A 72,089-nucleotide genomic window follows, 5' to 3' on the forward strand; every position below is an offset into this window, starting at 1 on the left:
AACGGACCAACACGTCCGACCTCTCCGTCAAAGCCCCTACCGTGTGTCACCGCGACCAAGTCGAATAAATGCTTCGCGACGACGTCATCCAGCCTTCAAACAGCCCATGGGCGGCACCGGTTGTTCTAGTGAGAAAGAAAGACGGCGCACTTTGATTCTGCGTGGATTCCCGCCGCTTGAACAACATAACAAAGAAGGACGTCTATCCCCTCCCCCGCATCGACGACATACTGGACCGCCTCTGCAACGCTAAATATTTCTCATCGATGGACCTCAGGAGCGGCCACTGGCAAATTGAGGTCGACGAAAGAGATCGCGAGAAGACAGCATTCATCACTCCGGATGGGCTGTTTGAGTTCATTTGGTCTCTGTTCCGCACCAGCGACGTTTCAGCGAGTAATGGATACAGTGCTGGCAGGCCTGAAGTGGAAAATTTGTCTGGTATATTTAGATGACGTCGTTGTCCTCGCCTCGAACTTTGAAGGACACCTCAAAAGGCTTCGAACAGTACTAGACGCCATCAAGTCGTCTGGCCTAACCTTGAAAGCAGAGAAGTGCCACTTTGCCTACGAAGAGCTGCTGTTTCTAGGCCACATTTTTTTTTATTCGAGAAGTGTGCCATGAGGCATAAGTTGAAAAAGGAAGGGGGGGGGAATGCACGGGATTGAAAGTTAAAAGAAGGAGTGAAGAACCGTTGCGCTGAGGTAGTCGCACAGGTTGCCAATGAAACGGTTGTCCATAGTCCACTTCACGTAGTCACTTTCACGGTTCCACCGCAGGCCCACCTCCCTGAGGAGCCGTTTTCTGATAGCAGCCGTCGCTGGGCACGTCCACAAGTGCCGCACATCACAAATGTCCGGTGCAGCGCTACAGTGAGGGCACCTGTCAGGTGCTGGCAGATCTTTGGCACGCCACCGATGACGGACAGATAGTGTCAGAGCCACCCTTGCCCGAATCCGGCGCACGGATACCTCCTCCTGCCGAGTAAAACTACGGGGGAGAGGGTGCGAACACGGAGGAATTAGAGCGCGTGTTCGCTGGTGCAGAACTTCGGAATCGGAAACATGGGACAGGAACGGATCTGGGGGAAGAGGCGAAGGTGGCGCATCGTCTAATGTATGAAGATGAGTCATAGCATCCGCTTGAATGTTATGTGGATCCTGGGCATGGCCGCGAATCCAGTGTATGCGCACAGGACATGGATACTTTGCGCAGAGCACATGAATTGATTGTGAAATCTGGAACGTTCGTCGAACAGACTTAAGCTGTTTAAGGGCGGCGCGGGAGTCGGTGTAAATATGAACTGTATTCAATGTTGGAACGAGCGGAAGGGAAGCAATGGCATTATAAATTGCTTGAAGTTCCAATGCCAGGGGAGTGCACGTATCCGCAGTATACGTCGCGCGAGAGTTGAGATGCGGATGAGATGGACTATACACAGCAGTAACTCCCCTCTCTGCAGGATGTGATGCATCCGTGTATAATATGCACCCTTCAGGCGGATACGCTGCTGATACCGACGGGGAAACAGTGGGGCGATTGTCAGTGAGCTGGCAATAGGACCACGGTGGAAGTGTCTTTAAACGATGAAGTTTGAGAGACTGTTTTCGAGCTCTATTTGCCACCCGTTGGTCTATGATTTCACTGAGTGTATTAAGTTGGGCGAACTCCTGTAGCACAGGTATGGGTGTTAAACGAGGCAGATATGTTATGACGCGCATAGCCTCACGATTGATAGCTTCAAGGGAGTCCCACTGTCTACGGGTGAGACGTTGAAGTTGTGCCTGATATACTATCCGTGGCTGAAGGATATAGAGCGCACAAGCTGGCAGGCCGTATGAGCACGTGCGCCACCAGAGCGCGTAGCTATACGACGAATCAGACCTAGAGTAGCGTGAGCCAATTTACGGGTGGCTCTCAGCCACTGGGTGCCAGTCCCAGATGTATGGAGGAGAAGACCAACAATACGAACCGTTTCTACCTGAGGAATCAGAGAATTATGTACCGTAAAGTTTAAAGGGGGAGCTTTCCGTAAGCCGGCTTTATTTCCAATTCGAATGAAACATGATTTAGTAGGAGAGAGTGTTAGACCCAGAGGTGGGAGGCGAGATGTTAATACATCCAGCGCGTGTTGATGGACCGACTGATGAATAGACGCATCTGGATGACAGCACCACAAGGTTATATCATCGGCATACGCAAGCACGCGGATAGAAGGGATGGTCTCTAGGGCTCGAACAACAGGAATTAAAGCCACATTAAATAATGTGGGCGCGAGAACGGAGCCCTGAGGCACTCCTCTATTGGAAGTGAAGTTACCAAAGGGCTTTCCGTGGACACGCACGCTGAAGGTTCGATTTGCTAAGAAGGCGTGAATAGAGAGGAGGAACCGGTGAGGGAGACCAAGAGTTTGAAGGGAGGAAAGAATGACAGAGTGAAGGATGTTATCATATGCCTTTGTTATGTCTGTAGCGATTACGGTTCGTACAAGGTGACTCTGCGGAGAGTGGTCAAGCACGTCAGCAGCCAAAGTAGCAAGGCCGTCCTCCGTTCCAATTTGTGGGCGGAAACCAATTTGGGAATCTGGGCAACAATCATGGGATTCCAGCCACCACGACAAGCGTGCGACTAGAATGGTTTCGTAAAGCTTGCAGATGGTAGGCGTAAGGGAAATTGGACGAAGGGCCGAGAGAGATAGTGGAGGCTGACCTGACTTTGGTATTGGAACCACAATAGAATGCTTCCAGTCTCCCGGCATGACGCCAGAAAGCCACACTTCGTTAAAAGTATCAAGTAGGGTTTGCAAAGCCCTCCCTTCCAAGTTACGGAATAAGGAGTTAGGTATGCCGTCGTGCTCGGGAGTGGTAGTAGTTTTTAAACGTTCAATGGAGGCCAGCAGCTCTGCCATGGTGAGATCAGAAATAATCCCATCGGAGGGCTCTATAACCGATAAGTCAGGTGGAGACGTAGCGGTGCAGTCATGGTTTGGAAAAAATTGACGGGCCGCTTGTTGTGCAAATGTGTCCTCATCCACATTTAGCGCAAGGCGAATGCTCTCTGTGTAATCTGCAACCTGAGAAGGGCGCTCCATGGCGTGAAACACTCTCCAAAGATGTCGATTGCCCTGCGTAGAGGACAGGCGGGCACACCATGCAGCCCAGCGTTGCCTGCCTAGCCGCTTTGCATAGCGCCGCGCCCGTGCGGTAGCGCGGTGAAGAGTAGGAAGAGCCGATGGGTCATCGGGGTGAGGAGTAGCGTAAAGATCCGCCTGGCGACGAAGAGCCCACAGATTCAAGAGATGTATGTCCGGGTTTGGGTCGTCTTCATTTACAGTAGTGGTAATAGTGTGAGTGGCGAGAACAGCGGAGAGAGTAGACAGTGCTGAAGAGGGGTTGAATGTAGATAAATGATTGTCGGCGCGTACAGAGTCCCATGACGTTGTTCGTACAGTGCGGCGTATTTTCCGTATACGAGTAGGCGTGAGGGAGATAAAAATAGGGCTGTGATCGCTACCCCAAGTATCAGAATCAACAGCCCAACGAGGGTTACTGGGGCCCAACCACCAAGTAAATCAGGTGAATACGGGCCACCTCGTGGGCGGGTAGAAGTATTCGGGTGGTTTAAAAGTTTAAATGAATGATCCGAAAAGCTCTCTTGGATGTGTGCACCCCTTGAGGAATCCGATGGGTAACCCCACAAAGTGTGCGCGCTGTTGAAGTCACCACCAACTAGAACAGGGATACCCGAATAGGTAGAACGTAGAAAACGAACCCATCCCAGATTGGGAGATGCGGGGCCAGGACGACTATAAAATGAAACTAGGACAAGGGGTGTGCGTGCAAGTTTTACCAGAAGGGCGACAACCTCTTGACGTGTGTTGCACCACCGTGAAAGGTCGAGCGGTGTGTGCGGAACTGAACTGTGAATATAAATTGCAGATTTACCTGAGCTGAGGGAGGAGGCGGTGCAACGGCGATCAGGGATAGAGGGTGAATGGTTTGCGCAGAAACCTGAAAGGCGTGGGAGGGCATTATGCTCTTGCAGTAGGAACGCCCATGCCCTCAGCTTTCCGTCGCGAAGGCGGATGTTCACTTCAGAGGCCTTATTAGCGAATCCTCGACAGTTCCACTGCACCACCACCGATGATGATGCGCTATACACGACGAGGCTGAAGAGCTTCCACGATGAGGGATGTCACCTGCTTCATCCGCGCTAATATCTTATCCACTGTCGGGGTAGTCACGGCTAACAGGTGGTCGGCACCTGATTGTAGCCCAGTGCTTACCCTATTTGATTCCTCTGATGATTGCTCCCGAGTTATTAGAATTCTTCGAGAGGATTGAGAACGACGCTGTTCCCGGCGCTGGGTGAGTTCGTCTAGTCGGCGGCGAGCCTCCGCGATTGCATTGTCTAAAGCTGTGTCTTCATCTGTGGTATCCACATGTGTTGGATGCACTGGACGTTTTGGCGTACCATTTGATCCGAGAAGGTGAGCCGCTTGTGCATATGTACGCTGGTGAGAAGACGTATGGTGAGCAGCGGGCTCAGATAAAGGAAGTTCAGGGAAGTCGTTGTCGTCACATGCGAGGGCTGCAAAGCGATTACTTGTAGGAACATACATTTTTGCAGGCGACTTGTGGAACTTCTTCGCTTGCTTCTTCTTTGGACAAGCGGAGGAGCGAATGTCATGGTCCGGCGATATGCACAGGGCACAAGGAACTGTTGGTTCATTCATGTCGGCCACAGCTGCTGGATTAGGGCATATGGGGGTATTAGGGTATTTTGCATATGTCCTTCTTTGTGGCAGTGATAACAAAAAAATACGACGAGGTCGGAAGGGCTGTGGTTTGATGATCGCACCGTAGTAGGTAAGGTACTTCGGGAGAGTCAACGGGCCTTGCAGGATGAGCAGATATGAGCCCCGGCGACCCATAGGCCGTGTTTGCAGTACAACGTGAGTTGAGCAGCGAATATTTTCGCGCACCTCCTCGGGAGGGCTCCTGCTGTCGATATGATAAACCATGCAGTGGAGTGTGTCAGGACCAGATTCAAAATATATTTGCACCGGGACATGCTTGCTGTCATCCAGGGGGATCCGCGTAACTGCGCAAAGTTACTGGGCGTCCATCAAGGATGACAAGTTTACCGTGATGGTGTTCGATGGGCGATGGGACGACAAACCCGCAGTAGTTCGAAGAGCCAAGAGCGTGGTCAATTGTGACTTGAACATTCCGGGCAGGGATGGCAGTCATATCAAAGCGCAATGTAGGCTTGATGGTAACGCGGAAAGAGTTCGCAGCAGGCGGAAGAGAGCCCTGACTCACGGGGGGCATCTGTGGAGGAGGCTCAGACACTGATGACGGCCCTTGGTGGGAATACTGAACTGGCGCGACGGGCACATTTTCTTGAGGGAGTGCCACGGGCACGGAGGCGGTGGAGCAGTAGGCCACATCGTTCTAGGCCACATCGTTAGCAAGGAGGGAGTACGCCCAGACCCGCAGAAAACAACTGCTATTGAACAGTTTCCATCGCCGGCTGATAAGAAAGCAGTGCGCAGATTTCTCGGACTGTGCGCACATTATCGACGATTTGTGAAAAACTTTTCGCGCATCGCCGAGCCCCTAACCCAACTGACGAAGGCAGACGTGCCGTTTAAATGGGAAGTGCCGCAAGCAGAAGCCTTCAAGAAACTTCAGCCTCGTTTACAGTCCCCACCGATCCTCGCGCATTTTGATGAAAACGCCGATACTGAAGTTCATACCGACGGAAACAGCGTGGGCCTATGCGCCGTCCTCGTTCAAAAAAGCGACGGGCTGGAGAAAGTCATCGCATACGCTAGCCGTTCCCTTTCCAAGACCGAGGCTAACTATTCGACAACTGAGGAGTGCCTTGCCATCATCTGGGCTACGTCGAAATTCCGCCCCTACCTGTACGGACGACCGTTCAAGGTGGTCAGCGATCACCACGCGCTGTGCTGGCTTGCCAATTTGAAGGACCCCTCGGGCCGACTCGCTCGATGGAGTATGCGTCTCCAGGAGTTTGACGTCGCCGTCGTTTACAAGTCCGGACGCAAGCACTCTGACGCCGATTGCCTCTCACGAGCCCCTGTAGATACACCGCCGCTGGACGACGATGAGGACGCCTTCCTGGGACCCATCAGCCCCAGCTCTTTTGCTCAGCAGCAACGCTCGGACCCCGACCTAAGACGCCTCATCGAGTACCTGGAAGGCAAAGTTTCTTCATCCCCCCCGCCCACCCCGCTTCATTCAAGCGAGGACTGTCTTCCTTCTGTGTGCAGAATGGGGTCCTTGTGAAGAAGGACTTTGCAGCGAGCAAAACAGCCTACCTCCTTGTTGTACCTGCTTGTCTCCGCGAAGAAGTTCTACACACTTCACACGACGAGCCGACAGGTGGACATATCGGGTTTCCTCGCACCCTCCGCCGCATTCAAGACAAGTATTACTGGCCCCGACTGTCTCCCGGTGTCGCACATTATGTGAAAACCTGCCGAGATTGTCAGCGATGAAAGACCCCTCCCGCACGACCAGCAGGATTTCTGAACCCCATTGAATCTCCCTCAGGGCCCTTTCAGCAGATCGGCATGGACTTGCTTGGCCCTTTTCAACGTCAACGTCTGGAAATAAGTGGATCATTATAGCGACCGACTACCTGACCCGCTACGCTGAGGCGAAAGTCCTACCGAACGGAACAGCAGCAGAAGTCGCCAAATTTTTCGTGGAGTGCATTCTTCTTCGACACGGTGCCCCCGATGTGCTCATCACGGACAGAGGAACAGCATTCACGGCGGAGCTAACGCAAGCCATCCTGCGTTACAGCCAAGCCAGCCACCGGAGGACAACTGCATACCATCCGCAGACCAACGGACTGACCGAGCGCCTGAACAAAACCATCGCCGATATGCTCGCCATATATGTCGATGCCGAACACAAAACTTGGGATATCATTCTGCCTTACGTCGTCTTCGCCTACAACACCTCAGTGCAGGAGACCACCCAGATGACAACTTCTAGGCTCGTCCATGGCAGGGAGGCCACGACCACGCTAGACGCCATGCTGCCCCGTTACAGAAGAGAACGTCGACGTGGCCGCCTACCTTCAACGCGCCGAAGAAGCACGAAGGCTTGCCCGATTACGGATCAAAGATCAGCAGCGGTCCGACACCAGACGCTACAACCTACGAAGACGCAACGCGGAATACAAGCCAGGAGACCAAGTCTGGGCTTCGACGCCCATTCGCCGCCGTGGATTCAGTGAAAGCTTTTCCGCCGCTATTTCGGCCCGTATAAGGTTGTTCGTAGGCTAGGTGAACTGGATTATGAAGTATCCCTGACGCAATGACTGCATCTCAGCGACGCCGCGTAAGACCAGAAGTTGTCCATGTCGTCTGTCTGAAGCCGTATTATGCGCGCTAAAGGACGCTGCATGTCCATAGTACTCTATTTTCGCAAGATCCGCTTTATCTCTTGCTAGTCGCATTATTTGTTTTAATGCATCGGGTCGTTGCTTCTTTGAGAGGGGAGTAATGCTACGAATATTTGCAGTTTTTGTTCGTTCTTCAAAACTGCCGCCACACCACTTTATCGCTTTGTTTGCGACGCAAGACGCGACTAGATTTATCTCGATTGATCGCAGCCGGGCAGAGCTGATTCTACGTTGTTCCAGATTGTTCTAGTAACTTTTCACTCTTTATCTCGAAAGTTCGCTATCAGCTTTAAATTGAGCACGGCCGACAGCGGCGGGCATTTTGTTCGACGACCGCCGAGCACGCTTGTCGCTTCGCCGCAGCCGAGTGATTCAGACCATTGTGGGCGCAAGTCAGCCCAATAAACAGTTTTCTGTTAGAAGAGCTTCTGTTCGTCTTCATCGCTCCTTCGACTGCCGTCACCACTACGTGACAATATGAAAGCACTGTCGGCCACAAAAGTTTACCGGGATGTGGGTGTGCGAGAAAAAAAAATCCAAGCAGCTACGCGCGCCAATCGCCCAAATGTCTGCAGGTGTGCGGGAACGAGCTTGCTCCGTCAGTTCGCTACATTACCAGGCAGCTGGATCGCGAGGCTGCGCAACATTGTTATTTTTAAGAGCGTGAGCTCTTACTCTTCACGTTTCGAGATTTCGTAGGGTCTGCTACCACCCTTGATCACAGCGCCATCTGTGGCAGCAACTACTCATCGCGTTTCGAGATTTCGTGAGGTCTCCTACCACCCTGAGATCAAAGCGCCATCTTTGGCTGCAACTAGAAAACAGCGCACCTCGCATTGAGACTTGTAGCGACATCTACAACATTGTAGAAACAACCACCTGCCGCGTGCCAATATGACTTCACGGTCCAATATGGTGGATAGAGGTCGAACTATGGGAGTATGACGTCAGGGGCCGAAATGGCGGCATAGTTTCGGCATATAGTTTCTTACTATTAACTACAGGGAAAGCTGGCGGCACTGCACCTGAGCCTCCATGGGCGCGCAAAGCATCATGGGGCGATGAGGTACTTGGTGCGGGACCGTAGTTTTTTTTTTTTCAAGAACACGGAGGGGCGTTAAGGAGATGTCCCATTCCGTATCCACAGCGCACTCCGCGCGCAGACTTCGGCGTAAAAGTAGTGCGCGAAAGCCATAGTAGCGAAAACGCAACAGCACACGATGCCAATAAAAGGTTTTTCTTTTCCGAAATGCTGTGGAAAAAGCTTTTAAAATGTTGACGCGACATTTTTTTTTCAAAAATATATCTATTTTTAAAAGTGCCCCTGTTAAGCACGAAATATTGGCTTTTGTGGTCTGCAGTGCTTGGCCAATAGGAGAGCAAGTCATCGCTTATTTTGAGCAAACTTTGCATTTACATGCTTTTCTGCACGTTTGTTGCGATTTATAGACAGGATATTGAATGATAGGACAATCTTGATTATCGAACAATGTGTGTTTTTTCATTATTTTTGGCCAAAAGTTGTAGTCCTGCAGTCGGTAGCTCTCCGCCTTATGATGCTTAGAGCGCCCCTGGTGGTACAGGTGGTATCGAGGAAGCTCCTTGCAAACTCGCATAGGCGGGGCGCCAGCTTTCCCTCTAGTTAATAGTAAGAAACTCTACTTGTTTCGGTTTCTCTAATCCAAGATGGCGGCCATTAAAATTGGTTGTGCCCTCTTATTGTGAACTTTTTCTTATGTGAACTTTTTCTTCTTGCGTGGCCATGTTTTTCTGACGAGAGTGAGAAACTCTTGGCCAACGAGAGGAAAATGGACGTTCCGTTTGACGACGCCTCTCGCATCGTGTACCTTGAGGGCTCCCGAACTAAGCGGCGGTCGAAAGAATTCTTGGAAGTTTTTAGAGGACACTGGCCTTATGGAAAAGTGATAGAGACACAATCATTCAAATCTGTGATTCAGACGGAGCACCTGCTGACAGGCCACTGTAAGGCTAATCCCACTCGTAAATTAACACCACCGCCTCCTGCATAACATCGAGCTTAGATTTTGTTAAGTTTTCTTGCATTTTCGCCTGCATCCATAAGAATAAAAACAGAAGCCGGGTTTCGCGTTTCTTTGTTTTGTTATGGTTCGCGATGAATCCGAGCGATTAAAAAAGAAAATAAAAAAGGGGTGCGACTGCTCTCGTGGTAACATCAATGATCAGCGCTGGCTGTTAGCGTTCGGTGGTTTTGCATTTGCTTTTGCGTTGCGCTGTAGCTTGTTTTGAGAATGCGTAATGTGCTACTAAGGCGGTTCTGCAACCACCCTCGGCTCGCTGCCGTTCCCTCGCCCTTGTCTCTCGCTTACGCGCCGCGCCAGAAGGATTAGCTTCCACACGCCGTTGTGGCGCTTCATCCATAGCACTGTTGTGAAGAAGGAAGCGCAAAAAAAAAAAACGGACGAGGTACGGAGTAGGGGACACAAAACACGTTCATGAGCGCTCGTGAACGTGTTTTTTGTGTCCCCAGCTCCGGCCCTCGTCCCTTTTTTTTGCGCTTCCTTCTTCACAACATGCATCACCAACTAGACCGGCAGCTTGCTCTCCATAGCATTGGTGTTAGCGCGACGCACCTATGACGTCGACAGTCCGGGACTGTCTGCTACGCCAGCACGCAGGTATTTTTTTCTGTTTAACGGCGCCCTGTGCGTGTGGCGGTGCCCTATATTTGAGCTACTGCTCATGCGTCGCTCGACGCTCCGGCGCCTACCCTGTAGCATAAGTATTCCTTTCCCCCTCCTCCTCCTTTACCTCCTCTCCTGATTTTCTTTCTTTTAGTACGAAAACATTATTAGCCTCCTACCCGGCCAAATCGGTCCGTTTGCGCGAAGCCTCTGAGAGAGTCACGAATGGAAACGAAAAGCACATAACTGCCCCCCCTCCCCCCCCGGGTTAGTGGGCACCTCATTCGCGCTTTGAGCTACATGGCGGGGGTGACAGCCCCAAAATGGATTGGTATAATGGATGAACTCGCAAACTTGAAACATATTTAATGAACGCTCTACCCAATGGGGGAGGACGCATTTTATTTTTCACCTAGAGTAATCTTGTTTTTTGCCAAGCCGGCAGTAAAGAAAAAAAAAAGTGGTGGTGGTGACAGAGAAATGTGCGCTGCATGCGCCGGCGTTAACAACGTTGTGGCAGAAACGCGGCACTAGAGCAATAGGCCGCCGGCGTTCATTGGGTTCATTAGCTTTGGCGTTGACATCTTTGTAGACTCAGTAGATTTTGAGGAAAGAAAAGGCCCATAACTGGCTCCCTGGGTCAGTGGACCCCTCGCTTTCAGGTGTACGTGGCGGTGGTGTCCACCTGCAAAAACCCATGATTTGCACAATATTTCGGGCTCAGAAATGCTAAACCTCCAGCACGGAGCAAGACTATATAGGAGGTCAAACTCCCGTCAGCGCGAGCGAGCGCAGGCAACACCCTCTCAATGTATTTAGAGGGTGTTGGCGCAGGCGACCAGATAAAAGTCACAATTGTATGCGCCGACGGGGTCGCACGCAGTGGCGGCGGCATGCGGCGCCTCGCAGAAGCCGCAGCGAAAAAAAAAAATGCAGCGCCCGGGCAGGCGGCTCCGGCGGCGCGCGATCAAAGCAGACGACACGGGCAAACACGGGTGTTTGCTTCAGCGGGCACGCCGTGACGTTGTGTTTCAGTAGTTTCTTTCCAGGCCGCCAGCATGTTAGTGGCGCCGCGGGCTTGTGACCTTTTCTGGTCGCCGCAGACAGCGGAGTTTCCACTCCTATATAGTCTTCCTCCGTGACCGCCAGCCAATTTTTTTTTACTTTAGGTCGAGCCCATGCTGCCTCGACTGAAATACGTTTCATGTTGTTGTTCTTCCACCAACACCTGTTCCTCCGTCCGGTGCACGAGGACACGTGAAGGTGACGATGCGTTCAGCGTTCGATGTGAATTCGGGCGAACCTATCTATAACAGGCAGCGCTGTCAAAAGATAGGCATCGTTACGCGCCGGTTTGAGTACACGAAGCGGATAGATAGACTGAATGGAGATTGGCATGTCGTGCAGATCACTACCAGCGGTCTCGTTCGCAGCCATATCGACAACAGCACAAGGGAGCCTGTATGCCGTAGGAGCCCGGCGACGACGCAGTAAATCGTTGCTTGTTGGGCACCCGGACCGTTCGCAAAAATTCCGCTCTTCCATCATACAGGCAACAAGCGCCGTACGCTGGGCCGCGCGCTGCTGCCTTGGACCACTTGCCACAGTCCGTGACCGGCGAACGGTCCTTGCGAAGGCCAGCTCTATTTCTCTCCCTCTTTTTGGGCTGCCTTAATATTTTCAGTTCTCTTTCTTCTTTCCCTCCCTCCTTTATCCCTTCCTTTACGGCGCGGTTCGGGTGTCCACCGAGATATCTGAGACGGTTACTCTGCCATTTCCTTTCCTCAAAAACCAAACAAGCCAATGGCCGGCCGCATTTGTTTACACTGAAAGCGTTTACTGATTTGTGGACACTTTGTGGTCCACTCAATGGCATAGCCCAGTTCCCGTTTTATTTTTCATGTATTTCGATCAAGTCCCTGACTCTGTTATCAGTTGCGGGCATTCTGCTCTATGAGTGGTGGCGCAAAAAAAAGTTGGTAAGGTTCAGGCTGAAGCTCCGTTCTCCGCCGAGCAGTAAGGAAGCGAGCCGGAGAGTATATGGACGCCGGCTGCTTGGCTATCGTAAGGAAAATGTTGCCGGCGAAAATATTCGCTCCGCTGTTGAGTGCGTCGATGTGGGCAGGGCTTGGCGAGGCGTTACGCGTTTTATCAGCCCCGTGTCGTTCACTAATGAATCACGGGTGCAATGCTGCTGCGCGACACTTCCGCGGTGGAGGCGGCGATCTGAAGGGGACAGTATATACTGTGCTGGGTACCTCGGCCGCTTTCGCGACAATAACGACGTCGACTCTCCCCAGGCTTCCGGCAGTGCACGCGTGGCCATCGTCGAATTCAAAGAGAAAACTTTTCTTACATCCTCCGCCGAAAACCGGCGCCTGGATGTGCGCCCTCTACTGGTCGTGCACTGCAACTTTGTGTGCGCCCCTCGGCAAAAGCTCCGTCGTCGAGCTGGGAGCAATGGAAAAGCAGCAGCAATGCAGCAACGACCAATGTTCTTCTGTTTCTTGGTGCAGATGCTATCTTGGAGCGGACTTGGTCATGACTCGAGCGACCGGCAGCACGTTCCCTACCTGACATCGACTGAGCGCCCCGTATCGCCTCTTCGGCTGTCTGTACAGTTCAAGCCCGACTCGCTACGAATGAGCGAATGTTGCCCGACGCCACCGGAAGAAGCCATCGCCTTCAAGTGGTCTGCACCTTTGGCCGCGCAAGCCCCATCGTCACAGTCATCAAGTGTATCGCGCCCATTTAAGCACTGGCAATCACCGAGCGCCTTCAGTGGGCATGGAACAGCAGCAGCAATGCAGCAACGACCAATGTTCTTCTGTTTCTTGGTGCAGGTCAGTTCATGTCCTTCTTTGCACTGTAAACGCACAAGTAATGTCAACCTGCTGCTTGTGTCATGCCCAAGCGTATTCATGTGCATTGTCTGCGAATGTGTATATGTGCTGAAATTATTGCTCCTAGGTGGCGACTTTGAACGGAAGCCAGGGCCCCCTAAAAAAGATTCTAGCCAGTCCAATGATGACACAGTCACTCTGTTAAAATCTTTAAACGAAAAAATTGACAAGAACCATAGCGAAATACTCTCCCAGCTCAATGAAGTTCCGCAAACACAAACAAAGCTTGAGCGTCAGATGGCCAGAATGAACGATAGGCTTGTTGCCGTCGAAGAAAAAGTAGCTGCCTCGCAAGCCTCCAGCGCCTTTGACATTACCCAGGAAGTGTCTGAGGCTGTACAGAATGAAGCAGAGGCGTTTCATAAACGACTCGACGACCTCGAAGGCAGGTCACGACGCCATAATCTATTTTTTCACGGCCTCCCTGACACGCAAAACGAAACATGGGATGAATCTGAAAAGCTCGTGCGTGAAAAGCTTCTTTCTGAAATGGACCTTGAGCTACCCAGCGAGGCCATAGCACGCGCGCATCGGCTGGGTAAATTTTCGAATGACAAATGCCGTCCTGTCATAGTCAAGTTTACGAATTTTAAGATCCGAGAAGCCGTGTTTACTGACCGAAGCAAAATGAAAAATGCTGGGATAAAGGTTACGGAAGATTTCTGCTTATCAACTCGCAACGCACGTAAAAAACTTTTTGACTTTGGACAAGCAAGTGGAGAGAAGTGCGCTATTCGTCAGAACAAATTGTTCATAAAGAATAAGTGTTACATCTACATTTCGGCATCAGATAGCATCTGTGAATATCATATCAATAACCAAGCATCCCCACGCAGCCCTGATAGTAGTGCCTTGCCTGCCGATCTTTCTACCGCGTAGCTACCTGCTCGTGGTCATGAGCTTCCAAATGACATATGTGTTTTGTTCTCTAATATTCGTAGTGTTGTTAACAAGCGTGATGATCTGTGTACTATCATCGACACGTGCGATGCAGACATTCTGGTCCTCACCGAAACCTGGCTGAATTCAAAGATTTCTAATGAAATACTAAACTGCGAAAAGGATTTCATTACTTATCGATGTGACCGTGGAGACAGAATAGGAGGCGGTGTTCTGATAGCGGTCGCTGATCATCTGCATTCTTCACACGTGTCACTTGTTTCTTCACTAGAAATTGTATGCGCCTCTATGCGCATTAATCATCGAGACGTAATCTTCTGCGCATGCTATCGCCCTCCAAATGCTCCATCGTCTTTCTGTAGTGAACTTCATGATGTGCTCAATCGCATTTTAGTTAGGTTTCCTTCTTCGCCAATCTTTTTACTTGGCGATTTCAACATGCCAAAAATAATTTGGTCTGGCGCGTTCCCTTCCACTCTGGATTCGTCACCTGACTCGATTGGCTTCATAAATCTGTGCACTGACTTCAATTTTTCTCAGCTCATTACCCAGCCAACCCGTATCACCACTACTAGCGCTAACATTCTTGATCTTGTTCTAACTACGCTCCCTGAGCTAGTTCATTCATTGGCATTTCTACCAGGCCTCTGTGACCACTCCTTCATCCAGTTTGACCTTAAAGATACTAGCACACGTGTGCGACCGAATCCCAAATATATCAGAGTTTATTCAAAGGCAAATTTTCCGTCGATTTACGCTGAACTCGAAATCTTCTTAGGAGAGTGCATGCCAAACTTTTATAACCGTACTGTGGAAATGAACTGGCGCCTTTTTAAAGAAAAAGTTCATTTTCTCGTCCAAAAACACATACCTTTACGCGTCATATCAGGCAAGCAACGTTCCCCGTGGTTCACTGCCGCATTAAAACGCCTTTTAAGTAAAAAAAACGAGTTTATCGTAGAGCGAAAACCACCGGTTGCCCTGATCACTGGGATGTGTATCGTGCCATAACATATGAGTATCGAAAAGCCTTAAGAAGCGCCAAGCAGGCTTTCTTCCAGAGTACGCTTCCGTTTTTGTTGATTGATAATGCCAAAAAATTTTGGAACATCATTTCTGGTCTCAAGCATAAAGCAATAGCTCTGAACGATAGAAGCGGCGCAGCCATTCCTTCATCAGAATGCCCTCAAGTGCTAAACGACGCCTTCTCGAATACTTTTTTACAGCAATCATCTGTTTCTCTGCCCTCTTTTCAGCCTGTGCAGAATCCATTAATGGACCCAATTGTGTTTGACAGTCTTGGTATAGAAAGTCTAATTAATAATCTCAAAATTTCTTCGTCTTCGGGAATCGACGACATAAATTCTAAATTTTTAAAGAATACAAGTGTTTATTCTTCCATTTACTTGTGTGCACTGTTTTCGCAATCTTTGAATTCAGGAAAGCTACCCGGGGACTGTAAGGTGGTACCAATATTCAAGTCTGGTGATGCTCATTGTCCTCTTAATTACAGACCCATATCATTAACGAGTGTCCCGTGTAAACTGTTTGAACATGTCATTTATTCTAATCTGGTTAAATTTCTAGAAAATCATTCGTTTTTTTTTCCTCGTCAGCATGGCTTTCGTCAATCATTTTCTTGTGAAACGCAACTCATTTCCTTCACCCATGATTTATTTGATGCATTAGACAAGGGATTTTTCATTGACTGTGTATTTTTAGATTTTCAGAAAGCATTCGATCTTGTTAATCACCAACTACTTTGTTTTAAGCTCGGCAAACTAAACATCGACCCAAACATTCTTTCATGGATCGAGAGTTTTTTGCGTAACAAAACTCAATTCGTCACTGCAAATAACGCTGATTCCTCACCATGCTCTGTTACCTCCGGCATGCCTCAAGGTTCCGTGCTCGGGCCGCTATTGTTTCTAATATACATAACGATCTACCAATTTCTATTAACTCCACAATTAGGCTTTTCGCAGATGATTGCGTTATTTATCGAGTAATCAAATCCGCTTCAGACTCATCCTTACTTCAAAGTGACCTAAATAAGGTATCTAGTTGGTGTAATATTTGGCTCATGAGACTGAATACTAACAAGTGTAAGGTCATGCGTATTTCACACCGGTCTGCTAACGAAAATCTTATTCCCTACAATATTTCAGGTTCTCTCCTTGAGCAAGTTACCACATATAAATATTTAGGGGTTCATATAAGTGCTAACCTTTCATGGCAGGCACATGTTTATTATATTGTTAACAATGCTAACCGCATGCTTGGCTACTTGCGTCGTAATTTTTCCATGGCTCCATCTTCTTTAAAACTGCTACTCTGTAAAACCTTAGTTAGATCGAAATTAGAATATGCGTGCTCTGTGTGGGACCCGGGACTTGAAACTCTTACTAATCAGTCAGTACAGAATCGTAGCACCCGATTTATTTTCTCTAATTTTTCCCGCACTGCTAGTGTAACTACAATGAAAAATTCTTTGAACCTTCCTAGCCTTTCCCTTCGTAGAAAACTCGCGCGAATACTAACTTTTCACAAGATTTACTACCACAATCATCAGCTAAAACGGGATCATCTATTTGAACCATCGTTCATATCACCTCGCACGGATCATCGCCACAAGGTACGCATTCCATACTGCCGAAGCAATGCATATTTTAACTCGTTTATACCCAAGACGGCGAGCGATTGGAACCACTTGCCCACCTTGCTTGCCGACATTTCTGACACCTGTTTATTCAAAAATGCCGCGGAAAACTATGTGTTTGACTAGGCTGTTTTCTTACGTAATCTGATTTGTATTTTGTTCAAGCTTACGTTTTTTCATTCCTTGCTGTATTACATTACATTTTCCATTTACTTTTTGTTTTCATTTTGCTGCATTGTTTTTACTTTTTTATCCACTTCCTTCTGTAACGCCCCACTGGGGCCCTGAAGGTATTGTAATAAATAAATAGAGCATGGGGTGGGCTCACAACACTCACAACGCATATGTACACAACAGTTTTTTTTTGGCCACAATGACTCTAGAATAGGTGACATGTCTGAACTACTGAGGCTAAGCTTTCACTTTTTTTTTGTCTCTTCAGTGCATCATGAATCAGTTCATTAGCTGGGCTCTAAAGTCTTAATAAACAAAGTGCACATGTCAAAGATCAGGCAGACTGGCATGAGGTTTCGTGGTGCCAGATTAAGCGGAACTTAATTGCATTTGAATTGATAAGTGTCATCAGGTTGAATGTACTACTTTATTAAAGTATCTCTGTTAAAACAATTATGCTATCAGCTTGTTGGCTTAGATTTGAATTGTATTTTCATTATTTTTGTAGTTGTTTTTATTGTGACTAATTTTAATATATTTGTTTGATTACAAAGCCTGAACGTTTTCATGTGTCATTCTTTGCTTACACAGGCAAGAAGAGTATCTGCTTCAGGTCCGGCAGGCCTTATCCCATCTCAGGAACTTGAGGAACGAAGACGAGCTTTTGTGCGGCCAGAGTATGACTATGCAACAAAGACAAGTATGCATTAATTGCTGCTTTTCATGAGACAGATATGTCACAGGTGTTGAGGACTGCAATGAAAGTATTTTTGCATTTTAATTTCACATGTGCATAGTACCTGTTTTGAGTAGTATTGTCAACTTGTTGCTCGCACGAGCCTGTTCGCAGTCAAGATTTTGCATTTAGATTTAAATTCATTTTGCTGGACTGCATACTGTTGTCATGCAGTACTTTATTTTGACATGAGCAGGCTTTAACCATTATAGGCAGGTACTAGTGTGTTTTGCATAACTGCAATGTTTCCCAGTTTCCCTCCTGTAATGTAAGGATTTTTGTGATTTTAAATAGGTGTAGAATTAACACTCAAGTTCCCCAAACTAGAGGGGAATCCATTATTGTTGTGTAGCTAAAGCTGCATGACAATGAAAGCTTCATTGCTAGGTTTCAGCCAGCTGCCAGTGTTTTACAATGGTGTGTCACTACTGCACCTCAGTGGTTTGGAGCTCTGCCGTTTCTGGTTGACAGCTATTGGATCTCAAATGTGCAGACCACCTTACAACTAGTTCGAGCTTGGCTGACAGGTGCTCTGAGCAAGCATGATGGCAAAGTTTGTTTCACGCTTTTTCTTTATAAAAGGAGTGTGCAGTGTTAAACTTGCCTCAACTGTGGCCACATTGGTTTGGTTTTTATATCATTTTATGTTTGCATTTACCTTTCTGTTGGGTCAAGCATCGCAAACAAATGGTGAAATGAAAATATTTGTCTAAATGTGCTTGAAGCAATACATGGCGAAACTTTGTAGTATTTTATTGTTTTGGAAAGCTAAGGATACTGCGTTGCACAGTTTATTTGTGGTACAAATGTTTTGTTCACTACAATCTAAGCACCTGAAGGTTGTAAATTCAATGGGGATGTATGCACAGATTTCAAGGATGTTTTGAAATGTTAAATTTAATTGCTATAACATGGGCAGCGCTTTAGTCAGAGGCAAAACTCGGCATTGCGCGTCCCTCATAGCCCGAGTCGCTTTGGGACGTTAAATCCCCATAAACCAAACCAAAACTCGGCATTGCAGTATTATGTAGTTAAAAACATGTGCTTGCAGCATGAGCAGTCATTGACGCCATTCCTCTTTAGATTGATTCATGTTGTTGCTTGAGCTGCTGCTCTCAGTGACCGCTGTTTCATCACAGTGGTTTGTGATTCATTGTCCTAAATGCCATCGTGGAAGGGGTGATCATACTTGAGCACTAGCAACTTTATGGTTGCTATGGAAAACGTTGAGAAAATTTGGACAGACTCTATAGTGAGAGTTAGAGAACAAAAGTTTTTTCTTGGGGGGTACCAGATGCCATATGATGTTTGTACTGAATTTAAACAGCAGTGTTTATGTGTGGTACTGAGGGCCCGTCCATTTATGCAATGAACAAGACTTGTGTCGGCATCTGCATATATCATTGGTGAGGTTTTGGGCAGTTTTATAATATTTGTTTTGTATTTTTGCCTTTTTGTTCTCACTTGTGACTTGTGCGAGGATGAGATAGAAAAATGTAGTAAACATAAAAAGTTAAAAAAGATACTAATAAATTCAAGATACATTTGCAGGAAATATTTTGACAGTGATGAGTTATACCATTTGTAAAAACATGAATGTTGTATGAAATAGGTTGCAGTTAACTTTCCTTGCTCCTAGTTATGCTTTTCTTTTGCAAGTTTCCTACTTTTATTTCAGCATGAAATTGCTAATTTCCTGTAGACAGAACTTATTTTGGTAGATAATTTCTGGTGGAGTACATTCTCATCATATACTTACAGCTGTTAATATTGAAATTATAGAATTCTAGTGCATTGTACCGCTATTAAATGTTTGCATTATTTACTTTGGTTTCAGTGTGTTGGCTTGCTGTGTATGATGTTTGTGTGGGATATGAGGAAAAGGAGGTGCTGCTCCTTGGCGATCTAAATATGAAATTTGGAACATCCTAAGGAGCTGCTGCAGATATTTTTTGTCATTTTTTTATTTTTACAGTGTACAAATGTTATGAACATCAAAGCAGTGAAAAACTAAAAATGTATGAGTTTTATGCAGCAAACAGCTCAATTTTGATGTTGGTCATTACAAATCAAACTTTTGGGGCATGATACTGTAAGCGTATGCCTTGCGGTTTCTTTTTAATGTACACTGTGTCTTTGAAAGCACTCTACCACAGGCTTTGATTAGTTTTGTTTTCAGTGCATTTTATACACACTCATGTCACCAGTAGACTTGCAGTATTATTTAAGCTTATTTCTTGTCTCTATGTGATAGTGCAACATATTTTGGGCCATTTCCTACAGAAGTGTTGGTTTATAACATGTTAGTTGTGTGACCAGTAGTCTGTGAAGTAAAGCTTGCTTAATTTTATCATTGTTCTAATGCAAAAATAGTTTCTGTAGCCAGGTAGTAAATGTGTGCTTGACATAATATTATCTGTATCCATCTCTTTCCAGAAATGTGTGGTACAAAGATTACTAAAAAGAAGAGGAAAGCAATGTATGAGAGCAAGGCATCAGCAGGTATGTTTGCATTTCTGCTTGTGTTTGTTTTTAATTTATACTCACAGGCACGAGAGTTGAGTTAGATGTGCACAGCAGAACCTTAATATGATTCAGTCACACCGCCCCTCGAAAAGGCCACCAAAATGGCGATTTAGAGTCAAGATTTTTGTTTTTTGGCAATGCAGGTATTTTTTTGTGGTTGAAAGCAACACCTTTTGGCTTACAGGATGTAAATGGCCCTATGTGTATAAATGCATGGGAGAATATGTGGGTGTGTTCTTTTTGCTTTTTTTTTGCCGGTACAAATATAACGATAATCGGTTATAACGATCAGATTTTCTAGTTTTGTCAGTATTGTTTACTCACGTACTCATCATAACAGTCGGCTCAGCTGGCTGATGTGCTGGAACCATTATAGTGAAAGTGCCACATTCCTATTGCTCATATATATATGCTTTGAGATACTGCGCAACAAGAATGCACTGTGAATTTCTGGAGCACTTGCAAGTGCCTGTGAACACATAGCTGTTGTCTGGTGGTACACTCATTGTAGCCTGACTATTACCATCTGCCATTTCCATCTGCAAGCAATGCTAACATATCTCATTCACTGTGCTGTTGTCTGACTATGCTCACTCTTAAGCCAAGAAACTGTGAGTTATGAGTTCAGTCAGAATTCGCTGTCATCGTCGACTCGGAGAAGCTCATTACTGACCCCACTGAGTAGTTTCTAAGCATCCCAACAATCTCAGAAAGCATGCATCTAGAATATGCCTGTATGTGCCTGTATGTGTATGTAAAGTATTTGCTTGCCTGACCATGCAGCAGTTGTCAGCCGCTTCCTTGTTCTGACTTTTACCTGTGATCGTAAATGCATAGACATTGAAACATATCTGGCATTGATTTTTTTTGTTTTCCTCCATGGCTGTTGGTGCAGAACTGCTTTGCATAGTAAGGGAAAAAACAGTCGTGGCCAAAGCAAACAGAAAAAAAATTCTCACCTTATGTATATTGTCATATTGAGGTTAGTTTTCTGCATAAAAAAATTGAAAATTGAAAGTTAAAAATTGGTTTCTTGGGGAAAGGAAATGACCCAGTATCTGTCTCACGCATCACATCGGAGGACACCTGAATAGGCCCCATAAGGGAAGAGATAAAGGAGGGACTGTGAAAAGAAAGGAAGAAAGAGGTGCTGTAGTGGAGGGCTCCAGAATAATGTGCCGTAGTGGAGGGCTCCAGAATTATTTCGACCACCTGGGGATCTTTGCACACAGGCCTCTGCGGTCCAGTTCGAACCCTGGATACTCTGGATCAGCAGCTGAGCGCTCTAACTACTGAGCCACCACGTGGGGTCTGTATAAAAGCGGCTGATTTAGGTTTATGCACAGTGTGCACATGTGGGGTAAACCAAGTGGTCTCCCTTTTCTCTATCTGCTACTCTCTTCACACCAAGTTGCAGAAAAAATTAAGGTGCAGTTGTGATGTCCTGGCGTTGTTAGTTGTTTTGAAGGCTCACGGAATGTCTGTACTCGTTTCATGCATTTCCTCTACACGAATGCCCAGGAGGGCTCTGTAGGAACCTGTATAAATAAATAAATAGTTTTTTTTAGTGAGCATGTCATTTGTACTGAAAAAGAGCTTCGCTAATACAAGCACAGCACGTAGCAGTCGTGCAGGATGGCAGAATCAGAGGAAAATGCGTTATATTTGAAAAATGAGAACACGAGTTGCATTGATTATCAACTGAAGGGTCATTTACCATTTACAGATTTTTATTTTAAATTAAAACTGTAAGAGATATGTCAGTGCAGTCTAGGCAGGCGAATTGTACAACTAGGTGAACATTATGTACCTGATGTGGATTGATAATTACAAGACTAATTTAATAAAATTAGTTAATAAACTTTTATTTTTATAATCAGGGGCAAGGTTATATTGCGAAATTGAAGGCTGTCAACATCAGAGGTGAGCCCTGTTCTCAAATTTTCTTAATCGGCAGTGTGGTCCGAAACTTGAACATCAAAAATACACATTTGAAAGCTTGTTGAGTTGGCTTTCCCAAATTGCATAGTTACAAAATGGCGTCACTTCGTGTGGTATCGTCGCTGAAATCAAGTTAACTTCTACAGTATCAAATACACAAACGCATCAAATGGGATCGAAGTAAGCATGCATTGATGGAAGGACAACTCAACGATATTGCATGTGCATATTTTTGACGTTCGACATTTCGAACCACATTGCCAATTAAGAAAATTTAAAAACAAGACTCACCTTAGATGCTGGTGGTCTCCAGCTTTGTAGTATAACCTTGCCTCCTGAAATCAAATAAAAACAACTAATTATAGTTAATTAGTCATCTATTTATTGATCTATATCAAGTATACCAGGTGTCCCAGCTAACTTGAGTCAAGGGTTAAGAAATAAATTATTAGAGACAGGCGAGTGAGACCATCTGCATATTGGTGACATCCATCTTGAGCACCACAGGCAATTTTTGTTTTTCTTATAATTAATAGTTCGTTTAATTATTTAATTTAAGAAATATTGACTTTAGACAACAAATTGCATTTGAAGAGTTGTAGAGCGCATTCAGAAACCCTCATTTTATCATTTACGCTAAGAAAACCCTCAATGGTGTCTTTTTTTTCCCAGCTCCAAAGAAAGCCCACGAAATACAAAAATAAACCACGTGACTAACACATTCGCACGCCATGATCGTGCTGCTCTCAAGCGTCATTTGAGCAATTGAAATCACGTGCAGGTTTGACTCGGCGGCCCTGCAGCAGCGGCAGGCCGATACGTTAGCGGCGGCAACTCGCAACGTCATGTGTGCCAACTGGCTAACGCAGACGAGAAACCACCGCGAACATATCGGCCTGTCGCTGCTGAGGGGCCGCCGGGTCAGAGTTGCAGGTGATTTCGTTTGCTCAAACCACACTTGAGAGCAGCATGATCGTGAACGCACGAATGCATTAGTGATGTGGTTTATTTTTGTATTTCGTGGGCTTTCTTTGGAGCTGGGAAAAAAAGACATGCGTGTGGGGGTTTCCTTATCGTAAGTGATAAAATGAGGGTTTCTTAACATGCTCTACAACTCTTCAAATGCAGTTCGTTATCTAAAGTCAATATTTTTAAATTAGATAATTAAACTTAGTTAAACTATTAATTGTGGGAAAATTTGCCTGTGGTGCGCAAGATGGCTGTTGCCAATATGCAACTGGTTTCGCTCGCCTGGCTCTATTAATTTATTTTTTAACCCTTGGCTGAAGTTAGCTGGGACACCCGGTATAATGTCCTCCTTGCTGTACAATCCACTTGCACAAACAGCACTGACGTATCTCACACAGTCTTAAAAATAAAAATCTGCAAATGTTAAAAGAAATCAGTGAGCCAGAGTACCCGTGGTCGAACCCAGCTGCAGTGGCTGTGTTTTGATGGAGGCGAAACGCAAAAGGCACCTGTGTGCTGTGCGATGTTTAAAGATCCCCAGGTGGTCGAAATTATTCGGGAGCCCTCCACTACAGCACTTCTTTCTCTCTTCCTTCTTTCACTCCCACCTTCCTTCCTTCCCTTACAGAGCGGTTCAGGTGTCTACAGAGATGTGAGACAATTGCTACGCCATTTTCCTTTCCTCAGAAATCAATTTTTCAAAATATCACCCTCTATATATTCACAAGGGGCAGGGGTGGAAAGCGAAAGCATGTTAGAACATGTGCAGACTGGAAGAAAGCAAAGTTCCAGCAGCGTACAAGGCATGAAGGTCAACAACGTTGATGGTGGTGTAGGCAAGGTACTTTTAGTGCGCAAGCACTAAGTACTGAGCACTCACCGATTTCGCTGATCTTTGTTTGAAACCTTCTTGACCTGAAATAAAATGAACTAAAATAAAACAGTTTATGGCCACGAGTGGCTTTCGAATCTGCAGCAATGCAAACAGATCAGCAACTCTGGCCACTGCATTAGAGCACTACGCCATAGCCGCAGCTGAACATCCCGCACGTTTAAACTGCTAGTCTCTCACGCCATGCTTTGGATGTCATCTTCTTCATCAACTTCCATCCGTGCCCAATGGATCCAGAACACACTGCTATCGCATTGCCCTATTTAGGTGCATTAAGCGGCCCCATAATTTTTTAGCCACTCACTGATTTCGCCAAATCTTTGTCTGAAGCCTGCTTGACGTTGAAAACCATGCCTCGAACCAAAACTGACACTGAAGTGAAAACCAAGCGCTAGTGCACCTAATTTGCATTTGGCCCAACCGTTCTAAATCATCTATTATTTTTTTCATCTGCCAGCCACCACCAAATTCTGACTGAACATTGCTTTCTGTTCTTTGGCTGTGGGGTAAGCCTCGAGGATCAATTGCGCGCATTGGTTTTGGTGATTGTGTAAGAATCTCAGCTTCATGAAACATGGGATGGCATGAGTAGCTGCAGTAAAACTTTGCGAAGTGTGCATATTTTTGTCATCTTTAGTGGCGCTGAATGCTAATAATTCGACCTTAACGTACAGTCGCGAGTAAAAAAGATCAGCACAATGACATCACCAGAGCGGTGAAAATCAGTGTGTGGACGGCGCGGCACTGTGCTTTGCTGACACACCTGGCACTTTTGTTATCGGCATGTTCGTAACTGCAGTGCTGAGTGTTGCTATCCACTGCTTTGGGGGCACGTCACTAGTTGTAATATTTCGTGACTATACCTTCCTGGCTGACCCTCTGCAAGATGAGAGCCACATTTTGAGAACTGGTGAAAAATTTTCCTGTGATATTACTTGTATTGCATCTTTTGCTGGCATCATCTTTGCACAGTCAGCTTGCATAGCAATTGTAGGACATGTGCTTGCTAGCTTCCGAGACTTTTAAAAGACATCAATACCATATCAGGTTCCTACTTTCATCACTCTGAAAAATATGGTGTGTGTTGGGATGAAATCACCAGGGATACTGATTTTTAACTCCTGAAAGCAATTGTGAGAGGGCTGAAATGTACTGCATGTGGGACCTATTTGTGTGGCAAGTATTAGACCCCTTTTGCATGATCCTTTGGGTAATTCAAATTCTGGTGAACAAAATTCTCTGGCTGCAGCGAGTTTCAATTAATGCAAGCTGCCAGCAGATCGACATATTTCTGGGTTTACAATGCTGTGTTGTCAGTATTGTGCACAGCATACTACACTGCAGACAGCATCCCTTCAATTACAACTTGTCAATGCTTCTTAACGTACCACTTCACCTTTACAAGGTGCTGTGTTTGCTGCAATGACATGTTGCATCATGGCATTAGGCTGTCTTCGAAGTCTCAAGTCTCACAGGTATTAGAGGAATATGTTAAAAAATTACTTAGTTCACACTTAAGATATTGATTTCTACTTCTAACTACAGCTATAGTCTCTAACTCTTGTGTGGTGTCCTTGTGTTTATTTCTTTCTGCTCTTTTGCCCATTTAGAGTTTGAAAAAGCTGAGCTGCTGTTGTATGAAGAGGTTGCCCGGATGCCGCCTTTTGAGCGGAAGACAGTAGTTCTCGTTGGAGCGCGGGGTGTTGGCAGACGTTCGCTGAAGAACAAGCTTATTAGCTACGATCCAGCACGCTTTGGGACACCACTTCCTCGTAAGTTGCTTTCTGTTTATGTGCTCTGCTATGTCAGGGCACAGGAACACTTGAGGACAGCTGCATCAAAATTTTGTTTTCAGTGAAATTCTTTTCTGTGGCTATTTCTGGCTATAAAGGTGCATTTATTACTGAGAAAATTAGATTGAAAATATTCCCGCCACTCAATTTAAACTCATGACGCCCTACACGGAAAAGGACTCCCTGATCACTATATTGAATTACACAATAGAGTAGCCTATACCTCATCTCACAAGCTGTTTGCATCACTGTGAAAGGTAGAGCGCTCTCATCCAGTCAGGGCCAAGGAAGACAACAAATAGTTCCTCGGATATTTGAGTAGTGTTGGGACTATTTCTCAAACAGTTATTTCAGTAATTGAAAAGACAGTTCAGAATGGTGTTTTGAAAGTGCAGCAAGTATTTCATTCCCTGCATAAATTAGCAGAGAAAGTCCACACGAACACAGCATTGTGGAGGCCTGCTGCGAAGTGGTCTGCCATCATTCGTGAACGTGGCATCCGCTGTGTCTGTGCTCTGGTGCTCTTTCCTTCCTAGAGATGGAGCCACCAGTTGCGGGGTTAGGGGCACGGAGGAACACGTTTTGCAGCACACGCTGTTCTGATTGACTCAGATCACCGCAGCCTTCACGGTGCTGCAAACGGCTTGTGAGATGGAGTATAGCGTCTGGAATTTGGGGAAAAAAAGGCTGTTTGCCTGGGAAAGAAGCCAGTGGTGGTGACACCTCTATTTCGTTTCTTGGTCTTTTCTAATTTATAAAATATTTGTTTTCTGGAAGAGTGATCTCTGTGACTAGCATTTGATAATGCATCAGTACTGGCTGACTTCTATTTCTACTCATCTACTCAGTGTCCCTTTAAAGAAAGAACCCTAAGTGGTCTAAATTAAGAGTGCTCCACTAGTGTCCCTCACAGCCCATGTGTCACTTCGGGATGTTAAACCCCACAGTTTGTAATTTACAATTTGTTTACGAGTACAGCCACTTTTATGTTCTGCGGTAGGAGATTTTGAAACAAATGGATTCAAAGATTTTTACAGGTAAGAAGGCTGCATGTTATCCATGTTCCACTAGTGCCTGGCAGAATGTTGTATGTGAAACTGCATGAACTTTTTTTTTGTGTGTACAGTATGCAGCTGTAAAGGAGCTTAAAGGGACACCGAGGAGAAATTGAAGTTGGCTTGTATCGATAGAATAGCAGCTCCTGATCACAAAAACGCCACTCTTACTGAAAACAAAGCTCTTGTAATGTAGAAAATAGCAAGAACCAAAATACAGGTGTCGCCGCCACAGGCCAATCTCGCAAGTACAAGCGTGATGACTTCCTAGTACAAGAGGCGCCACCTTGGAGGAATTTTCCATACTTCATGGAAGCCACGAATCTCTGAGACTGGCAAAGGAAGGTTGCGCACCGCACCGCTAGCTGTCAGAAATCACGGAGTCTGCGTTTACGTCACGTATCACGTCACTCCGTTCTGTGACGTCATAAGAGTTCTCCGTGTCCTCATAAGAGTTCTCGAGTTTGAATCAGAGCGGCGGGAAAAACTTTCTCAACTTCGAATCCAAATTTCTTTGAAATAAATGCATCTTTCGCGCCCGACAAGCGGCAACAAAGCCATGAAATGTCGAAGTATCAGATTTTGCTAACAAAAAAAAAATGATAGAGTTCTCCTCAGTGTCCCTTTAACAGGCTGTAGAAGCTGTGGCTAGAACATGTCTTTCATCAACTAGTTGTAATGCATTCAGGCTTATGTTCATAGGAAACATACCACCCTTACATGGGCAATAGCATTATTTTTCAGTAAGTTGTTATTGTTGTTATGTTACAGTGTGTCGTATTAAATCATTGTGTCTTTATTTAAATACAATGAAAGGAGCTTGTTTAGCTCATTGTAAATTGGGAGGGGGAGCAAGAGTCTAAGGGTAAAAAGAATTGTTATTCCACGTAATGCCTCTGATGGGTTGGTATGTGGAACTATCGACTAGCTGAATAAATTACAAGGATACATATGAAGCAAGCAGAACTAAATAAGGATATGAGAAGGCACACGTAAGATAGGATGCAATGAACCAACTAGCCAAACCAAAATTTTGACCTAAATTAAAAAGAAGTAACGAAGGTATCTACACACATTATATGTTTATCTTCATAACAGCAGGCAGTTTTTAAGGCTCTTTAATGCCATGAGAAACATGTTCAATTCAGTTTTGAAGTGAAACAGTAGTAACAATAGCTAGTAATTTTGTTAAGAGCTTTTATTAAGCATTTTTGTTTTTTACATGGTCACTAGCAGTGTCTGAAATGGTTGTGCTAATGTTAACTACCCTCCACTGTCAAGTATAATTCAGTATCGAGCGTGATTGTGGTGATACATGATTTTTATGTTTCACATACAAGGTACTCTATGTAAACTTGGCTACCCACTCACTTTCATGGCAGTTTGACTTTTTTTACCAGGTTTTAACAAAACTGTTTTATTATGTGGCGATGCAGATACATCTCGCCCAATCCGGGAGACAGAAACGGATGGCAAAGTGTACTACTTTGTGTCACGTGAGGTAATGGAGGCAGACATAGCTGACAACAAGTACCTTGAGTGGGGTGAGCATAGTGGTCATCTGTATGGCACCAAACTGGACACCCTGCGTGCAGTCATTCGCTCCGGAAAGATGTGCGTGGTGGACTGCAGCCCCCAGGTATGCCCCTTATGCTGCACTTGAGAATAACTTAAGGTCGTGTATTTACTGTTGTGCTGTCATACATAGTTTCTATGTCTCCAAGGCCTTTGACACTTTTGCTGGACTACCTTCTGAATTGGAGCATAATATGCCGATTATGACTAAGCTGAAGTAATCTGGCTATTCGTGAAGCATTAGAACAATTTTTTAGCCCGCAGCTTACAGGTATCCAAGGAAGGGGCATGTGGAAAGTACCTTTAGTTCAAATATATGGCTTGTATTCCTTCGACCTGCTTTGCAGGTGTTTTAATGCTTTCTTTGTTCTCTGCAGTATGTAAAGATTACTGTGAGACTTCTTGTGGCACCTTCTGATAGACGAAGATGTTTTGCTACTGCTGAGGCCACTATATTCATTCCAAATGGGCTCACGATGCTCTTGTAATTTGCAGAAATTGAATATTGGCCACTTACCTTGTATCACACTTGCACATAGCTAGCAACAATGGCTTTGAAGTGCATTTAATGAAACTGTGGTATGTGCACTACAGTGATTTTACCTTTTGAATTGATTGCTCACTATGGCCCCTCATTTGTCAGGGCCTTCATGTGTATACAGCAGCCTATACTTGTGTAGCGACATTAACTAAATCAATGCGTACAGCACTTCACTGCGTATTGTGGAGTGCATTGTGGATGCAAATGCTGGCGAGCATTTCCACAAATCGCGTGAAGGTACACATAAACAGAATACAGGGAAAGCTCGTTAATTCACAACTCGTTAATTCGAAATTTTGGATAATTCGAAATAGCCATCGTGGTCCGGTCCGCAGTGCATAGAAGTCTATGCGCGTAACAGCTCGTTAATTCACTCAAAAATTGATGCTGCCACCCATAATTCGAACTGCGCGCCGCCAAGCGCCGCTGTTGAAAACCATCGTTGGAAGCTTTCACGGCAGAACGATAGATGGCACAACCATCGGGGCGCCGCTAGGGTGCTAGAACAAGTACTAACCAGTCTTTCCTGCCGCGACTGCTTCAAGGAACGACGTTTTAGTGTTTTAGCCCTCGTATTGCACGCCGCTTGCTGTGAGCTTGTGTCCGCGAGATGTGTTCGTGTGGGAAATACTGCGCCAAGACGGTGAAGGAGAAAGTGGCAATTTTACTTGAGGTGGACGAACGGAAGGCCAGCAAAGTGGAAATCGCGAAGAAGCACGGGATTCCACCAAGCACGTTGTCGACCTACGTCCGAAATAGGAAGTCCATCGAGGATGCCTACGAAGCCGAAGATTTCGCCAGCAACAGAAAAAGGCTCCGATTAGCCAAGTATCCGGAAATTGAGACCGCTGTGATCATGTGGGTGAAGGAAATGAGAAGCGCAGACATTCCACTGAGCGGCTCAGTTATCATGGCGAAGGCGGTCGATTTCGCCCTGCGCATGAATGTGGAAGATTTTGTCGCCTCCGAAGGATGGTTTCACCGCTTTCGAGACAGACATAATCTTGTCTTCCGGGTGTTGTCCGGAGAAGCCAAAGAAGTGAACGCAGAAACTTGTGCCACGTGGCGAAGCGGTGCTCTGCAGCAGTACTTAGAAAGCTACTCGGCACAAGATATATTCAATGCTGATGAGGCGGCTTTGTTTTATAAGCTCCAGCCCGACAGAACAGTAACATTTAAAGGGGACTCCCTGCGTCGCATTCGCGTGCTAGAAGACCGAGTGACTACGGTAGCCCTCAGAGAGAAGAAGCAGAAGATGATAACAGATTCTTTTGCTAAATAAATGTTTTTCGTGCCCTCCGGGCATCAAACACGTCCATTTTTGCTCACTTTCATTAGTTCGAATTTTGGTTAGATCGAACTGGCCTGGCGGCCCCGTGGAATTTGAATTAACGAGCTTTTACTGTACAGTCAAGCCCACTTATAATAGCATCCACAGATATAACGAACGCTTGCTTATTACGAAGGAGTGCAGTGCTACCGTCAAAATATGCATTAGGGCTATGGCAATTCGTCTCAGATACAACGAACAACTCTGGTGACACCACTGAGCTACAGCAAACGAGGAGACACCATAAACTTGCCCCGAAGTTGAAAAACTGGCTCTTCCAGCGAGTGGGGAACACCGGAGTGCACCTCTAAGCTCCCATGACACGCTACAAAAAGAACATGTCGATCCAAAAAAGGCCCAAAAAAAAATGACTGAAGAGGCAGCATTGAAACTCATGCACAGGTCGATCATTGCCTGCACGTGCGCCAACGGGGCAAAACATCTTAAGTGGAAGCAAAAGGGTGATGGGTGCAAGACGGTGGCAGTGTCAAAACTGAAGCTACTGTGCATTGTCGTGGATCAGCTAACTGCAGTGATCTGAGAAATTTTAATGCCTTGCTGGCCATGCTGGTGACGTGGTATGCATTGCCTGCCAAGTCAGCTCCACCTTTTGTTCTGCTACTACATGCACACAGTGCCAGACAACAGACAGTGCAGCTGATTCTGTAGGCATGTGCTCTGTGTTCTACTTTTGCAGGTGCAAGGGTCCAGAAACGATAGCTGACACTGTAGAAAACTCTTTTGATCAGATGCACGTAGACTTGTGGCAATGCGTCATTGATGCAAAGCTGGTTGGATGTTGCCTTCGATGACAACGTTCACTTGAACGACATTGCAGAGCCATACTATGAGGAAGCCCTTGTGCACAAAGTGTGAGAGCACTCTCCTACCGCTAGAAATCTGATAAAGGTGGTCGACCTGCAACCAGCTGCCTAGCACACTTCAGCCATGATCAGTTGTACCTAAGGCCTTTGGTTTTCAGGTTTTATTTTTTCCGTAATTTGGGGGGTAAACATCAGGCAATATTTTTCGAGCTCAAATATTGGGGAAAATCGGGTTATTCAGGAAAAATTTTCGTAGTTCGGGGTTTTTGGCGTCTTTTTTCCATCGTAGGAAAGTTTAATACAACGGTTTGTTTTTCTGCTGGGCATAAAATGCCCTATATTTTGCTTATTATTTCATAAATAAGGAATTCACAGGTTCCACTAAAAAATTGATCACGAATTAAAATTTTTTCTTAATCTATTACAAATATTTCATTACGTACGTTATCAATATCCTACGAAGCACTGCCGCATCTGAGCAAGACCAGTCTGCCTTTATGCGTACAGTGTGAGAACAGTATCACAACGATAATTTTAAACACACAAGGTCTAAGGATTAGGGTGCCGATATCTTTGGTAAAGCTTCATACAGTGACTCCGATAAGTTGCCTTTTCGGCAGCCATGCTTTTGGCCTCTCACTTCTAAATCGCCCTTTTTGGAACTTATCCTATAATTCATCCACCTCATAAAAATGAGCGTTAAAAGAAGTTTATAAGATCCCTAGTTGACCGTAGGCACCCCTCAGGAGTAAACACTAGATATCCACATATTTTATTGCGGTCTCTTGAGCTCTGTGAACTGGAAAACCAACATCATCTTGACGGCTCATTTTTGGGGAGAAATTTGGTTTACCCCAATTTTTAAGAAATAATTTCGGGATGCAAGAATTGGGTAAAATTGGGTTTTACCCAAAGACTAAGGGCCCTAGTTAGGGTCGGTTATCTTGAAATAGATGCACTTGATATAGTTTTAAAGTAATAAATGCTATTTTTGATGAACTTAGTATCTTTAGCTGTAATTTGCAGAGTCCTCTTACTGCGAACACCGGATACAATGAACATAGTCCATATTTCTGTCGGGTTCGTTATAAGTGGGATCGACTCTAGTAGGTGAAAAACATTGAACAACGTGATGAACAAAATCGAGTACATTGTTGTACGAATTGGATCTTTTGGAAAGAAGGTATAGAGGTGACTGAATGGGGCGGTGCCTCCAGTCTGAACTAGGCTTTGGAATGAAATAGTTGCAATCCAAATCAGTCCAGGAGCTGGGTCCTGTGCAAATCAGTCGGGAAATTTTGAACTGGTGGTCGCTTCGGAATGAGATGTGTGGTGGTGGCAAGAATCATTTTTGACATCGCCACACCACACATGCCTGCACAAGATGGGTACTTTGTGAATTAGGCACAGATAGATCTTTCAACAAAGGAAAAAAATCAAGCAAGTTGAGGTTTGTCCTGCAGGGAAAGGTGAATCTAAGTCGGAACTCTTTTTCTTACTCCCCATTCATGCCATGCTGGGTGCACACCCGCACCCGTTGCATGGAGGCTGCACATCACGATTCCTGATTAGCGTGGCACGGTGCTAAAGCGTGATTATCAAAGCAGCAGAGCTAGACATCTCAGTAATGTATAAGCAGTGGTTTTCATAAGTTGGTTTACGTACGTTATATACACTATTGCAGAGGACTTCAGCCGGTGCACAATAATGCTGTGACGCTAAAAGAAACAAGTGACCAAGGCAAACAACAATGCAGCAGTACCTTGGAATGGGTTGCCTTACTACTCTATTTACTCGCATAATTTGTGCACCCCCAACTTTTTATCTGGATTTTTGAAAAAAAAAAAAACTTTTACTCCCTAATTTTGTGCTGTCTGCTGTACCAGACCACCAGCATGTACATAAGTGCGCGTGGAACTCTGAAATACAGTGCTCCTCTTAGATTAGGTGCAAGTGCAGGACATAAAAATTTCATGAATAAAGAAAATAAGAAATGGTGCCATCAACAGACATGTGCAAGTACGTCATTTTATCGTTGTCCATGAACTACACTAAGGAGTAGCTGCAGTGTGCCCCCAGGAGCTGGTAAAAACTGCCATACAAGTAGGCCAAGTGCATTTCTGTTCAGCAGGAATATGTTGGGAAGGTTGATGCTGCAACCATGCTCTAAGAGAGGAGTGTCAGCAGCAGGAATAGAGTGCTAGTCATTTAGTAGTGCGCCTTATGTGTGCTATGACCCATCTTTTGTCATTTAAAAAAAAAGTAGCTCAGGTGCACCACGAGTCATTAGGAACTCATAGTTGGCAATGTCTTCTTGCAGTATCTGAAAATCCTGAACACACCAGAGTTCATGCCTTACGTGGTCTTCATTGCTGCACCTCAGCTGGAGCACTTCCGACAGATGCATGAATATGGGTGTCATCATGGATATGGAAGCAGCCGCAATCTCACGGTAGGATGTGTATCGCATAATGATAGTGCTAATGTGGGAAACTATTTAAAACTGAAGAGTAAATTGCATACACCCTAACACCTACTCGAGAGGTTTGCCTGTCCTGTTAAATGAGCCACATTCAGGGCTGCTGGTTTGCCTGGCCTGTTAAATGAGCCACATACAGGGCTGCTTGTCTACACCAGCAGCCCTGAATGTGGCTCATTTAACAGGCCAGGCAAACCTCTCCAGTAGGTGTTAGAGTGTATGCAATTTACTCCCAAGTAGACCAGCAGCCCTGAATCCAAGTTTGGTTACGAATTCATTCAAGTTCATATATGTTTAAAGTTAAATATATGTGCTTATATATACAAAGGGTGTGTACATTTAGATGAATTTCTCTTACTGTAAGCTACAGTGCTGCTGTTATCTTGGGCCAACGCCTTTTTGTTTTTGCAAGCAGCAAAGTTTGGCCCAAGTGATGCAGAAGACCATGGATTAGTTATCTTTTAATTTATGCCCTTTATTCCTTGGTATGATTTCTTTCTTTGCTGCAATACTAAAAAGCTTTCTTGTTGTTTATTCTCCATGGTTAAACTTCTCATTTAATTACTGTCATGTAGTTAATATTTGTCAGCTAGGACCAAGCAGTGCAGCTCAAGAGTGATTAAATTTAACCATATAGTAAGGCAGTTTTTATGCTTCATCTTTCTTGCTCCTTCACAGTTTAATTCCTTGCTCTTGACTATTGCTGCTCTTTGCTTGGAGTGAAACTTGGATTATTTTTTTTTTCTTCATAAATTTAGTTTGATAGAGCCATGAGTCGACATGGTTCACGACGGGCAAGGACTCTTGAAAGCTTGGCATCTCTTCAGGAGGTAATGTACTGTTTTATATATATAATTTCCCTTAGTCTAAGTAGATTTATGCTTCAACATTGCCATAAGCTATACCACTTAGAATTGTGGTTATCAATGAAGATTGCTGTTATGAGGCAACAGTTAGGCTGTGAGAGCCGTTGTAGTGCAGAGTTAGAGCTAACTTTGAAGGGTATAGAACCAAAATACAGTATGGAAAATTAGGGATTGGCTCTTGCTTTGACTGTTTTTGATACAATTTATCAATGACGTTTGTGATGGCGAGCACAATGCAAATCTATTTTTATATACCAGGTGTTTCTGCAAAGCCTGCCACTAATTTTTTAAAATAGTCTGAAAGACAGCTTTTGCATCATAGTAATACCAGTGGTGGCAGATGTCAAGGGGGCTGGTCAATCATGTGAATTGTAAGCTGGCTAACTAAATTCTAATAGATAAATTTTTAACTATGTATTACACTTAGGCACCTGGTTGCAATGAGAGATTTGTAGTTGGCCGTAGTAATGGTCATATCAGTTTTTAGAATTTAAAAAATGTGATTCAAAAGCAGCACGGCTGTGGAGCGTACACAGGGAGGCCTACCAGTACATATCATCAGTGACATCGTGGAAAAAACAACGCGGAAAGACAATGGACGTAGAAAGAGCAGACACCACAAGCGCTGACTCTGAACTGATTGTATACTCACAGAACAACAAAAGAGAAGATATGGATGAGGTGCATTTAGATACCATATTTACTTGCATAATCTGCGTACTCTGTTTTCCTAGAATTAAGGCTTCAAAATGGGGGTGTGCAAATTATGCGGAGATTTCGCGAACACGTCCTAAAAACTTTAAAAAGGTTATAACGCAGAATTTATATGGCATACTGCCACGTTTAAGTCGACTCTGCAACTAGCGCCCCACGCTGGTCAAAAAAAAGTTGACTCCAAACATAACTCGACGCATAACCCCCCGCGCTCGGCCCGTTCCACGTTATGTAGTTCCTTGCAGGATGGCATGACTGCACGTGTTCAGCTCAAAGCAAGAAACCCGGAACGATACAATTGCAAAGTCAGCAGTCCGAGGCAAATGGAGACAAAAGGCGATAAAACGGCGCCCTCATATGCGGCCCAGCTGAGTAGTGGCAAACAGAATAGCCAATGGTTTGGTAGTTATGGATTATGATGCAACTCACGCTTCATAGTTTACCAGAAGTTTACACTCGCAGCCTATCGTACAGGAAATTGACCACTGGAGTGAACGAGCCAGGTAAACGGTGCACAGTTTACTTTTTCTTACTGGAAGCAATTTACAAACAGATTACCGACTGGTTTAACACCACGCACTCGCTTTTCGCAACTGCGCGTGTGACGCAGCCGCACCTATGTTCCCAAGCCTGCTGGTGTGCTTGCGTAGCAGGGAGTGAAAATAGATGGGTAAAAGTATTTGTTTTTTTTTTCTTCAAAAATCCGGGTAATAAGTTGGGGGTGTGGAAATTATGCGAGTAAGTACGGTACAACTCCATTTCATGCAGGACAACTGATGGGTCACTAACACATGTGTGCTTGTTCTTTACAGATATGGTAGGCCTCTAACACCTTCCTTGTTAGTTGATTATGATGCCGAAAAAAAATTGTGGTTTGGTAAAAAAAAGGCTCACACCCACGACATTCACTACAATGCTTCATTACTTTGAAGAAGGCAGTTTCTTCAGAGATAGGTTATGCTCCTGCAGTCATACATTTAAGCAGCGGCCAATTTGTCCAATGTACGTACTACCACAGGAGAGCGGAATTTTATAGACCACCGCTTTTTCACAAGTGGCGTGCTGGTTTACAAGGTTTACTGCACATCCACTAGCCCTGCCATGCCCTTCACTACCATAGTGTGTTCCGACCATAGCGCAGATTCTGCCACGTTTTTTGGGGGCCAAAAATAGCACATTGATACTGTACTTATTACCGTCAATTTTTTATTTGAGTGAAATGTTAAACACATGGAAGAACCGTTACTTTTTTCTTTTTCTTTCCCACTTCAGCAACCGTGGGTGATAACCTCTTGGTATCTTTAACTTTCATAAGCACCTTATTGAGGCGAGGGACAAGACATCCTCAGGAAACCCAGCCAGCCTTAATCTGCCAACTTGTTCACAGAAATTGTCATTCATTGAGTTAGTACCTGACTTGTGCAAAGATGATCCCAGGCAAGCCGCAGCAGTGCCACATTTCACAATTTTATAATTTCCTGACTGAAAATTTAAAAGCGGCTTCACTGACCTTGGGGAATACTTCCAGCACACATGATCCTGCTGAAAACGGAGTTTAATGTCTAGGAATAGCAAATGGTCATCAGTGGGCCTGTCGAAGGTGAACGCACGTCCAAATCCACTTTCTTTAAATATTTTGACTACATCCACAACGTGCTTGATAAAATTAGGTCTGTCTACGAATGCCAGATAGTCTTCAACGTACCTGAAAATCTTTTTTGAAAGGCTGCTCAAGTCTCAGCAATGCACTTATCAACCCTAGAAAGGAAATTATCGCTAAGTATCGGAGCTACTTTTGAACAAATGCATACGCCAGTTTTTTTAAGAAACAGACAGCCGTCCAATTCAACAAAGGTAGAAATGAGATAAAAAGTTAACAACTCTAAAAAGGAAGCAACTGAAATATCACAGGCATTAACATTAGCATTCTTCATCGTTATTTGTGATGCAGTCACTAACATTTCAACACAGTATCTTGCTGGAGGCGACTAGAAAAGGTCCTTGACATCTATACTGAACGCACAGATTGCACCATGGTTCTGGTGTCTAAGGTAATCCACAACAGCCAAAGAATTTCATGTCGGAAATGGGTCTTCCAAAGCAAGATCAGTTGCGAATCAGCTCTTTTGGTGTCTGTTCTTTCTATGTCCATCGTCTTTTTGCGCTGTTTTTTCCAAGATGCTGTACCAACTAGCTCAGATGTCAGTATTACTTCATCAGTGGCATGCGTGTCATGGGACTTTCGCTGTCCTGCCAGGGCCACCGCTCGAGAGCACCAGCCAGGGCAGTACATAAAAGGTCATGTAACACATGCTTCACCGAATGACGTGTACTGCTTGAGATCCCTGTGTGCACTCCACAGCCATACCGCTGCTGAATCGCAGGCTGTAAGACAAAATTTATTGCGGAAGAGTGCCGGGTGTAATCGTATTTTTATATTGTAAAAACTGATATAGCCATTACTAATAGCCACCTACAGATCTCTAATTACAACCATGTGCCAAGCGTAATAGTTAAAAAATTAATCATGTGAATTTTTTATTCAGCTTACTAGTTGACATGATTACCCTGTTTCCTGACATCTGCCACAACTAATACTCGTATGCTTCAAATGCTATCTTTATAATGCAAGAAGCCAGTTAATAAAAATCACTGGTGGGCTTTGCTGAAACACCTGGCATTTAATGCTCATAGAGAACTAGTTAACAGCTCTGTGGCTTCTATTGTGTCAGATTCCTTCTATTCCGGGTAATCAAAGGTGTTCTTTTCTATGCGGTATAGTCAGATTCATTTGGACTTCACAGTACTGACCAAACTCACTGTAACTAACCCCGGACTAGGGGCATTGGCAATAAAGGTGTTTCACCACCACCTTTGTAATTATTCAATGCTCAGGTGGTACTAAATATTATGAGCAGTTCTGTCATGTCTTTCTTGTGCCTTCCTCAGAAGTTAACATGCTACATACAATCTTTTGAAAATGCCATTTGCTACATATTTTGTACTGTCTGTAATGTTGGGAAATTTGGTTGTCCTACCAATATAAGAGTAACGGAGCTTACACAACTTTCCATCTGTAGCTGTTTTGCTCAAAAAGGAGCTTTAGCTCAGGCTCAACTTTAGTTTTCATATTCAGGCGCATGGAGAACGTAGAAATGCTCACATCAGAAAGTCGCTGCACTATTTGTACATGATTGGTTTTATGCTGAAAGAAGAGATTAGAATCAAATTATTTGAAGTGGGATTTCCTAAGTTCTCATGTTTCTAAAAATTGCCAAAAACGCACTGAATTGAAATTTTCAAAAATATATTTTTTTGGCCTAGTCTGTGATCTTGTAATGAGAAAAAAAAAACATGTCACATTGCTGTAAATTGCACCTGTTAGAATATTTAGAGGAAACGAGATTGGCATCTTCAATTACATTGTGGTAAACTACGACGTTGGGTGTTATTTGCAAACATGGAGGAAGAAAACCTCAAGAGAGGCCCACGCTATCTGAGCTGCATGTCAAAAGGTGTGCTGGAAGTCATGCACTTTCACAAGGACTACTGGGAGTCATTGGCCATCGGCACAGCAGTAGTAACATTGGGCCCAGCTGCATTGTCTGCTGTGCATGCGCGAGCATGCTGAGATGGCAGCCAAGAAGGGGGGGGGGGGGAGCCTTCACGTGCGGCTTCAAAAACTTAGGCATAACCGCCTCTCCTGAGTTCTTTCCGTCCTCCATGTTTGAAAATTATTTTTTATAGGTGACTGCACAGCATAGAATAAATTTTAACATGCCAGTTTTGATTATGCTTATGTGCTCTAACAGGTGTAGTTTACAGCATTGTGAGGTCTGTTTTTAAGTTGCAAAGCTATAGAGCCGTAAATGTGAAATTTTAAAAAGTTTTCTTCAAGTTTTGTAACCTTTGGTAACGTATTAGTAAAAATTTAGGCTTAGATTGAAATTATGCTTCCTGTTAATGGCTAGGTACTGAAATAGATATTACAAGTAGTCTTTCTCATTCAATGCGCCGTATTTCATTCAAATTGATTCAGCAGCTGCCTGTGGGAGCAGTTTGGTGGCCCTGATGTCTATGCATACGAGAACTACCGTATTTACTTGCATAATTTGTGCACTTTTTTTTTTTGTCTTTGAATAAGGCTTCAAACAGGGAGTGTGCATATTATGCAAAAATTTTGTGAACACGTCCTAAAAAACTAGAAAGGTCATAGCACACAATATATACTGTATTTTGCCGCCTATACGTCCACACTATAACTCCCCCCTCACTGGCCAAAAAAAAAAGTTGAATCCAAATATAAGACACAGAGCTGCTCCTGCTCCGCCTACCTTATGTAGTTCCCTGCGGGACGGCATGACAGTGCGTGTGCAGTTCAGTGCAATAAATTCACAACAATACTATCACAAAGCCAGCAGTCAAAGGCAAGTGGAGATAACAGGCGATAAAACAGCGCCCTCTCATGCAGCCCGGCTGAGTAGTGGCAAACTGAAAAGCAAACGGTTCGGTAGTTTCGGATTCTGGCGCATGCGCACCTGTTCATCCGGGAAAGTGACCGCCAGCGTTGCCGAGCCGGGTAAACGGTGTGCAGTTTGTCCCCTCGCCACTTGCACCTTTCGCAGCTGCACATGGCAAAGCGGCCACACCATTCTTCCCAAGCCTGCCTTGTGCGCACCTGCGTCATCTCGTGCATGCTGGGGGTCTGTCACAGCGGAAAACATGGGGAGCGTAAAATGTGCGGGTAAAAGTTTTAGCGCGAAAGCGCTACTTCACTAGCAAAGCTGAAAAACCCGAGATGTGTGTATCATCAACCTTTGACGGAGCACCAGTGGTGGAGGTCTTGCTTGCGCAGCTGCACTGTCAACGCATGGAACCATCACCCCCTCCCCACGCGCGGCTGCCAATAATGGCTGACGATAAGACCTTGCATGTGGTTGCCTTTGAGGCGATGTTGTCTCAAGTGCTTTCGCATGTCCTACTCGGCTTTAACTGCGTTAAAACCCTACCATTTTTTTTTTTATAAATCCAGGCAATAAATTAGGGCGTGCAAAATGCTTGCGGGCGCAAATTATGCAAGATAATACGGTACTGTTGGGCTCAAATTCAGGCTTGTTACTAAATGCCTGCTCAAGACCAGTCACTATGATCGCTGGTCAGGTTTATGAAGTTTTCATGGCTGTTACGCTATAGCTAATTCAGTGCCCTGAAATTGTGCATCGCTGATTGTGATTGCTTTGGATAGTCTGTAGGATGGTCATTTCAGTTTATAATTTCAAGCATAGCACTTGACCATAGTGCTGCTATTACTCTATTAATCTTTCGAGTATATTCTGCTTGCAGCTTATAGATTATGATGTGTTTATTTCACAGTACTAAGCAGAGGAAATTTTTTGGGGCTTCAAGTAGTGCTTCCCTGTCATGGTTGTGTATATTGCAGAAGAGAAGAAATCAAGAATTTTTCTCATAGCGAGCAATATGGTTATTATGCCTCTTCACGTAGTGTGCAAGGTTTACAGATTAAATGCAGCGGTGCTACGCAGAGATGTGTGTTTTTTTGGTCACCATACCGTTATCTTGAAAACAAGTTTTGTTTGCCTTTGGTCCCACTGATAATTTAAAGGATCGCGTATGTCCTGCAGCTTCTAGTGCACTCCAGCCAGGTTGTGTCCAGCTAGGTTGGGTACAGCCAGGTTGTGCGATCTGATTCAGAGAATTTGCGATCTGATTCAGTGCAAAAAGTGTGTATTTGAGCCTATAAAAAGAAGCTTTTGCTGGTACTTTGAAGTGCAATAAAATTAATCTTACTGAATTAGCAAGCTCTTTTTCTGTGCAAGTTCTGTTTATATTTTTTTTTGCCTTCTGCTTTTTGTTTTGAAAGTTGACTGTTTATGGTTGCATGTTACAATTTTTTTATTTGCAGAGAAAGGGAAAAGTATGTATTCACTGTAGTGTAGAAAGTAGTAGTAGTTTCAGTTTTTTTATTGCATTTATTTCTGTTTTCATTCTTATGTTTTGATGCATGCATTTTTTTTCTCGACAGCAAAAGGGCCGAGTATGTATCATAGCTGTAGACATGCGTAGATATCCTAGTGGGTGCTTTATGTTGGAAAAATTTCCTTTTATTTATAACGTCATTCATGTATTGCAGTGTAGCTGACAGTGCAGTTATTTGGTCTGATTCTTGTGTTGTATTTCTTAACTTCTGTGGAGCCATACCATTCGTGTGGCTGGACATTTGTGCACGTTGTAATGCTTAAAAACATTTGTCTGCCGAAATTAGTTCACTGTGGAGACATTTGCTTCCTTACAGCCGAAGCTATTGAACCAGAACATGAAAAATCCTTGAGAATTCTTGAAAGGACGTTCTTGTTACAATTGACTTATTAGGGAGAGGGAGAATTGGGAGATGTTGATCTGTGAGGATTGACTGCAGGTGACAAATTATTTTAATTATGAATTTAAAAAACCTAATAATACTCCAAGTTGCTAGGCTAAGAATTGATAACAATCCTTGTCGTTTAGTTTAACGTTGCTGTTTAATAAAGACTGCTTTTAATGTCACTGCAAAGTGTAAAAAAGAATAGTTTTCTAAATTTTTGCAGTCACATGTGCGTCTTTAATAGAAGCTGCTATTGCCAGAGGGCATGATAATCACTGAGCTGCGATTATAAGCCATGAATACCATTGTAGCCAGAGTTAAGCCTGCCTTTTTGTACAGGATGAAGATCTCAAGAGGACCATTGAGGAAAGTGCCCAGCTTCAGAGAGCTTATGAACGCTATTTCGACACAATCCTTGTAAACAACAACTTTGAAAAGACCTTTGAACAGCTCAAGGATGTGATTGATTCACTATCAACAGAACCTCAGTGGGTGCCCATTTCATGGGTGTACTGAAGTATCTTTTTGCAAGCGTGCTGGCAAGCGACGCCCTCTGAAAACATTATGGCTGAAGCCAAGGGTGTCTTTTAGTTGGCCTGTGCCAGCAAATTTTGTCAAAAGCAAAGACAAGGTCTGGAAGTAGTAGGTTTTAAGAACATTCTTTTAGATAACAGGCTGATCCTTATCAGGTACATGCTTAAATACTGCAATTTTCCTGCAGTTTGTGTTCAGAAAAAAAAATTGAGATTGTGTGTTGCTTTTACTGCTTAGTTGTGGTTGTGTACTTAGCAGATGCCATAACTCAATATGAATGAGTCTCATTTTGTAACTACGCCCCCCCCCCCCCCCCCCCCGCCCCCCTTTCTTTTTTCCTCCTTTTTTTTTTTCATGCTACTTGTGCTGGCACCCAAAGAGTGCCTTCCACAGCCATTCTAATTCCGTCCTCTTACTTGATATCTTGCCTTTGAAAGGCTGTACTGGCTGTGACAAGTATGAAAGGAGGTATTAAGTACTGCATTCAGGCATTTAAGTTGATGACCTTTTGTTGGCCAAATGAAGAATCTCAAAGATAGCTGCCTGAGCAGCATTGTTTTACATCAGATGCTGTTTCGTGTGTTGTGCATTCCATTTTGAAGCTGTTTGTTGATTTCACCTTTTGATTACACACAGATGTGTGCACTCCTCACATGAAGGGTAGTGTGTAGACTTGTGTTATGTGTGGAGTGAACACAGGTTTCTTGCCACTGTGTATAACCGGTGATGCCACCTGCAATACATAAACATACATATCACTCATAGTACATCATATCAGTTGCATCCGGTTCCATGTAGAGCACGATGATGTTTGACTGTTGCACTTTTATCTGTATAATGTCCCAGTGAGATGACCTAGATACAGCGCGTTGAACCATTGTCTATGTTGTGTTTGCTAGTGAAAGCACATCTGATTTCTTTGCCTGTGCTCTTCTTGCTCTGTTGTTAAAATAAGCAATGGTTTTAAATCTGCGAACATCATTAGTGCTTACTAATGACTGTTCAAATGGCGTGTTATTTGTTAAAATATGTGGGACTTTGTTAGAAGAGGTAATAAATGATCTGATATTATCCTTCATTTTTATGCAAGATATAGGACTTGTGATGATAACGAGCGAAGATTATAAGAGTAACTCAACTAGATTTGATGTGAAGCAACAAGTTTGGAATACGCATGCCTTTGTCATGGCACACATGTCACAGTAATTGTCTTTTCACTGATGCTGGGGCCACAATTACTGAAGCCAGTGCATAAGGTATGGATTTTTGACTGAGGCAGGCCCAGTGCAGCACTGTACAGCTTGTATGGTCTAATTTACGTAAATATGGATGGATTTTAAAGGGCAACTCAAAACGTTTCTTAAACGTCTTGAGTTGGTAGGCGCATCACATTCCTTAAGGTCCCCTCTCTCCGTCACAACAAACCATGTTTAAAAACATGAAGTGGAACAGTTTTAAAACAGCTAGAATGACAAATTGAAACCCAAACTCAATCCATGGCCAGGGATGATGCTCCACGTGAAGCAGTGATGATGCCATAAACATTACTAGAAAAACACTTGTACGCATGTTGTATGGCTGAATTAGTGGCTGGTGACTTTGAATCCTTTCATAAAATGCCTGAGACGACCTAATATGAGCTTTGCAAAACTTTGTTAGTGAAGCAGGGAGCGGGTATTGACATGTGGCACGTTTGTGACGTTGAAAATTCAGTGCTGCTCATAGAAATCGTCTGAACTGAGGCCACGGAAATGCACACTTTAAAATCAATTTGTGCCAGAATGAAATGTCACATGGCTACCAAACTTGGTGGGAAATCAAAAAATTAGGACAAGAAAAAAATTTGCAGTATAAGGTTCATTAAATAATGGTAGTCTCAAAAAACCTCGCACACGCATGCACACACGCACACACACATATCACCACACACCTTTTGTGAAGAGACAAGAGGGCTCTTGTCGCATTAGATCAAATTTTGGTGAGTTACTCTTATGATGTATATGTTTCAGTGCCACAAGTCCACTAGAGTACATTTGACAGAAAAATGAAATTGGGGAGATCATTTGCAGTAGTATTGTACTATAGCCCAGAGGCTTGACCTGCATATTCTTCTGGTAACATTATGCTGCAGACACAGGTTTAACGGTACAGACACACTGGCGGCAAAACGTGGGCGGCACGCCAGTGGCGGCAAGCTGCTTGCCGCGAAAGGATAGGTCGAGGAGCCATTTTCGGCGGCTTGCTGCGTGCCACAGACCGGGGAGACCAATGATGAACGCCCGAATTAGTCACGTGGGGAGCGTCAGTGCCGCCACCTCTTAGCTCCTAGCAAAGTTGCCTTCCACAGGCTACAGCGAAGCCACGCGTGTTCCTCCACTAGCAGGGACCTCGACCGGTCTGGCAAGAAAGGCGCTTTGTGCGGCCGTGCTTTCCTGCGCACTCCTTGCCACCTGTGCCGCCAGCGGCTTGCCGCACGTTTTTCTGCCAATGTGTTCGTACCTTAAGACAGCAGATGTGATGGTTTTGGGAAACAGTTGAACCTGTAGCTAGCTTATGTTACTTGTTGACTCAAGCTTCATTTGCAGAAGTGAAATGATGCTTTTAAGCATGTGGGTAAATAATGTACATGCTTGCTTTATATATGAATGCACGAATAATGAATTGGGTTTGCTCGGTCGCTTGTATGAATGGTGTGCTGCTGAGCTAAGAAGTCCTTTCTGTGCAACTTTGAGCAGTGAGTTAAAGCTCGGCTGAGCGAAATGCGTGGCTTTGGCGCGGGATTATGTTACAGAGGAGAAATTGGTAGAAAGATTATATGCTTAATATCATGGAGTACCTGTGGTTTGGCTTGTCTTAACAATGTGAGTGGTTTTGCTTTTCTGGCAAGAATGATTCAGATGAGACAATGAACGTGATTGGGAGGTCTCGCTTAATTATAATCTGTACTTGTGTGGTTTTACGAGAGGTACCTTGCAGAATTTTGCATGGGATGTTGCCTGTGAGCAAAGATCAAATACATTCCAGGTTTTGGTGACATGCAACTGTCAATCTATTTTTATATTCATAGATAAATGCATTTTAACTCTGTAGTGATAACATGTGCAACAGCAACACTTTTGTGTCATTTGACAAGTGCTCAGGTATTCATATGATTCATGATAGAGGTGCTAGTAATAACCAAGAGTGATATGCTTTGGCATATTCATATATTTATGAGTAATAAGTTTACTTTATGCAGAGGTCTGTGAATTTTGACACATATTTTGGATATTCATATACTGCTGATTTGTATGCAGCCTTGAACAGTCAAGTTTATAAAACCAGAAGCATCTGCCTTGCTTTAGGAAATGTTGCTCATTTGTGTACTTTGTACTTCATGACATCACAGATATGTTTGACTTTACTTTTCTTGTAATAGCATAGTGCATTTTGCATCATCAACTGCTACCAATTGTGTGCCATGCAGAATTTTGATGTAAATTGTGATTACAGGCAGTGCACAGCTCCTAGGAATTTCACCACGATCTTCAAGGTGCTTTCATTTCAAGAAGGAAACGTGCTTTTCCATGCAGTAGGAAATGTGTGCTTTCATTTCTGTCATTAGCATTGAGGGAAAAATATATAATCAATGTGATGCTTATTTAGTGTTTAGGCTTGCAAGTTTGTCATACTAATAGTCTTTACATGTTTTTACTTTGTAGTGGATTGGAAACGGTTGCTGTTCATGTCAGGCGACATGCTCTGCATATGAAAGGTTCACATCTGTTCAAAAATTGGATTCAGTAATAATTGGTAATGTGTTGAATAAATATTGTGCTGCCGGATTTGTTCAACCAAAAAAACTTCCAATTTTAGGCAACACTACTGAAGGGAACATTGCAATGCAAGTTATTTTTGCTCTTGTGACATTATTGTACGCTGACATATTTTGAGGTATGCACTGTAAAAGTGCAGGTGTAGCTACACTGCATGATTTAAATTTAAGTGCCAGTTATGAACAGATGGGGTGGGGTGGGTGGGAAGTCGGGATTTTTTGATGCCTCGGATGATAAATAGCATTCACACTTCCCTTAATGGTTGCAGCACACAGTTTTGTCCCCTTTAGCTCTTTGTGCTGTGGCTCTTAATGCTGGCTGTCTGTGTTAAATTTGAGGAGCTTCACAGCCATTTTTTTTTTTTTTCTGTGAATAGGGAGCAAAGAAAAATAGCCAAATGACTGTTTAATGTCCAGTATGGCTATTGTGAATCATTTATTGCTTTTAATTCAACCTGAGCCTAAATCCCAGTCTGCTGTGGAAGTGTGCACAGCTACACACAATGATAACTGTTTATTAAAAGCGAACTTCCAAGCTTAAACTGTCTATACTAATGAAGACTACGTGCTGTGATGCGCGAAGTGTGTGCATTGTTGATCATAGTGTGACCGTAGTGAGATTTTGCTTCTGGTTACAAAGCTGTATTTCTGCCTTTTTACTAAGTGGTGAAACCTGTTCCCAAGAGTAGTGCACTTTTCAGTGGCCTGTGTAATTTTTGTCATTTAGAAATATGGAAGCAACACTTGTGTGTCTTGGACCTCAATTTGGAGCCATTGCATTAGAAACAGATCTCACACTGTTTGAAGACACTGTTGCATTACAGATGAAACAGACTGGCATCATGTTTTCATGGCACTATACAGCCATTTTCTTTTACACCTGTGCTTGAATTTTCATTTGTTAGTTTGTGTGTGCTTCTGTATCTGGCATCTTTACAACTGAGATTTTTATAGACCTGTTACCTGGTTGCCATTCTGGCATCATCCGTCCAGAGGTGTGCCTTTGACAGCTGCAGAATAAAGTTGGTGTGCTGTTCATTACAGGACACTTCCTAATTTTGTGCATTCCACTGTCTCTGTATCTTGCATGGTGGGCACTGAGTACTACTTGCTGCATGCCACAGTGGCTCTGCAGTATTCAGTTATCACATGCATATACGCCATATTTGCATTGCAAAATGTGTAGTGGTTTTAAGGCATTTTATTTTCAGGACTGGTGCAGATTGGGGGATACCTTTTTGTGCTTTTTGTCTGGTAACACACTTGCAAAAAGCCACACATGTTCTCAGAATTGAATTTCAGTTCAGTGCACTTGATAAGTCATACAGGTCTGGAAGCTTATCATTAGGCACTGTTCTCTTATTTTACACGTCATTTTCTCTGACCACATGTGCCATAAAGCTGACCCTACTTTGAGAGCTTCCCTGGCCATTCATCCTGGGATTTTTCTTTTTTTTTTTGTAGAATAAGCTGTCAACACTGAAAAAATTTACTTGTGTCAGGCCATTGTACGCTTTTGCATGTTTAGTTATATTTAGTCGTGCTGTGAATGGTGCACTAAGCCATGCCATCACACAGAATGTGCATTTATTGTGAGACTTATATAGTTTCAGGTTTGATGCACCTCTAAGCATGTGCTGTGTCGCCACACTAAAGATAATCGACTGGCTGCATTAGGCTGAATGCTGCTTCAAGGTGAGGAATAGTGGTGTTGGTAAATTGTATTCGGTGATTAGCCCCGTTATAGATTCTTCTGGGTCAGTGAAAAAGGGTAGCACAGTAGAATAAAGATGGGATTCACACCAGCACTACCACTAAGTAAGCGTTCACAATTCCACCCCACAGTCCTTGTTTTGTCATGCTACCCTTCACGGTTCTAAAGCACCAACTCATTTTTCAGTTGGACACTTTTATGTTAAACTGATCTTTCTTTTACCTTAAGGGTAAACAAAATGTCTGCACTTTGTAAGAGTTATTGGTCAAAATAATTAGTTTCCTTCATTTCCAATAGCATATACAAAGTGTCCCATGAATTGGAGGCTGCCAAGGGTTTAAAAAAAAAATCTACAGATTGTGGAAATTAAACACAAGCAGTATTTTTGGGGGTTGTTGGGGGCTAACAGCAGCATTTTTCAACTCTGCCTAATGTCGAGCGCCAAAAGAAACCAGGTATGTTGTGGCATTTGCAAGGAAATGTTCTTTGCGCTCTGGTCGAAGTGCCCAATGTGTGGGCTGTGCAACTGGCAGCACTGCCCTGGTGGCTGCCGACATGGCGCGCTTAAGTTTGCCCAGCCACACTGGCTACTGCGGGGCTCCCACACCTTTCTTTCATTTTGGGGTTTCACGCATTTCCTTCAAAAACAAAATAGATCCGGAATAATCCTGTATTTGTAGAAATATAGAGTACGCGGCACTATTTTGCAGTGTCTTGTACTGGCCTGCAACTTACTAATCAGCAGTTTGCACATTTCTCCAGTGGTTTGAAAAATAATCCTTACTAATAAGTTGGTGTGAAATGAAAAAATGCTTCTGCTTGCTTTAGATCTCTGCCCGCTGTATTATCCCAGCTGTATTTACTTAGTGTGTGCTGGCTTTATTTATTTTTATCCTGTAGTTTACGTTGCCTAACTAACTAGGTTCCGTGCATAAAACTGACTTATTTGCCGAATGGATGGTGTGGGAGCTTGGTTATGGTTGTGCAGGGAGTTGGATTACAGGCCACCTGCTGAGGTTGCAGTCCATAATTTGATTACGAGTTTACGCTGCATAAGCGCAGGCATTCAGAAAAATTACAGAGCTCAAGAAAAATAAAATCCATTATTGAAAACTGCGCACACGCGTTGTATCGACTGCCGAATTTCGGGCGATCAATTCAGCAGGACGATCGGTATAATTTCTTGGATCGTTCAGGGAGCTGGGCATGTGAGAGCTTTGTCCTCCAGTACTGGGCTGCTGCCGCCTGCCTACACGCGAGTCCATTAGTTTTGGAATTACTTATTCAATAGAGCGGAGGACTCGTGCACGCGAGCAACCCTGCCACGGCACCTCGCTCTTTAGTGAGACCTCGCTGCCTGCTACCTATCCCCCTTCATTTGCTATTCCTATTCTTTTCTCCTTCGCACTCTTTGTTGACCACGCACTGACTGTAAGAGATTTTGGACATGGCATGCCGTTTTTTTTTTCCTTGTTCACTGAAATTCTTCAGTAGACTTTCTTGATTCACGACCTAGTTCTTTCACATTTCCTTTCGTGGTTTCTGCGCAGTTTCTTGAAGGTCGACTCGCATCGACTCACGCGCTGTGCGTGTCGTTTTCGCTCGATTCTCTTCGATGCCCCATCGCGCCGTAACGCCGCTCCCCGCTCTATTTCCAGGGACTCCAGTGATTCCAAAGGTTGTTTTTTTTTTTTCAAAACGTACGCTGTGGTAAAGGTAGGGATTAGCGATTGTTAAGGTGGTGGTACAGTACCGCGGACCATTGGCGCAGCACAAGTGTTCTTCCTTCAGCCTCGTGTCGCTGCAGGTTTAGGTTGTTCGGTATAAACAGGCTGCACTTACTGTGCACAAGCATCTGCGGCGTTGTATTGCCAAAAGACCGTTTACAATATTCCAGCGTGACGCGTCATATACGTGCGGTACCTTGTTTTGGTAAAGTGCGTTTTCTGATGTCAGCGTGTTATACTAAATATATAGCATTCAACACAACCGGAGTGTTCAGTGCCGAGAGCAGATTTCACGCTTGAAGTGGCAATACGTCGAAACGTTTCCGCAGGTGTGTCCGAGCGGCATCGGAAAACTGGGTATTTTCATTAATTTATTTTAATTTTTATATTTCGTTTGTTTTTAATTTATTTCAATTATTTATTTTATTTTATATTTTAACTGGGTATTTTTATTTTAGTTTGGTAATATACAAAAAATTGCTTGTTTACTAAATGGACGCTTTCTTCGCCATAGTATGTCCGACGGATGACATCAGAAAACAGTTGGGGCATGTTAAGTTGCAAAATGTGGTAGCTAACATCTTAAATATTAGGCGTCCTGCTGTTAATCAGAATTTTGGAGCTTGCTGTTAGTAACAGCCATAAGCCGCTGCGGCGCAAGGAATTTTTGGCCTCCCGACGCGTAAAACCGAAACCGGTGATTCGAAGCGCGCATTGCCAACACGGCGGCGTATGTCACTTGCTCTGCGACACAGAGCACGTGACACGCACGCGATCAGATGACCTATGCGTGTGGGGTGCGGCAGCGCGCGCGCGGCGCGATACGCCGAACACCGCAGACGGAAGCTTTCGTTGTTACGAAGGCGGCAGATATCCGTTTTTGAGTTTTCTTTTGAAGACGGGGCAAGGTGTCATTTCTGCCCATTCGGGGGTCATGCTTTTATACCCGAAAGGCGACATGCTTTTATACCCGAACCGTTCATTCAGCGGAGATGGTACGAAAATAGCAGGTGGCGGGTTTTGATCGCGGCCGTGCACCGCGAACGAATTTTGAGGGAAGCGAAACGCGAAAACGTTCATGTGCTAATATTTCTGCGCACTTTAGGGTCATTCCACGCCAAACTATCTCCCGATTTATTCCAGAAAATTTACGGCTTTTTATCGCTCTGTCGAAAGTAATTTCCCTCTATAATTTTGCGGAAATTTTTCCTGTCATGCGGCAGCCCTTTGAACTTTCCAGACGAATGCAAGACTTGAACTCATTAAAAAAATGTACAAGAAATTTTTCTTTTGCGGTTCAAGTTTTTGCGAACAATGCAGAAGCATTGTACTTTAGTATCAGTCAGCAATAAACAGCCAGCAGAAAACCTTGATGTGTTTTCAGTTCATTAATATAGCCCCAAAAGCATCATTTTTATCATTTTTTTTCCTCAAGAACGTAGGCGACATTCATGAACAATATAAACCGCTTTATCAGATTTCTTGGACATAAACATGCATTACTCTGTTAAAATGTTTGTACTCGAATAGAACAGAATAAATCTCACGAAAAAAAATTGGAAGTTGCAAATGATGCGATTTGTCGCGTTTTCACCTTAAATTCCACACTGAGTGGTCCAGGTAAAAATACAGACTGTGGTCCCTTTGATAGCTGATGTTATCGTAATTTCGCTCAGCGTTATTTACCGAAGTGTTTGTTGTTTTTGTTTTAGGCGAGAAGCGAATATTTGAAGTTCAATGCCACCAGCAATTGTCCCATATTGCCACTACGCCACATGACACACTCGTCAGTTCCTAAGAGGCACAGGCCGGCTGTTTTGTGCTCCAGAAAAAAAGTTCGTTCCTTACTGTGCATGTGAAGATTCGAGTTCAATGTCGGTACGGGTGAAATGCGTTTCCGAAGACAATGCAAAGAATTATGGAAAAATCGTCTGCTAGGTACTTACGATTTCAATTTTTTTTTCCACTGCTTGAGTTGGGAAGAGACTGTTTTTTCAAAATATTATCAACTCTTAGATTTTGCACCCTGATGATAGAGCATTTAATTAGCTTTCATAAAATATATTACACTTGTGTGTTCTCGATTTCAGAGATGCTTTTTAAATCCTTTTTGTGGTCACGTCTAGCGGAAAGGTGGAAGTTTTTAGAGGTTTTATTCGCATTTTTCTCACTTCACTTTCTTTGCAATTTTTAGGTTTGGTGGCCTTCTAACGGAGCACGTTATTAGCGTTCAGCAAATATATTACACTTGGCTATTTGCGACTTCGGAAATGCTTTTGGATCTTTTTTCGTGATCGTGTCGAACGGAAAGGTGCGAGTTTTCAGATGTGCTTCATCCGCATTTTTCTCAAAATAGCATTTCTGGAAGTTCGTGTACTTTTTTCTCAGGAACTATTAGGCGTAAGCAAATAAAAATCTTCCCAGATTTTAACCAATGCCTTTTACAATACTAGTACCAGAATCGAAAGTACAAGTCCATTTTTATTTTAACGACAAAAAAAAACATTAATGGGTCGCAATTTTATTGCACCTGTTGTGCCGCCAAGTATAGGTTTTCTTTGGCTTCAACATTCAGGTTGACTTTTTACCGCCTTTCTAGTGTGATAAAAGTTCTCTAGCTGTTTCATAACAATACTTATACAGGCTGTCGAGGGTAACTTTTGCCAAGGGTTAAAAAATAGGATATTTGAGGTAGGCCAGGGAAACCACTTACATACACCTACCAGCCGGCTTGCGCATCTAGACAATTTTTGTATTGCTATTAATTAAGTAGTAATTAAGATAATTTTCCTAAATGCGTAAATATTGACTTTAGACAGCAGATGTGAATAGCAAAGTTAGCACCGTCAGAAAACCCCCATTCCATTTATTTGCGATAACGAAAGCCTCACGTGTACCTTTTTTTTGAGCTCAAAAGAAAGCCCGCGAAATACCAAAAAATCACGTGACAAGCGCATCCGAGCGCCACGATTGTGGTGCTCTCAATCCTGGCTTGAGTGAATGAAATCAGCTGCTGGCATGGCGCGACGACACCATTGCTCCGGCAGACCGATATGTCGACGGTGGTTGCACCGTCACGACCCCATTGCTCCGGCAGGCCGATATGTCGACGGTGGACGACCCCATTGCTCCGGCAGGCCGATATGTCGACGGTGCAACCACCGTCGACATATCGGCCTGCCGGAGCAATGGGGTCGTGACGGTGCAACCACCGTCGACATACCGGTCTGCGGAGCAATGGGGTCGTGACGGTGCAACCACCGTCGACATATCGGCCTGCCGGAGCAATGGGGTCGTGACGGTGCAACCACCGTCGACATATCGGTCTGCCGGAGCAATGGTGTCGTCGCGTCATGCCAGCAGCTGATTTCATTCACTCAAGCCAGAATTGAGAGCACCACAATCGTGGTGCTCGGATGCGCTTGTCACGTGATTTTTTGGTATTTCGCGGGCTTTCTTTTGAGCTCAGAAAAAAGGTACACGTGAGGCTTTCGTTATCGCAAATAAATGGAACGGGGGTTTTCTGACGGTGCTAACTTTGCTATTCACATCTGCCGTCTAAAGTCAATATTTACGCATTTAGAAAAATGATCTTAATTGCTAATTAATTAATTGCAATACAAAAAATTGCCTATGATGCGCAAGCCGGTTGGTAGGTGTATGTAAGTGGTTTCCCTGACCTAAAATATCTTCTTTTTTAACTCTTGGCTAAAGTTGGCCTAGACACCCTGTATACTTCAGTATCCAAACGTGTAACCTTCATGCACGTTTGTCAGCCTCAGAGATCCGTGCTGTGTTTCGGCTATTTTGCCATCGCGTTTGTACCTTGTGCTTGCGAGATTGGCCTGTGGAGGCGATACGGCGATAGCTGTATGTTAGTTCTTGCCCTTTCCTACCTTACGAGAGCTTTGTTTTCAGTAAGAGTGGTCTTTTTGTGTTCAGGAGCTGGCATTCTATTGACGCAAGCCAACTTCAATTTCTCCTTCGCTGCGGCGGCGAATAGGCTGTTTCCTCCGTTGCGTGAGTGGTTCGCCGGTACACTGGTACGTTGTTGTCAGGGTATTGCTGCAAAAATATATCTTAGGAGCCCTGCTATACGTGGATGTCCGCATGATGTCACTGCTTGTCAGCAATGCAGAGAGTATGGGGACAGGAAGTTTGCACAATGTGCAGTGGAGCGCTTACAGCACCATACGACAGAGCAGTTGTCGTCAGCTACTATTTCTAAAGACGACTTGCGTGGACCTATGTAAATACGAGGCGCTGTTTGTAAACAGCCATCGCTGCGCGCACGCAACCAAGGGAAGCGCGAGGTGTTTTATGCATGAATGTCCGTGTAATGGAAGGCCTTATTGCGGCGTGCGTGTATGAGGATTTGTTATTTCCGTAGAGAGAAAGGGGATGATATATTGATTCTTTTTGTAATTCTTTTTGTATTTCGTTATTGGCTCATGCATTCGCTGTGACTGGAAGCAAGCACTCGGGCGGGTGGATGGTAAGAACCTAATATAGTCGTACGAAAAGATTGTACCAGAGTGACCTTATCAATTACGTGCCTTGCATCCACTGCTTATGAACAAATAGAGAGCGCAAGGCGTGGTTGTTCCGAGATAAATAGTGCGCGGGGAAGGCGATCATATTGTTCTCGCTTTCCACAGTAGACGTGATTAAAAATATGTATTCATATCTAAAGTATCACGTTGTCATTGAAATTTATGAGCACGAAAAAACGCGAAGCAGAGGAAGTTTTAGCAGTTAAAACTTATGCGACAATGGGAATGTCTCTGCCTTATTTTCTGCGCAAGCCGCATGGCAGTAGCTCAGTACGTCTTGCTTACCAGAAGTGCTAGAGGCAAAAAATAAAAATAAAATACGCTTCTAGTTTTGTCATTCACCCATTGTACAAGTCTCCAATGACGATGTTAATTATTTTAAATTTCTTCCAAAGTGCGCGTCCAAGTCCATGGCTCCGCAATCACGCCTGCCGTTTTTACGTGCCAGGCGGCGATTTCGTCTTCATCTCTGTTGAGTCGTTTTGCACCGTCGTCGCGAGTAACGGAGGACTGGCTCACAGGAGGTCGCCAACATTAACAAAAAAGCGCGAGGTTGTGACGTTTGAAAACAAGCAAGATTCTACCTATAGGCTGCTCCCAGAAGTAGTGGTAGCTCCGCCACATTGGATATAGAGGTGGCATGTTTGCGCGTTTATATAACAAACCTGGTTGCGTCTTTCTGCCTCTGTAACTTACGGCTAGAAGTTTACTTTTCTGGGCGCCACATCCCATGGCAAGTGCACGCAGCAATTGCTGAACAGAGAGGAAAAGTTCGCGGGTTCTGTTTCGGCAATCAAACGTGCGGGCCAGCGGAAAAAAAATAAAAATCAGGCGTGACTCACGGCGCGTCGGTTTATCGCATCAACTGAGTAAACATGGCGCAGTAAAGAGGAGTAAGCGTATTGGAGCCAAAACTGCGCGGGCCAAGCGCGAGTTGTGCCCCTGAAGCAGCCCTCTGATAATGGCAGCAATGTGGCTGTCATACGCTGCGTACTTTGACCATCGAAGAAGATTGGTCCGTGTGATTTGAGAGTGTCAGCATTAACCGGCCGTTTCGCTACTTTCGTGCACATCTTTAGCTGTCGACTCCTATGTTGTTTCAAAAAGTTGGCTTTAAATTTATTATTTCATGAAATGAAAGACTCGCAATAAATTTCCGGACGATCATCCAACGACCGCTTGTTCGGCGCATGATATTCTTCATATTTGCTGGGGCGACTTTATTACTTCACTACGACCGAACTAGTGGCATTGAGGAAGGTTTATTAGTTGCAACTTAGCTATAGTACAACATGCCTCAGCAGCAAACTGCCTTATTTTATATTTGGGATAAGAGCTGGAATGCGTCTGCTCTGCTATAGGCGAACAACTGCTGTTGCATTATGGGAGCCCGACGAAATATGTCGGCTCCGGACGATCGAGGAGGAAGAGAGCGAGCGAAAGCAGAGCGGAGCGGAGGCCAGACGCGCTGCGCCAGATGCCGAGTCACTTGATGCCAGGCGCGCATACCACTGCTCGTGTAAACAGCACGTGAGGAGCGCCGGTGCCTGCTGCGATCAGAGCGTGGGAACAGGAACGCCCGAACGACGACACGGCACACCGTGAGTGCGCGGCAGATTAGGATTTCGAGCAGTGCCATTGCTTTATTGTGCAGTGAGGTGGCGTTCAAATCAATTTTTTTTTCCTGCCTAAAACAAGGACCACCGCAATAGCAATCGCTGATGGAAACTGAAATGATATTACTGTGAAATTAGGTGCAATTTGCGCCTCGTTTCGCCTCAGTGGCACCTCAGCGCCACCTCAGTGGCACCTCAGCATAGATTTTCGGGCTGAGTATGCGGCAAAACGCGCTTTGTTGCAAATTCAGAATTTTTTCTGAAATTTCTTTTGGTCTATTCGAGTTGGAACATTATAAAAGAATATTGCATCAACCTTACAGCCGAAGAAGCGGTTTATGTTGCGCACAAATGTCGCCTACTTTTTGAAAAAAAAATCTAAAAATGGTAATTTTTGTGCTAAAATAATGAACAAAACGTACCTAAAAAATTTTCTTCTGGCAGTTTATTGCTAGCTGATACTGAGGTACAATGTTTATACATCGTTCGGGAAAATTTTGAGCTGTGAAAGAAAAATAACTATTTTGTTAATTTTTTAATGTTACCTAGTTTTGCCTTTATCCGGAAAATTCAAAGGGCTGTCACATGACCGAAATTTTTTCCCGCAAAAATATTCACTTCCGACAGTGCAATAAACAGCCATAAATTTTCTGGAAGAAATCGGTGAGGGTAGAGCACGAACTCTGGCGCGTCTGGCGTGGAATGACCCTTTAAAGAAATTTAAGGGGACGAAATTATACCGGTGACCAACAGTGTTGTCTTGGCATGTAAAAACCAATCAGCCGTAATAAAGTACGCGCCTGCTCTGGTTTCAACCATCGTATTGACTTCCACGCAGTTAAATGCGATGAAGCAGACCTGACGCTATAGCTGCCAGCGACTTCTTGAGTAAGAAATAAACCCTTGCTGACCCTTGCCAGCACCGCGTGCGTAACCTCGTCCTGTTGTCAAGAGCACATCACGTGATCACGCACTTGTGAATAAACTGTGCTTATGTATAGAGGGAGAAAAGGTAGCGGTGTTCTTGCTGCTGCAAACGAAAGCCAGTTGTCCGCATTTTTGAGTGTTGCAGGCAAATTTCTTCATTGCAAGACTCAGTGTGCGAAAGCATATGAAGATTTTTTTTTTCCAAATGAGCCAGATCCACCTATACGAAAACCGAGAAAGGGACGAGATTTGGTTATCTGCACAAACAGTAGCGCTATCCAAGATGTTATATGGTATGGTTTACATGTTACAGAAGCTCTACACAACGATGTATTGAAATATATGCAAATAATATAGTCAATATGAGCATGTAAACTTTGGATTTGACTCTTTGCAATGTGGAACTCTGCGCTTGACACAGTTTTGTCCAGAAGACGTTTTATACGGCCGTTTACAAGCGCTGTTTATGAAAACAGTGCCTAAAAATTATTATGATGCGAATATAGCAGAGAAACAGTTAAAACATTCATTGTGTGCAATCAGGGGCAGTGCTTTGCTTCAACAGAAGCAAGCAAATACGAACAGCAGGCTTCTGTCGCAAGCGCTTACGCGACAACCTTCTTTTCCAATGTCCACACTTCGGCAGCGGCAAAGTAAGCTACCTAGAATATATGGGATCTATATATTTTACTTCACTGCAGCATTCTAAATCAATGAGTAGCAGCGAAATGGTAGGCGCGTTCAGGAGGCAAAACGTCAGGACAGTGGCTAGTATTGTCGTTTTCTGTCTGTATCTACTATTACGCTTGTGATAATGAATTGAGAAAGCCACTTGAATTGAGAAAGAAGTCGCCCAACTGAGTGCTTTAACGTGCACTATTGCTGAGGCGCATCCTTGCTTCATCGGCGACAGCCCTTGCAAAAATATTTTGAGTTTAAGTTGACGCTTAATTCATTTTCTCATTAGAACCCTTTGATAATAAATTGACTAGGTTTTGAATTTCTCTATTGACTTACGATAGCAAATTGGCCACCGCGTTAAAACTGAAACAAAATGCAGAGTGGCAATTAGACTCAACTGAGCTCATTCGTTCTTTCGAACGAAAATTTGATGTCTATCCGGTACCTTAACTCACTGAACTTGAATGGTAGCAGCCTACAGCTTGGTGCTGAAACGTTACCGGAATGCTATAAAATTATTTATTTTGGTAAAAATTCATAATATATGCCGTCCGTCATATTCCTGATCTCGCTGAAACATAATTCACGCTCTCCATGATGCGTTTTTAAGCTTTGAATAACATTTTATAACCGGGATCGCCAAAGTTTACAGCAAATACCCTCTGCCGGCATTGCGAAAGCAGCAAGTAACAGGCACTTGGAGACCGCACTACTACACAGCATAAACATGTTACAGCCATACAATCACCTGCCCTAAACCTACATGCTCCTGCTTGTATACTCGATATGAAGAGTGTTTCAGCTAGTATAAGTTGCGAGTTGTTAATAACCGCAGATTTCAAAAATGATTTAAGCACCATTGCCGCATTCTGTGGATGGAAATGTTTCATTTCTATTCATTTATTTTTTCCCTTAAAGACCCGAAGGCATTACATAAGGGGGGAGCAAAATCAAGGTCAAAAGAGAAAGAATAAATTGACAAAAGAGAACAATAACAAAACAAAAAAGGGTATGTAACAGTTAAATGATCTTGTCACGCGTATACAATGCAAAGTAAAATTCACGGGTTTGAAACACGAGAAATATATATATATATATATATATATATATATATATATATATATATATATATATATATATATATATCAAATAACATCCTGTATATCTTTTGTCCCTCGACACCGGAAGAGGTGACGTACAGCCGCAGCACTCTTAGATGTCTGCACACCAAGAAAAACACGCTTTATGCACCTGTTATAGAATTCTTTGAAAGTTGAAAGGAACAGCTCAGATATTCACGCAACATTGTTTCGCAAATGAACATCCGTTGATGTCACCTGGTGGGGCTGAATGAAGATCAAGTAGAATTATTCAAAGCTTGCCTTTGCGCGGACATTTCTAAATTTATTAGGCATCTGTACTTTCGCGCCTAAATTCAATGCACAGGCCAGGTGTTAAAAAAGTGCTATGCGATTTCTAATTTTCCAAGCTTTTGGATAAGTGCCTGTCGCTAGAAGTCCTCACGGGCCGATAAAACACATCAAAGAGAACACGTCAACGACATTTGCGAATCTGCACCTCTGATTCCAATCCACGTGTCAATAATGGACCCTTTGCAAAACTCTGGATGTCAGTTTCCCTGCACAGCGAGAACCCCTTCAACATGGCAACCCGGCCTCTTTTTTTCGGACAGAAATTAGGTGCAGCTCTAGCAACTTCTGGTCACAAAATATTTCCGCGGGTCTCTCGGGCACACTTCTGCAGTGTGCTGTATTCGCAGTAAAGGGGTTATGCGCTCTTTTGGCAAGTCACTGCTTGGCAGGTGCAACCCACCTGCCGCGTGTTGCACTCGCGACGGGGGGAAGAGCAACTGTGTCAAGCTGCTGCTCGCCAGGTGCGTGCACGGCATGTCTTTCTGTGTGTCTCCAGCCCTGCACCCAACTTCTGCCCTTGCTTGGGACAAGCCGCGCCGCCATGGTAAAGGAGGTGTTCATGTTGAGGGAGGCTAATACCCCTGTCACACGGGCACTTTCGATCCTCATTGAGTCAATGCTCATCGAACTCAATGCAGATCGACGGTTGTCACACGGCCACTTTCAAGCGCAATCGAGCTCGATCCTGCTTGACTCGATGCCGATTCCTCAAGAGTGCTTGAGGTTCCAAGCACAATCTAAAACACACTCGCTCTCATGAAGCTATAAAAATAAACACAAGTTAACAAAACCAAACCACAATTGTTGTCGTTGTAATTGATTAAAATGTAATACAGAACATTTTTCTGGTACTATGCCTGCTTATATGCAAACATTTGAAAATAATCTCTACACCACGCTCCAAGCTTCGCCGTCAGTGTAAACAAAGATGGCGTCCTCCTGCTCGTCGGCGCGGAAACTGTGGAGCGAGCGCGAGGCAGCCGCTCTCATCGACTGCTGGCAGGACCGCCTAAATAATTTGCGGCGCCAGAAGAGAAACGCCGCAGTCTATGCAGAAATCGCGGAGGCGTTGCGGGCCCTCGGGTTGCATCGCACAGCAGCAGAGGTGCGCCACAAAAACCTGGCGCAGATACATTACCGATTTGGCTACGGATTTGGCTGCCGCTGCCCCCGACTGCACAGTGTTGCCGGACATTGCCATGTAATGGCTGTCGGCGGAACATTTGGCGCCACCTAACACACATGAGGGAAACTTCTCAATGAGCATTGAAAATGCCCGTGTAGCACCGGATGTTTCGAGCGTGCTCGAAAATCTCGATGCAGATCGAGCTCAATGAGGATCGAAAGTGCCCGTGTGACAGGGGTATAACTTTCGCAGATTTTCAAATGATCTGCGAGGCTTTTCTGGACGTGATCGCATCACTTTACATCACGCGAGATTTCTATCGTCAGACAGCGCTCGGAAGCGAGTAAATACCGTTCCATAGCTACTCCACAATGATTTATTAGGCGGTGCACTCTGCTGCTCACTGTCGGAGCAGATGTTGTCAATACTTATCGGCAGAAATAAACTGAGCGGAGCAAAAAGCAAAAAAAAAGTTAGAAGGCCAGGACGTATACCCTGGCCCTAAAATTTCAAGCACATATTTGAAAAAGAAGTCTGGCTATAGAAGGGGAACATATGATCAATGAACGAAAAAAGAACGTAGTATTAAGTTTGCCGATGACAAAGTCCAAGTTCATTGGTGAGGGTGAGTGGAGGCAAGGATATGACATAAGACTACAATGTTTTTCGAAAATAACACAACATGCGGCCACTCCTCACGTTCGTCTTCCCGTCACTCTGCGTTGGCTAGTCTCTGCGAGGAAGACGGGGCACCGGCTGCAACTCAACGTCATGATGCAGCCGTTGCGCCATGCCTCCAACGTCCCGCTGGCCATGAATGAAGGCGACCGTGGCGCGCGTCTTCTTGTTGTTCTTGTTGTTGTTAGCCTATCAGAGAATGGCACATAACCACACTGGGGGATCGGCCAAGAATCAGGTGACTATTCACGTGTATTCAGGTAATTAAAATGAAAAGCACGCTGGAAAGCAACACTGGAGGATTCTTCCTCATGAACAGAAAAGGGATTAAAGTTTTGATTTCAAAGTTAGTAGTAGTAATAATAATAATAATAATAATAATAATAATAATAATAATAATAATAATAATAAAGACAGGGACTGGAAAGAGTTATTGAGTCAAAATTTACTAATTGAGAGGAAAGAAAATTTTGTAACCCTTAGCATGGAAGTCGGTAAGATTCTAGCAGGAAATTTATAACAGCGGTACAAACAGATCTGTGGATGAACCCAAATAAGGTGGCGCCAAATGATAGCAAGAGCGGGCTGCTTAAACTAAGACCAAGGGGCCGCAAGGGCTCCTCCGGCAACCTTCTTCTCAATCAGGTGTATCGGCGACAATAGAGCAAAAAATGCTCAATGGATTCAAGCTCATGGCAAAATGCACAAAGTGGAGAGAGCGCCAAACCCAACCTGTGCAAATAGAAATTTAGAGGAGGTATACGGCACCGCAGCCTGTCAGAGATACTTCAAGCTGCCGAGATCGACAAACTTGCCTGTTCCAAGAATATCTGAGGTGCTGATAATCCGCCGATGTTATAAGTTTTGTGTCTTGCGTGCTTAAAAACGCACGTCGCCGAAACCTAGATGCTGTCATATAGGCTGTAGCCGGGATGATAGGCAACACGGGGCCGCTTAGGGAAGCCTTCGCGAGAGTATCAGCGATCTCATGAACTGTCATACTGCTGTGACCGGGAACCCATACTAAATGAACAAGACTCAAATGCGGGGGAAGCAGGGACAAGAATGTGTTGAAAATGGAACCGTCAACATGCGCAGCGAGGGACGAACACAGAGATAAAGAATCGGTAATTACTGCCACTGCGGTAATAGAGGGGTCTAGCTTGCGTAGAGCAAGTACAACTGCTAGAAACTCTGCTTAAAAAATAGGGGTGAAATCTGGAAGCCGCCGTGAAAAAGACCAGTCTAAATGCGAACAGAATATTCCCACACTTGCCTTTTCATTGCACTGCGTCGGTTGCTATTGCAATTTTTGTAGGTAGGGTCCTTAGATGATCGTTCAGTAAACCATTTGGAATTCAGGGTGGCAAAAGTTTTGCATTTTGGGGGTAAATATCGTCGAAAACAATGTGGACAGCGGGCACTCTGTATAGCGCAGGAAGGATGTCATAAATCTTCACATCTAAAGGATCAAGTGATCTTTGCACAAACACTACCTGTGGGGTATGAAAACGAGACCAGAGGGCACTAAAAAAGGAGGTCGGCTGGCAACAGAAAATGCTTTGTGAACGGTGGAAATGAGATTCGTGGATTCTTAGGTAAGTCTGCACAGTTAAAAATTGAAGTCGAGATAAGAGAGAGGGAATGCGGGCTTCAAGGTACACTACGCACATTGGTAGCCACAAATTTTGGGAGGCCGAGGCACATCCTAAGTGCTTCCCTCTCCAAAAGGACGAGAGGACGAAGTTGTATGTAGCCGAGCCTGAAAACAACACAGATCTAAAATCAAAAATTGACATACATTTTGTAGATCTTTAATAGCGCATCTCTTCGCATGCCGTACCGGTGACTACACAATCTACGCAACATGCCCACGGCCCGAGGCCCCTTCACCGCGACATGGTCAATGTTGGGTCGCCCGGTGAGTTTCTCGTCATAAATGACCCTTAGGTATTTTAGGGATTGAACCTGCAGTATTGGTTGTAAGTGGCAAGTGAGAGAGACCACTACAGGATTCTGTAGAGGGAAAACAAGGATGGCACACTTGCTAGCATTAAAATTCAGGTGTCAGCTGCTCAGCCAGCGCTCAAGTGTACTCAGATATGACTGCAACAGACCATGCAGGGAATGTATATCCGGCGCAGCCGCAAAAAACGCAATGCCGTCCGCATAGAAGTAAGTGCGTACATGTTGATGGAGAGGAATTGAGCTCAACCGAATATTAAAGAGCACAGGAGAAAGAACAGCTCCTTGCGGTACACCTCTCGTTTGTTTCTACCTCTCTGGATGGACACCATTATGGACGCAAAAGAATTCCCTATTATAAAGAAATGCAGATATCCAAGCAACTATATAATCTGGAAACTGGAGAGACTGTAGCCTATGCATTAGGATGGAGTGTTCTACACTGTCGTAAGCTTTGGCGACGTCTAACGCAACCAAAGCCGTGACCTGGCGTTGACGACGAGCAAGGAGCATTCTGCTCTCAAGATCAGCATGTGCATTCCATATCGAACACCGTGGCCGGAATCCGAGTTGACACGGGCTGAGTACATTTTTGCTGTCCACGAAGGCAGACACCCCAATTAGTAACACCCTTTCTATTAATTTTGCCACGTTTTCTGTTAAAGAAATTGGCCTAATATTATCCAATTCATAGCCTCCCCCCTGATTTTTATGCAAAGGTATCACCTTGGCCAGCTTCCACTCAGGAGGCATCCAAGCGTGTTTGATAGAGTAGTTTATGAGGTGCAATAAGGAGTCAGGGGACTCATCTTAGAATCTTGAGCATTTTTGTAGTGACACCATCAGGGCCAGGAGCAGCCGCTAGTAATCTCTGTACAACTTGGGAAAGCTGCGATAGATTAACTTGTGAGGCATTATTATTTGGCACCACTGACGCAAACAATATTGGTCGCAAAGGCAGTAGAGACGAAAGCCGCGTTTGCAGGCCCGTGGAAATTAATTCAACCGCCTGGATAGCTTCTTTAGGTGACATAACTAACGACTGTAAATAACTAGAGGACGTGAGCAGTTTTCTGGACCGTAGAAAGCCGAATAGTGCACGTCGGTTGCCTGACTTCGAAAGATAATCGAAATGTTCTGATTCATATTTTTCCTTCGCACGAGAAACTGTGCGTTTAAAGGTGGCTGCAAAAAATTTATAATCACTAGTTATTTGGGCATTGGTTATGAAGAAACTTTTCCATGCTGCCTTCCTCCGCCTGTAATCTCTTGTACAGTCCGCATTCCACCAGTTAGAAGAATTCCCTTTTGTTGGCCGCACCAGAAACTCCGTCTTTTTACGGCATTCTTCTATAGCCAGACATATGCTTGTTGACTGGTGGGCCTCGGCGATGCTAGACACTGACGCAAGGGCAGAGCGCAACGCCGTCCGAAATCTGTCATAATTTATATGGGGCCGCAACTGAGAAGACGCAGGAGTTACACGACATACAATATCAAAATGAATAGGTATATGATCACTTGAGGTGCCGCAATCAACAGTCGACCAATCCGTCACACCAAATCCAGGACTAGTGAACGTGAGATCTAAAACGGATTGAGTCCGTGCGCGAAGATAAGTGGCCGATCCTGAATTTAAGCACATCAGGTTGTGATCAGAAACCCAGTCCCAAAGGCGCTTGCCGCATGAATTAGTCCTGAAACCCCAAGACACATGGTGAGAATTGAAGTCCCCAGCCACGAGAACTGGGTTTTTACAGTTTACGAGTAAAAAATCCAGAGGTCTAACATCCTGGACATCATTGGGGAAATAACAATTTGCTATGGAAAACGGAGAGCCCCCAGGAAGTACCAAGTCTAGTGCCAAAATCTCACAGTCAGGAGACATTTGTTGAAAACATACCTTAGCCCTGTGGGAAAATTTTGAAGAGACTTAAGTTAGTAAACCAGCTCCTCTAGACCGGCGATCTATGCGAAATGAACGGTAATTTTTAAAATGAAAATGGTTGTCGGTTGAAAGCCAGGTTCCTTGCAGAATTATGACATCCGGATTAAGCTGGGAAGAAATGCAGAGTAAATCTGTGGAATCTGAAATAGAGCGACAGTTCTACTGTAGAACTCGGAACGACGCTATGGTTGCGAAAGCCTAGCAGCAGCAACTGCCTGTCCCAAAATGGTATCCTTGGGCTTGGTGTCGAGCTGTTGCTTCTTTGGTTTGGGCTGGGCACGTGGAGACGACGAATGAGATATGGAGGACCCGCTGCGCTTGAGAACCCGCCAATCAGGCTCCATCATCTCGGAATCATAGATGATGCCATCATCACTCGAAGTACCCGAGGTAAGTGCCGCGGAAGGGGCTGTAGTACGTTTATGGGGCTGAGGTGCTTCAGGAATTGTAGACCGGGTAAGAGTAGAGGGAATTGCTGTAGAGAGAGGGGGCAAACCGGCCTGCACGGCATGTGTAAGCTGAGTCGCTAGAACGTTTGTAAAGCACTCCGATACACTTGCGACAATCCTTTCTACCATTTTAGACATGGAAGCCTCCACAGCAGCCGCAATTGCCTGGGACAGCGTCGAGTCTAACATGGCTCCTTGACGAGCGGTCACACATGCATAACCGTGGGCACGTTCTTTCAACTGTGTAATAGGGTCACGGCGCGAACACCGTTTTCTGTCAATTATCTCTATAATTTGGATTTCCTGCGCTCGGGAGGGACAATTTGAGTAGTTTGCAGAGTGGGCCCCACCGCAAAGGCAACACTTCTCGCTCTGCTCAGTGCAGGTGCTCTTTGCATGACCATCCCCACAGTTGCAACACCGCAAGTTGGATTTGCAACCACCAGCACTATGGCCATAGCGCCAGCAGTTGTTGCACTGCAGAGGCCTAGATGACAAAGGGTCTACCCGAAAAATTAGAGGCCATGCCTTGATTTCAGAGGGGCAGAAAGTTCCGACAAAGGTGGCAATCACAGATTCGGTAGGCACCCGCATGTTGTTTACATCCCGGCTACAGCGGTGCACAGCAACAACACCTGCAACAGACAGAAGCTCAGAGGTCTCTGCTGGAGACAGGGAAGAGTCCATAGCCGAGGTCTGGCGATCTACACAGAATCCCTCCGCGTCCAAACTGGCGCACCTCTGAGATTGACTCATAATGAGAAGTGGCTGACTGGACAGCAGCCCGAACAGCTGCAGGGTTGGTCATCTTGATTGCACCGCCATCCTGAGGCACCAGCGCAACAGGGATACTGCCGACGCCGCTGCGCAAAAAAAGCTTCCAAAGGCAGGAGATCAGGGGATAGAGAAGCCGACCAGGGGGAGCTTCCCTGGCCGGGAGACTGGGTAGACATTGCCCGGGCTTACCGCCTTACCACGTGCTTAAAGCCCACAAAACGAGAAGCCACCCGAAACTTAGCTGATCGTTCCCAGCAGTGCAGAGCAGGTCAGAATCGAACACGTCCAGAACAGAACCACCGCCGTGGCGCGTCTTCTCTGGGTGGTGCAAAAGTTCTTCCTTGTATTCTATAGCACCACGGAGGCCAGGTGGCAAGAGCGCAGCGGTTGCATTGGCAGCAGAGTCGGAAGGTAGCACGAAAGAGTCGAGTAGCAGCCTTGGGCAGCGGCAGTTCTTTCGCGTGTCTTTCAACATCGCGCAGGCCATATGGCTCAAGCCCTGAATATTTATCATCAGTAGGCTGCACCGTGAGGCAGATGACTCGGACAATATTGCTAAGCAGGTGTTGAAGCTGGTCCGTGAGTTCGTGTGCGCCTTCGATGACACAGCTGGAAGGTGTTGCAAGTGAATCACGCGCGTCAAGACCAAGGGTTTTCGTGAGACGAAAGACACCGGCACAGTCCTCGACGATAGCCAGGCGTCGCAAACACATACGGGGCCTTAGAAAAGGGTCCGTCGTAAGATGCAAAACATGAGTGACAGCACAGTGAAGAATCAGGAGGGGTATGAGGCGGTCACCTTTACCATAACGGTGGTGGTCTGTGCACCACGAGTACCAAAATTTCCCGGTCGTAGGCAACGATGGCTTCGTACCCGACCTGCGCTGTAGATTTCACTAGCTCCTCTCTGTCACCAGCGTGTTATTTGGTGTCAAGTATAGAGTTTTTGTACTTGGAGATACCATCGATGACGGCGCTCAGCTGCGTAAAATTTTAACGGCGCTCTATGGCCGTGGCGAATAGCAGGACGTTGAGTGCCGCACCGACGATCGCTCGTACACCAGCTACCACAGTATCGGAAGCGCACGGCTAACGGAGAAAACCTTGATCTCTTGTGAAGTGCCGGCCATAACCGCAAATGATCCGGAGCCGTTCAAACCCCCTTTGCCGTCCATGAATACCGCCGACGGCTCCAATTTCGGTACTCGCATCAACAGGTTGCTGAAACGTCTTCGCGTAGAGCTAGATAGGGAGATGGAACATCATTTCATGGTGCACAGTGGTACAGCAAGGCTTAGGAAGGGACCGGAACTTTCGCTGCGCGGCCTGCGCCAAAGGCGATTCGGCGGCACCTATGCCCCGAAGTGGGCGAGAGTGGCACGAGCTCCCTTCATGTTTCTCTTTGTCGACATGAGCTAAAACCGCGTAGAAACAGCGAAGGGCGGCTTCGTTTGAAGGATTCTTTTTTTTAGCCAGTTTTTAACATGACAGCGTTAAGGTTCCCGTGTCGCAGAAAAGCCAGCGTCGGCGTCGTTGGCCGCGAGCGAAAAAATTCCGAAAAATCCCCAGAGATGTAACCCAGGTAGCAGGTGGGCCAGTTACGTCACGTGACCTTGTGACGTAATCACAACCAGCCCACCGCATTGTGAGCACACTGGCCACCACAGAGGGTGGCAGTTAAATTAATGATTTCTCGCGAGAGGTTGCTCTAGAAGTTCAGCCTGGGTCGCACAAGCCCCACCGATGGCAAGGCAGCAGCTGTTATTGCAGTGCAGTGGAGCATAGCATAACCAGTGCAACACTGCATCAGAAGTGGTATGAGGACTCCCAGGGATCTATGAATGTAATGCAGAGAATGACCAATTCCGCATATATACCAGCAAACAACGTACCTCCCCACGTGCGCCCAGAAAGGATGGAATGTCCCAGTCCCAGCACAACATTTATCGAACATTTCCAGGCCGTAGAGGCAGGACACAGAGACACAAGCAAAAGGGCAGTGCGCCCACTAATGACCTAGTAACGTTTTTTCGAGGGTGTTAAGCAGAAACAAAAACAAATCATAGCATTTTGGTCCCAGAAAGGTAACTGGGAGAACGTTTTTGGGACCAATGCTTTTCAATAAAAAATACAAATTGACTCCTCGCTCCCTTTTCCCTCTCTCTCGTGCCAGAAGCTACGGGGAGAGGATTTTGCTCTTGCACTCGCCGTTTTGAGAGATCAAACAGTTTTGTTCGAACAGCCGAAGGAAGCGCAGTTCACCCCGCATCTCTCTTGTGGGCCGTCGGCTCCATGCTGCAGGCAGGCAGGTGACGGCGGTCTGCCTTTTCATCGCACCGCCGGAAGCGGCGGTCACCAACGTGCCCGTCTTCTATAGTGTTTCCAACTTCAGCACAGTGCGGCGGTCGCTGCAGGCATCTCCAACTACCAGCAGTCCTCGTTGCGCCACTGTCTAGCAGAGGCGCAGTAGTGGCCTCCCGTCGCTCGCCTGGCTTCCTCGCTGGACGGAAGCCATCTTGCGCACACGTATTCGCGCAGCCCCTAGCCGCTCACGCGCAAGCCCCAACGAGCGGCTGCTCTTGCTCTCATCACTGGGCTGACGTGAACTTCGTAGCTACGGATCCATGGCAGCTTTCCCTCACACCTCGGCGTGCCCACATAATTCCTTTTGGAACTGATGCAGCGGCGCGCGGCGCATCGCAAGTCTTTTGCGTAGCTTCACGGCCCTACAGCATAATGGCGCTCTTACAGGCGTCGTTCGCGGCAGCGGATTTCAAGGCAATGGGCGACTCCTAGCGCGCACTCTGCATCCCTCAGCGCCTCCGACGACTGTGGCGTGTTGTTGGTGGCAGCGTGGCCGTCCACTGCTGTCATAGGCGGGAGAGATCTTCGAAGGCCCACCAGACTTTTGCTGCGTGTGCCCATGAATTAACCTGCTCTACCTACATTGCCGTCCTGTCGCAGCGGTATAGTTTGTGTTGTGTTCGCGTCGCTGACTCCCAACCCACCCCTACCGGATTACTTGTGCCTTGATCACCTTGATCTCGCCTTCCACGCCGTATTGTGCCGCACGCGCGGTCTGCTGTACCATGGGTGCGGCGCGCCAGGGCTCCTACCTCAAGACGTCCCCCCTTTCCATCCGGCTCCAAGCAGTCTTATCTCCACACTTAGACACAAGAAAATAAAACGGGGGTGTAACGCGTATGTTTTAGCGTTCGCTGTGCCGTGAGAAGGCGCAGGACAGAAGAAGGCTGCGTTGAAGTCATATATATATATATATATATATATATATATATATATATATATATATATATATATATATATATATATATATATATATATATATATATATATATATAGTTGCGGGTTTCCGTTGGCAACGTCGTCAAGGTATGTTGGTTTATGCTCGTTTTTTATTTTCGTCTAGTAGAATTAATTTTTTCCTGATTTGATAACACGCTCAAGCTCACTCCGAGGCTCATGCGAGAGGCAAAACGAGAGGGAGGTTTCACCCTGCAGAAAATCTGTGACCTGAAACCGCGTATCTGTATTGCACGCCCATATCTTCTTTTCTTTTGGCACCCAGGTTGCTCGTTACATGCGCTTGCTTTTGCGTGTGCATATACTCTTCTGTACCCTTTAGAGTGTTTGCTTAAGGTGCATCAACTTTCAGCTTGTATTATGCTTTTATTGCTTAATTTTTTCAGATTTCTCAGAGCTAGAGAAAAATTTGGTCATTATTATATGCTGGTGCCGTAGTGCTCCGTACATTTTGTGTTAAATGGTGCAATCATATGCGTCTCCTGTTTGTATTCATTTAAATGCAAAGAGCACATCTAATAATCTGAAATTACATCTGTATTGCGCTGCTATTCCCTGTTGTATGGGCGGGATCGAACGACTTTTTGAATTTATATTTCCTTTGTGTGTAAAATTCTAGCACATTTCATCTTGTGGCGGGAGCAGCGCAGCACGAAACAAAGAAGAGAGAGGCGGGAATAGACGCTAACAGCCAGATTTTTAATGCACGTTCGTCGAATATATACATCTCGTTCGTGCTATAAGGAAAGGACAGAAGCATGACAAACGCATAAAAAGTACACGTGGTGAAATATTAAGGCATCGCACGCAGATAATCAATTTCTCTGTCACGAAGCGCTATTGAAGGTATGCAGACGCATATGTCGCTCTTTGGTCGGATTTTGAAGGCTTCTTCAATCTCCCTGGTCTGTTGTTCAAAATATGACGTGATGGCCATTGCGTTGCTAAGCTGCAGGCCACATTCATGCTCTCTGCAATGTTTCGCAAATTCACTGCTGATGGCGCCCTTTAGGGATCTTTTGTGCTCTCGAAGCCGTTCATTCAAACAGCGCCCTGTTTGACCAATGTAGGTGCGTCCGCATGACAGAGGTATTTCATAAACCCCCTTTTCACACATTTCACATGTTTTTTTTTTCGGTGCTTTTTCTTGCATTAATCTTTCTTTGCTCGCTGTTGACTTTGGCGCACAGGGTTCTTAATTTGTTGGGTGCTGACATGAGCACATTTACACCAGCTCTTGCGCCTACCTTTCTGAGACTGTGGGAAATGCCATTAATGTAAGGAATGACAGCGTACGGGTTCCTTTCTTCTGACGTGGTTGTGACATATTTTCTGCCTCTAAGTGCTTGCAGAATCCCTTCTGCGACACTGGACAGCAGTCTCGTCGGGTAACCTGCTGCTTTCAGCCGACTGTTCTGGGCGTCAAAACTGCCTTGAACTTCATGATGACAGGATCTCGTCAATTCGGATCTCATTGCTGTTTTTGCTAATGACTAAAGGACTAGAAAAACTAGGACTAGAAATAACGAGTAAACTCCCAGAAAACAACGTTATGCGATTTCTTGACTTGACGCTAGCCTTTCTAGGCGCTCACATATGCTGGCGGTACGGATCACGAAGCCAGAAGGGACTGCTCCCATACACATCTGCGCACTCCAAGATCATCAAGAAGGGGTAGAAAAAAACAGCAATGAGAGCCGCATGGACGAGATCCTGTCATCATGAAGTTCAAGGCAGTTTTGACACACAGAACCGTCGGCTGAAAGCAGCAGGTTGCCCGACGAGACTGCTATCCAGTGTCGCAGAAGGGATTCTGCAAGTACTTAGAGGCAGAAAATATGTCACAACCACATCAGAATGAAGGAAGCCGTACGCGGTCATTCCTTGCATTAATGTCCTTTCCCAACGTCTCAAAAAGGTAGGAGCAAGAGCTGGTGTAAAAGTGCTCATGTCCGCAACCAACAAGTTAAGAAGGCTTTGCGCCAAAGTCAACAGCGAGCAAAGAAAAAATCAATGCAAGAAACAACACCGGAAGAAACATGTGAAATGTGTGAAAAGCGGGGTTTATGAAATACCTCTGTCATGCGGACGCACCTACATTGGTCAAACAGGGCGCTGTTTGTATAAACGGCTTCGAGAGCACAAAAGATCCATAAAGGGCGCCATCAACAGTGAATTAGCAAAACATTGCAGAGAGCATGAATGCGCTCAGCAGCTTATCAACACAATGGTCATCCCGTCATATTTAGATCAACGAACCAGGGAGATTGAAGAAGCCTTTAACATCCGACAAAAGAGCGATGTATGCGTCTGCATACCTTCAATAGCGCTTCGTGACAGAGAAATCGATTATCTGCGTGCGATGTCTTAATATTTCACCACGTGTACATCTTATGTGTTTTTCATGCTTCTTTCTTTTCCGTCTTATACGAGCGAGATGTATGTATTCGACGAACATGCATTAAAAATCTGGTTGTTATTCAGCGTCGTGTCCTGCCTCTCTCTTTGTCTCGTGCTGCGCTGCTCCCGTCACAAGATCATGCACCAACCAGCCCAAATTTTTACCTTGTTAAAGCACATTTCATGGAAACAAGTAAGACTCAAAGGCCTAGCCAGCAAGCATTCACGCGAGGGGACAGATGTATTACACCACCTGTAACGTAAGCATGTGCCTGAAATTTGGTACATATGTGCGCTTGGATGTCTGAAGTCTGCATGCAAAAGAATAAATAGTTTTATTGAGCCAGCACGGAGATAGCGAGCATTAACCTTTTGGGGCTGTCCCCGGGACGCACAGCTCTTTGGACACGGCTAGTTGTGGGGATGTTTTTTGGATGTCTTCGGGAAAAATGAGCACCTCCTGGGGAGATTCCAAATGTCCTCATGGGATATTTCTGGGAGATTTTGAGGAGGTTTTGTGTTGGGATGGGCATCAACCCACTATCGCTATCGCGTCACACCGTTAAGGCGGAGCTCAAGTGGTTTGGTTGGTTTATGGGGTTTAACGTTCCAAAGCAACTCGGGCTATGAGGGACGCTATAGTGAAGGGCTCCGGAGATTTTCGCCACCTGGGGTTCTTTAGCGTGTTCTGACGTCGCAAAGTACACGGGTCTTTAGCATTTCACCTTCATCGAAATGCTACCGCCGCGGACGGGATGCAACCCGCATCTTTCGGGGCAGCAGCCGAGCGCCATGACCCCTGGGCCACCGCGGCGGCACGGAAGGTAACATTCAGCTTCTGGCTTCTCGCCGTCGCGCTTCTGTATACCATGCATTAAATAAAAATTGCTGCGAAGGGATTTACCTGCATTCTGCACATTTTATTTTGGGGTTTCTCTTAATGTCTCTATTGTTTTGCGGATTACCGCCTCTTTCACACACCTTCCTCTCAATTTCGAATACTGGAGCCTTAATCTGAGCATCGGTGAAATTACTCAATGTAGCGTCAATGTACACTTGTT

The 72,089-nt window shown here is 45.0% G+C and overlaps 1 protein-coding gene across 1 annotated transcript; it reads left to right on the forward strand.

The window, feature by feature from the left end:
- Positions 1-12,702: 12,702 nt before the first annotated feature.
- On the forward strand, positions 12,703-42,970 carry LOC144115785 (protein PALS2-like). The gene is made up of 8 exons (XM_077650281.1): positions 12,703-12,949; positions 17,334-17,442; positions 19,915-19,980; positions 25,417-25,578; positions 28,091-28,293; positions 33,245-33,376; positions 34,162-34,233; positions 41,705-42,970. The coding sequence occupies exons 1-8, from the start codon at positions 12,749-12,751 to the stop codon at positions 41,879-41,881; spliced, it is 1,122 nt and encodes a 373-aa protein (XP_077506407.1). The 5' UTR covers positions 12,703-12,748; the 3' UTR covers positions 41,882-42,970.
- Positions 42,971-72,089: the final 29,119 nt, after the last annotated feature.

The sequence above is a fragment of the Amblyomma americanum genome, chromosome 1 (assembly GCF_052857255.1).
Source record: "Amblyomma americanum isolate KBUSLIRL-KWMA chromosome 1, ASM5285725v1, whole genome shotgun sequence".
In the NCBI taxonomy this organism is placed as follows: domain Eukaryota; kingdom Metazoa; phylum Arthropoda; class Arachnida; order Ixodida; family Ixodidae; genus Amblyomma; species Amblyomma americanum.

Coding starts and splice junctions, on each gene's coding strand:
- LOC144115785 (XM_077650281.1), top strand. CDS start 12,749: ATGAGCGAATGTTGCCCGACGCCACCGGAAGAAGCCATCGCCTTCAAG. Junction 17,443..19,914: donor TGACTATGCAACAAAGACAA/GTATGCATTAAT, acceptor ATCTCTTTCCAG/AAATGTGTGGTACAAAGATT. Junction 34,234..41,704: donor GCTTGGCATCTCTTCAGGAG/GTAATGTACTGT, acceptor CTTTTTGTACAG/GATGAAGATCTCAAGAGGAC.